The 72089-nt window shown below is 44.9% G+C and overlaps 1 protein-coding gene, 1 non-coding gene and 2 pseudogenes across 2 annotated transcripts; 3 read left to right on the top strand and 1 right to left on the bottom strand.

The window, feature by feature from the left end:
• Positions 1 to 19974: 19974 nt before the first annotated feature.
• On the top strand, positions 19975 to 21405 carry LOC125529315 (fasciclin-like arabinogalactan protein 7 pseudogene; annotated as a pseudogene).
• A 1811-nt stretch (positions 21406 to 23216) lies between these two features.
• Positions 23217 to 23318, bottom strand: LOC125542017 (U6 spliceosomal RNA). The gene has a single exon (XR_007297802.2). It is a non-coding gene; the product is annotated as a U6 spliceosomal RNA (small nuclear RNA).
• A 1602-nt stretch (positions 23319 to 24920) lies between these two features.
• On the top strand, positions 24921 to 25967 carry LOC147985855 (fasciclin-like arabinogalactan protein 7). Its single transcript, XM_087539949.1, has 2 exons — positions 24921 to 25414; positions 25497 to 25967. The coding sequence occupies exons 1-2, from the start codon at positions 25151 to 25153 to the stop codon at positions 25965 to 25967; spliced, it is 735 nt and encodes a 244-aa protein (XP_087396075.1). The 5' UTR covers positions 24921 to 25150.
• Positions 25968 to 39775: 13808 nt separating this feature from the next.
• On the top strand, positions 39776 to 55485 carry LOC147985854 (uncharacterized; annotated as a pseudogene).
• Positions 55486 to 72089: the final 16604 nt, after the last annotated feature.

Here is a 72089-nt window from a genome sequence, read left to right as displayed (position 1 = left end):
TGTCCGGGCCGGTGGAGCGGGCACTAGCACCTACTGCCCCCCTCACGAAGCAACAGTTGGCGGGGGAAGGGCACGGCGTGGGGACTGCGTAACCCTCACGCACCTGTGCGCGGGCCGAGAGGGGCCAGCTCCGGCGTTCGCACTATGTCGGCATGGGCGGCGACGGGGCAAATCCGGAGCTGCCCCCGTGTCCACCTTGGACTGCTCAAGTGCAATGCGGAGGGCCAGCTCCTCGTCGACGTTGAGGTCGGAGTCGGAGCGACTGCTAGAGCTCGACATCTCGCCGGAGTCGTTGGATTCAATCCAAATCGGAGAGGGGAGAAGAGGGGACGGAGCGAGAGAGGCAAGTGAAGTGAGCTAGGGTTCCAAATTGGGTTTTTTTTTGTGGGGACGGAGTGGGGTCGATGGTGAGCTGGGCTGATGTGGCGTAAGCGCCTGGGCTCCCCATATCCACCCTACATTTGGGCTAGATATGAGGGGCGTCGGACAGCCCGGGCATTTGAGGCCGGTTTGAGCCGCCCGCGTGAGTCGGGTTTTTTTTCAACCGATCAGTGACCAGTCCGTCCGCCCGAGCGTTTAGACCGGTTTGAGGCGCCCGGCAGTAGATGCTCTAAGGCCGCCTCTTACTTTGAGTCATAGATTGAGCTATAAATTTAACTAACAAAATATAAACTATATGTCACAAAAATATGAAAAACATCTTTCAAATACAAATTCAAAAATATACCTTTTTAGATATACTTTATGTTTTATTTGTTATATAGATATTCAAAGTCTAGTCCAAAATACAAGGGTCTCAATAAATCCAGACGAAGGGAATAAGTGTTAGCAGGGTTGGAGTTAGGCCGGGGCCAAAAAATAGGTAAGAAAGACCAAAAAGCCTAGGCATGAAGACAAAAATGTTATTTCTAAGTTTGACCCGTCCTGGCTTGCCCGGTAATCAGTTCGTAGCTCTGACATTGCTTCTTAGCAAAGTCAGGGAATCTCCAATCGCCGTCCATCAAATCAGACACTTCAAATGTCTTGATGTGTTCACAACAATAGCAAAGTCGCTCTTCAAACCGAGTGCACCAAATTGCCCGTCTATTTTTTTTATAAAAAACAAATGTCCGCCATGCAGAGTCAGTTTGAATTGTTGATCAATGGCAATTCAACCATACATTTAAACCCTAATAAAAGCACCAAGTGTCCAACAACTTTTAAAATTGACGAATCCTAGATTTAACCAAATCCTCGAAAGTGGTCTCCATCTCAAACTTTCTCTCCTCAAGATTTAACTTCTTCATCGACGCATGTTGTTCATCTAGATGGGCTCTCCCTTGAGCTTCATCCAACAATGCGTCAATGTGAAAGGCTTCCCCTCCATCCTTTGGTACAATGAGGCAATGCGTGTGAGCTAGACAATGACGTGATCATCAAGTTATGACATTGATGAACAAAGATTGACCAACACGTGGAGCAATAAGAAGCAAAACTTATGATCTCCATGATTGATGTGCCTGTAGGCCTGATACGTCTCCGTCGTATCTATTTTTCCAAACACTTTTGCCCTTATTTTAGACTCTAACTTGCATGATTTGAATGGAACTAATCCGGACTGACGTTGTTTTCAGCACAATTGCCATGGTGTTATTTATGTGCAGAAACAAAAGTTTTCGGAATGACCTGAAACTCCACGAAGATTATGTAACACCCTCGATGCGACTATAGCTCCCACGTGTTGAGGCACGACTTAGAGACATAATCGCATTAAAGGCATATGTCGCAAGTTAGGCAATCTTCACAACATCCCATGTAATATAAATAATAAAGGGGAGAATAATATAGTTGGCTTACAATCGCCACGTCAATCAAGTACACAAATAACATTACATCATCCATACACTCATGGCCCGACTACGGCGCCAAAATAAAAGATGACCCAACATGCGACACGGTCCCGATCACCCCCAACTGGGCACCACTACTGATCATCAGAAAAGGAAACATAGTAACGTTGAGAGTCCTCGTCGAACTCCCACTTGAGCTCAAGCGCGTCTCCTGGAGCGGAATCATCAGGCCCTGCATCTGGTGTAATAGTAATCTGTGAGCCACAGGGACTCAGCAATCTCGCACCCTCGCGATCAAGACTATTTAAGCTTATAGGTAAGGCAAGGTAAATATATATATGGAGCTGCAGCAAGCGACTAGCAGGTATGGTGGCTATCCTGTTCGCAAAAGAGAGCGAGAAGAGGAGGCAAAGCGCGAGCGGGAAACTAAAGAACAACCTGCGCAAACATTACTCCAACACCGTGTCCACTTCCCGGACTCCGCTGAGAAGAGGCCATCACGGTAACACACTCAGTTGATTCATTTTAATTAAATTAAGGTTCAAGTTGTCTACAACCGGACATTAACAAATTCCCATCTGCCCATAACCGCGGGCACGGCTTTCGAAAGTTCAAATCCCTGCAGGGGAGTCCCAACTTAGCCCATGACAAGCTCTCACGGTCAACGAAGGAATAGACCTCCTCCCAAGACGTTCCGATCAGACTCAATATCTCGGTTCTTCAAGACACTTCGACAGGTTAAAACAAGACCAGCAACACCGCCCGAATGTGCCGACAAATCCCGATAGGAGCTGCACATATCTCTTTCTCAGGGCACACTCAGATAGGTCAAGCTACGAGTAAAACCAACCCTCGAGTTTCCCCGAGGTGGCCCCGCAGGCTGCCTGGTTCGGACCAACACTTAGAGGAGCACTGGCCCGGGGGGGGGGGCTTTAAATAAGATGACCCTCGGGCTCTGGAAACCCAAGGGAAAAAGAGGCTAGGTGGAAAATGGTAAAACCAAGGTTGGGCATTGCTGGAAAAGCTTTAATCAAGGCGAACTATCAAGGGGTTCCCATTATAACCCAACCGCGTAAGGAACGCAAAATCCGGGAATATAACACCGATATGACGGAAACTAGGGCGGTAAGAGTGGAACAAAACACTAGGCGAGAAGCCGAGCCTTCCACCCTTTACCAAGTGTATAGATGCATTAAGATAACAAGATAATATAATGGTATCCCAACAAGTAAATAAATGTTCCAACAAGGAACAGCCTTCAATCTTCACCTACAACTAGCAACGCTATAAGAGGGGCTGAGCAAAGCGGTAACATAGCCAATCAACGGTTTGCTAGGACATGGTGGGTTAGAGGTTTGACATGGCAATTTGGGAGGCTTGAAAGCAAGTGGTAGGCATCGTAGCATTGGCATAGCAAAAGAGCGAGCAAACTAGCATAGCAAAGATAGTAGTGATTTCGAGGGTATGATCATCTTACCTGCACAGTTGTCAGAGTTGACTGGATCCTCGAAAGCAAACTCAACGGGCTCCTCGTTAGCGAACTCGTCTCCCGACTCTACCCAAACAAGAAAAACAAGCAACAAGGACACAATCAACCACATGCAAGACTTAAACAATATGATGCAAAGATGATACGCTATGCGGGATGCGATGCGGGATGCATATGCAAGATTTGACAAGGAAAGCAAGAACCTGGCCCCAACTTAGAAATCCAAGTGTTCCACTGGAAAGATGAGATTAAATCGCTTGAAAACGATATAAAGAACACCGGAATCGGAGTTACGGTTTGGAAATGGCAAGCGATTCAACTATGACACCGGTTTGTGATTTACATCAAGTAGCCATCTAAATGCAATGAGATGAACATGCTACAGCACCCAAACATGACAAAAAAATACATGGCAGGGATGCATTCAAGATGCTTAACAAAAGTATAGCACTGAGCTACGACTAATTCATTCATTAACAGATTCAAACAAGCATGGCAAAAATGCATATGCAAAACAGATCTCAGACTTAGTGAAATTAACACTTGTCTGGAATTTCAGATCAGGTAGCACTCTTCGGAGCAACAAAACTACATGCTACAGGACCTGAACATGGCAAAGTAAAGCATGGCATGGAGCTACTCAAATAGCTTAACAAAAGTCTCTTAGTGACCTTGAGCCAAAAGGGATCAGAAAATACAATTGCAAGCATGTGAACATAGCAAAAACATAATCAGTTTTCAGACTTAGTGAAGCTGGAGCATGCTGAAAACAAATATCAAGGAGGCATGTTTACGAGCTCGATGCACTCACTACGGTGCAAGTCATGATAAGCTAAGCATACACCCATCAAGAATACAAAAAATGCAAGCTAGACATGGCAAGAACAATAGCATAGCATGCACGGATCAACTACAACATCATCGGCAAAATTGCAAACAAGTTGACAATTTGCCTAGATTCACAAAGTAGCAAAAGTAGAGCTCGATTGACTCAAACTAGGGTGCTCCATAATTGCAAACAAAGACATGGATGGATAGAGCACTACAAGATTAACAAAAAATCCTTACTGATCATCCTCAAAAGAGGCATGGATCACTAGGAAACAACATGAACATATGGCATCATGAGATAAACAGCTCAAGGACTTAGTGGAAATGCTAAGTCCCTGAAATCAGAATTACTAAGTGCACCACTTTGCAAGCTTGTGCCAGTCATCACACACATCACAAAATACATGGGTTGCACCTATGGAAAGATAACAAAACCCTTAACAAAACATATGTAGAGCACAGGGGCATAGCATGCACACAATAATCATGGCAAAAATGACAAAAAGCTAAATGGAGCAGCAGATCTGACAATTATCTCAAGTAGCCCTCTTCTAACAGCATTTCGGGCATCAAGATGAACTTAAATGAAAATGATGCAATGAAATGAAATGATGTACTCTTTGAGATGAACATTTTGATATGCTATATGCATGAATCGGAGCTACGGATGCAAAGTTACGAGGCCATCAACAAGAGCATATGGATCTGAAAAATTGGGGACTTAGACGAATTTTTCAACCTCCGGATCTAGGGTTTCGGTGGCACGTGACCCGAGGCGACTCCGGTGAGCACTGTAGCGATTCCGGCGAGGCGATGGCGGCCAGGGTTGACGAGGGAGGGCCGGAGGGCGGCGAGGACGCGGCGAGCGGCGCCGCGGGGGCGTCGGTGCGGCGCGGCGACCCGGGAGGAGAGGCGGCGTTCACCGGCATCGGGGAGGCACGTTGGCCGACGAGGGCGCGTGGTGGTGGCGGCAATGGCGCGTGGTGGCGGCGGGAGCAGCGCGGGCGGCGCTCGGGCGGCGGGGAGGCGGACGAAGCGGCGGCGGAGACGATGGGCCGGGCGGGCCCGCTGCGGGCTCACCGGGCCGCGGCGGCGGCTAGCGGCGGAGGTGCCACATGGTGGCACAGGAGTGGGCGCGCGGGCGGATCGGACAATGTCCGTCGGCGGGGGAGTTTGTCCGGCGCGCGCGAGGGGTGGATCTAGGGTTTTTCGGGAGGAAGGGAAAGGAGATATTCGGGGGCTCTTTAAATAGGCATAGTAGGAGTTAGGAGAGTCCAAATGAGGTGTGGTTTTCGGCCACGCGATCGTGATCGAACGATCTAGATGATGGAGAAGGCTTAGGTGGGTTTTGGGCCAAAATGGAGGGGTGTTGGGCTGCAACACACACGAGGCCTTTTCGGTCCCTCGGTTAACCGTTGGAGTATCAAACGAAGTCCAAATGATACGAAACTTGACAGGCGGTCTACCGGTAGTAAACCAAGGCCGCTTGGCAAGTCTCGGTCCAATCCGGAAATGTTTAATCCCCACACACGAAAGAAAGGTAGAATTGACCACCGGAGGAGAACGAAGCGCCGGAATGCAAAACGGACAACGGGGAAAATGCTCGAATGCATGAGAAGAACACGTATGCAAATGCAATGCACATGATGACATGATATGAGATGCATGACAACGACAACAACACACGGAGACAAAAACCCGAACCCGAGGAAATAAAATAACTTAACGCCGGAAACGACAAGAGTTGGAGTACAAATTGGGAAAGTTACATCCGGGGTGTTACAGATTATTTTTGGAAATAATAAAAAATACTGACAAAGAATCAAGGCCAGAGGGCCCACACCCTAGCCACGAGGGTGGGGGGCACGCCCCCTGCCTCGTGGGCCCCCTGGAGCTCCACCGACCTCAACTCCAACTCCATATATTCGTGTTCGGGGAGAAAAAATAAAGAAGAAGGATTCGTCACGTTTTACGATACAGAGCCTCCGCCAAGCCCTAAACTCTCTCGGGAGGGCTGATTTGGAGTCCGTTTGGGGCTCCGGAGAGGGGAATTCACCGCCATCGTCATCATCAACCATCCTCCATCACCAATTTCATGATGCTCACCGCCGTGCGTGAGTAATTCCATCGTAGGCTTGCTGGACGGTGATGGGTTGGATGAGATTTATCATGTAATCGAGTTAGTTTCGTTAGGGTTTGATCCCTAGTATCCACTATGTTCTGAGATTGATGTTGCTATGACTTTGCTATGCTTAATGCTTGTCACTAGGGCCCGAGTGCCATGATTTCAGATCTAAACCGATTATGTTTTCATGAATATATGTGAGTTCTTGATCCTTTCTTGCAAGTCTATAGTCACCTACTATGTGTTATGATCCGGCAACCCCAAAGTGACAATAATCAGGACCACTCCCGGTGATGACCGTAGTTTGAGGAGTTCATGTATTCACTATGTGTTAATGCTTTGGTCCGGTACTCTATTAAAAGGAGGCCTTAATATCCCTTAGTTTCCATTAGGACCCCGCTGCCACGGGAGGGTAGGACAAAAGATGTCATGCAAGTTCTTTTCCATAAGCACGTATGACTATATTCGGAATACATGCCTACATTACATTGATGAATTGGAGCTAGTTCTGTGTCACCCTATGTTATGACTGTTACATGATGAACCACATCCGACATAATTCTCTATCACCGATCCATTGCCTACGAGCTTTCCATATATTGTTCTTCGCTTATTTACTTTTCCATTGCTATTGTTATCATCACTACAAAATACCAAAAATATTACTTTTGCTACCGTTACCACTACTATCATATTACTTTGCTACTAAACACTTTGCTGCAGATATTAAGTTTCCAGGTGTGGTTGAATTGACAACCCAGCTGCTAATACTTGAGAATATTCTTTGGCTCCCCTTGTGTCGAATCAATAAATTTGGGTTGAATACTCTACCGTTGAAAACTATTGCGATCCCCTATACTTGTGGGTTATCAAGGCCACATTTTTTCAAATTGTGTAATCATACTACATTACTTTATGATGGTGTCTGAAATGGTGTACCATCGGTGGAGTAGCGACTTAGTTTTGCAATCATGTATCACATTGAAATTGCAAGGCGTGTAGTGCTTGTACTCATGAAACAAAGAACACACATGCTACAAAAATACCGTGTCCTTTTGCTTCATGCCTACAAACCCCACACTTGTGGCCAATCACGTGTTGCATAAAAATGCATCCTCCCTCATCAAGTACCCCTCCATCGTGCTTGCTTGATGTTAAACTAGGAGAAGGTAAAAAAATCCCAATGGCATGTGCCGAACACTCGCCGGGCATGGTTGTAACGCCCGAAGACCGATGCGCCAGGTGTCTTCCGTTTATTCGCCATCATTGTCATGTCATTTGCTTGCGTGTTGCATTTTGCCATGTCATCATGTGCATTTCATCCTCATGTTTCAAAACTTGCATCCGTCCGGGTTTCTCTGTTTTCTTCGTTGTCCATTTTGGCATCCGACACTCTCACACGCACCCGTCACACCTTCCAGATCTCATTTAGTGAGCAGTAGAAAAACATTCTCGGAATGGGCCGAGATTTGTCGAGTGGCCTTGGTACATCACAGGTAGGCCGCCTGTCAAATTTCGTTCCATTTGGAGGTCGTTTGATACCCCAACGGACCGCCAGAACCCCCCTCTCTCTTTGCAGCCCAGCACCCCTTCACAATAGCCCACTAGCCCATATAAACCCATTCATGCTCTCCACCGTTGGATAACAATCGTGTGGGCGAAAACTGCACTTCAATAGCCCTCTCCTAACTCCCAGAATCTATATAAACACCTCCCCCTTTGAAATTTGCGGGCAAACCCTAGATCCAACCTTCTCCCCTCCACGTCGGACGCGTCCGCCGCCGCCGGACACGCCCACCGCCACGCCCGGGCCAATCCCGGGGCGACACATCACCCCCGCTGCCGCCAGCCACCGCGGGCCCGAGGAAGCCCAGATCTAGCCCGTCCCGGGCCCGAATCGGGCCGCGCTTCTCCACCGCCGACCACCACCGCCGCGCCACCGCCTCCCGCCGGCCGCCACCTTCGCCGCCTCTCCGCCCGCTGCCGCCAGCCACGCCGGCCACCACCGCAGCACGCCGCCCGCGCCGCCAGCCCGCGTCGCCGCAAGAGTCGCCCGCCGCCCGCTCCGTTGTCGCTCGCCTCGCGCCTCCCCCGCCGCACCACCTCGCCAAGCCGCCTTGCGCCACCACCTCGCCGAGCTCCACTACCGCCCCGCAGCTCTCCCGCGCCGTCGCCTCCATCGCCGCCCGCGCCCGGACCTTGCCGTCGGTCGCCGGTCACTGCCTCTCCGTGCCGGATCCAGGCGGGTGGATGAGATCCACCCGTCCCCCGATCCAAACAGCGCAGCTCCTCCCCTTGATCTCTCCATCCCGGGTCCGCCTGATCCCGTTTTCGCGTTGGTATATTCCACTAAGTCCCTGGAAACAGCATCATGCATGCATCTTGTGTGGACCCTAACTTTGTGCATATTACTCCGATGGTGATGTTCTTGATATGGAAATGTTCATCTCTGAATGCTCTACATGGTGGTATAATTTGCATGCATGTTACTATCCATCTTGTTGCCTTAATCATCGTTGCAAAAGTGCTAAATGTTATAATCTGCTGGAAGTTATCATAGCTTGCTGGTTTGTCTTTTTCATAGCATTTAGTGTGTTTATCTTTTGAGCATCATGTCAACATGTTTTAGGATCATATTCATTCCATCTTTACAATGGTGCAATCCATATATTTTTATGTGCCCTGTGGTGACTAGCACAAGCATGCAAAGTAGGGTACTTGATGTTGCTGATTTCAGTGATTGTGTTTTCTGCTAAGTCTGAACCTGCTAAATTATGTTGCCATGTTAACTTGATGCTACTAGTTAATCCATGCATAATCTTGAGATGCTCAGTAAGAATGTTTTGTAGATCTTATTATGCTCTATCAATCCATGCCCTTGTTTGAAATTATCGCCTGCCGTAGCTTGTTGTTACCATGCTCTAAGATTGCTAAATAATGTTGTTGTCAGTCTATTAACAGTAAGTTCATTTCTTGCCATGTGAATAGCTAGTGATCTATGCATCATATGACCATGTTCTTGCCATGAGTGGCTGCACAAGTATTCCTTTTTGTTGTTGGTTACATTCACTTACCATGATATACTTTATGTTGAGTTAACCAAGCTTGCAAACATGTCTACTTGTCGCTGTTTCTGCCATGTTCACTAAATTCCACCACGTCTGTGAATCTGTTATCATTTGCATTCTTGCCATGATGTTTTGAGCATGTTCTAGTGGTTTCCAGCAGTAGCTCAGTGTTCATGTTTTGTCGTGCTTGAAATGTGCATGCCTGTCAGGCCCTTTGATGCCATGAAATGTTCCTGTAGCATATACTTTTGTTGTCTCAAAGTATACATCATGAATCTGTTTTCTGCCATACTTTGTTTTTTCACAAAGTCTGAGATTCTGTTATAACTTGAAATCTTGTCTTGATGATTTCCATTAATCTAGAGGTTATATGGAGATGCTTAGTAATAATGTTTTGCCATGTTTAACCTGTACTTTACTGCCATGCTTTTGTTTGCCATGATCTTGCACTGTAGCATGTTTGTTTCATGCCTCCAACACGTCAACATGTTAATCCTGCTCACATGTATGCCATGTTTTTCACTAAGTCATAATATGTGTTATAAAGTTGCCTTTTGCTTTGATCATGTTGGATTAATACTAATGCCTATGAACATGAATCTTGTTGTTATTTGAATCATGTAATCTGTACATTGAGTGAATATCAAGTTTGTGTCCACATGTTTCCTGTAGCATGTTCTTTCTTGATTGCAAAGTGCTTAGTTGCTGTTTTGGGCAGATTGTGTTTGAGACCTGTATTGAGTGTATGTGTTGAACCGTTGCTCCGTTTTGAGCATGCTCTAGATGAAACTTGCTTGGTTTTGCATGTAGTTTCATCTTGCCTTGTTGCATCCTTGGTTTGAGCATGTGTGCTTGATGTTTGAATGCATTTTGCATCAATGCCATGTTTAACTTGTTTTGCTCATATCTTCTAGGCCGTAACTCCGAATTAAATGAACCTTATATGTAACTTGACTAGAAAGATGCGTAGATCATCATGGTGCACTTTAACTTGCTGTTTAACAACTTCAACATAATGTGTTATTAAGATCTGGACTAATTTCAAAATTTGCATATGGGGAGTTTCCGGAATTGTTATATGTTGTTTCCGGCCTCATTTAAACTTGCTTTGATGTGTTGTTCTTGTATTCATCATCTCTTGCCATGAGTAGCATCATTTAGACTTGTCATGCATCATACTTGATTGAGCACCTTGTCATGTTTTGTGTTGTGTGTTTACCATGTTGTTTGCTTCTTTCCGGTTGTGCTCCTTCTTGATAGTTCCTGTTTCATTGCGATTGTGAGGATTCGTTCGACTACGTGGGATCGTCTTATTCATGGACTCGTTCTTCTTCCTAGCGGGATTTCAAGCAAGATGACCATCACCTTGGATCTCACTACTATCTTTGCTATGCTAGTTGTCACGATGTTATCGCTATGTCGCGCTACCTACCACTTGTTTATCAAGCCTCCCAAATTGCCATGATAGCCTCTGACCTTTTTTCACCATCCTAGCAAACCATTGTTTGGCTATGTTACCGCTTTGCTCAGCCCCTCTTATAGCGTTGCTAGTTGCAGGTGCAGTTGCAGGTTGTTCCATGATGAGACATGGATATCTTGGGATATCACAATATCTCTTATTTAATTAATGCATCTATATACTTGGTAAAGGGTGGAAGACTTGGCCTTTTGCTTGGTGTTTTGTTCCACTCTTGCCGCCTTAGTTTCCGTCATACCGGTGTTATGTTCCTTGATTTTGCGTCCCTAACATGGTGAGGGTTTATGGGCCCCTCTTGACGGTTCACTTTGAATAAAACTCTTCTAGCAAGGCCCAACATTGGTTTTACCATTTGCTCAACATAATAACTAAACATGATAATAAACTTGACGCATAGGGAGTTAGTGCTACCTGAGGTTTGTTATTCAACATAATACAGGGGGCCAGCACTGATGGTGTTGGTCCCAAATGGGCAGCCTGCTGGGCCACCCGGGGAAATTCGAGGGCTGGTTTTACTCGTAGCTTGATCCATCCAATTGTGGCCTGAGACGAGATACGCGCTGCTACTATCAGGGTGTCGGCACGTCGGGAGGTCTTGCCGGACTTGTTTTACCATTGTCGAAATGTCTTGTGCACCAGGATCCTGAGTTTGATCGGGTGTCCCGCGATGGAGGATTGTCTCCGCGGATCGTGAGCTTGTCATGGGCTAAGTTGGGACACCCCTACAGGGTTTAAACTTTTGAGAGCCGTGCCCGCGGTTATGTGGCAGATGGGAATTTTTAATATCCGGTTGTAGAGAACTTGAGACCAGATCCGAATTGAAATACACCAACCACGTGCGTAACCGTGACCGTCTCTTTTCGAGTGAGTTCGAGAAGAGAACACGGTGGGGTTATGTTTGACTCGTAAGTAGTTCATGATCACTTGTTGATCATTACTAGTTCGCGACCGTTGTTGGAATTTGCTAGTGGGCTTTTGGCCCAAAGCCCAACTAAAATTCTGAAATTCTCTTGGCCCATCCATGCACACATGTGAGTGGAGTGAGTGAGACTAAAGTTTAGTCCCACCCCGGAAGTTGAGAGAGAGTTGCACCTCTTTATAAGGTGAGCTCTTCTACCACTTGTATGAGCATCAGAAGAGGAGACCTACACGCGCGCTCCTCCTCCTCACTCGCCTCTCCACGCCACGCCTCGTCACGACGCGCCGCGGGTTGCGGGATTGAGCCGAGCCGAGGACAGAGCTATGCACGTTGTCTATATAATTAACGGACGCGTTAATTACTGAACCGTTTCCGATTCTTTTGGATTTTGACGACTCGGACATGGGGTGTACTCCCATGACCTACCCGGCCCGCACTATATAGTCAGACAGACGTCTACCCTAGCCGTGGCCGCTTCGTATGGTTTCTCACCACCGTTCCAGATCATTGCGCCGCCAAGCAAGTCTTCTCCATCCCTCCTTTCGGCGTGCACCGGGAGAAGGGACAGCAGGCCTCCGAAACCCCGCGTCTCGTGATCCTGTACGGGAGAGGGGCAATCAGGCTTTTGGGGAGCGCACTCGTGCGACTGCTGGCAACGACGACTTCGCAAACGATGACTTCTTCCCCGACCTCGGCAACCTCATCCTCGACGACATGGGCGACAACGTCAACGCCGGCGGTGCTGCTCCCGCTGCACCGTATGTGATTCTATCCTTCCTATTCGAGATCGTGGTAGAATTCATGTTTCTAGTATGTGCCCTAGATGTGATCTGTTCATCTGCTATGCTAGTTCGGATGATTAGTTCAATCTCTGCTACTGTAGTCATGATCTGTCTTCTGTTTATTCGGATTAAATCTCGTAGTAATTTTCTCATATTTCCAACAATCCAAAAACCTGATTATAGGCAATTTACTTCGAGTGGTTTTGCTGCGCATCTGAAGCTGCCTGCCTTTAAGGGGGCGCAATATAAGAGGTGGCGCACGAGAGCAGTCTACTGGTTTCAGACCATGGGCTGCTATGACGCCACCAAGGGCAAGCCCGAGGGCGATCGTAATCCAGCACAACTGGAAGCTTTTGAGAAGATCGATACTCTCTTTAAAGGCGCTCTTCTGAGTGTTCTGGATGATTCCATTGTGGATTCGTATATGTCTTCTGAAAACGGCAAGGACATGTGGGATGCGCTCGAGGCCAAGTTTGGTGCCTCGGATGCCGACAGCGAGTTGTACGTCATGGAGCAATTCTATGACTACAAGATGACTGATGAGCGCTCTGTTGTACAGCAGGCTCATGAGATACAGTCGCTCGCAAAAGAACTTGAGTACTTCAAGTGTGTGTTGCCAGACAAATTTGTTGCCGGAGGCATCATTGCCAAGCTTCCACCTTCGTGGAACAATTTTGCTACTTCACTGAAACACAAGAGATAGGAGTTTTCCATTGCGGATCTCATTGGTACTCTTGATGTTGAAGAGAATGCGAGAGCAAAGGACACACGTGCTTGAGTTGCTAAGAGAGCTTCCAGTGCCCATGTGGTACAGAAGAAGAACTTCCAGCCCAACAAGTTCAAAAACAACAAGAACAAAACTCAGGGCAAAGGCAAGTTTGATACAAAGAACAAGCCATCACATTCTACCAACTTCAAGAAGAATTCTCATAAGAAAGGGAAGGGACTTTGCCATGTCTGCGGTAATCCTAATCACTGGGCTCCTAAGTGTCCTAACCGCTTTGAGGAGCGCGAACATGAGAAGAGCGGCAAGTCCGCTAATGTTGTCATCGGTGATACTGATATGAAGGATTCTGGGTACAGTATTCTTCCTCCTGATTGGTTAGTTGACACCGGTGCCAATGTACATGTTTGTGGTGATGCCTCCATGTTTTCTTCTTACCAGGTCACAAGGACTTCTCCCGTGCTGATGGGGAACGGGTCGCATGCCATCGTTTGAGGTGTTGGTATGGTCAATCTGAAGTTTACTTCGGGGAAGACCGTGCGTCTGAAGAACGTTCATCATGTGTCGTCCATCAATAAAAATCTCGTTAGCGGTTCCCATTTATGTCGAGATGGTTTTAAGTTGGTTTTCTAATCCAATAAAGTTGTAATTTCTAAGTATGGACAATTTGTTGGAAAAGGCTATGAGAGCGGAGGCTTGTCCTGCCTGTCTTTATCAGATATTTGCACTAAAGTTATTAATAATGTTTGCCACAATAATGAGTCTGATATTTGGCATTCATGACTTTGTCACATTAACTTTGGTTGCATGATGTGGCTAGCCAATATGAATTTAATTTCGAAAATCTCTACTGTCAAAGGCTCCAAGTGCCAAGTATGTGTGCAAGCTAAGCAACCTCGCAAGTCCCATAAGACTGCAGAGGCAAGAGACTTGGTGCCACTAGAGCTCATACATTCTGATCTTTGTGAGATGAATGATGTGTTAACAAAAGGTGGAAAGAGATACTTCATGACATTGATTGATGACTCCACTAGATATTGTTACGTGTATCTTCTGAAAACAAAAGATGAGGCTTTAACTTTCTTCAAAAACTATAAAGCTGAAGTAGAGAACCAACTTGATCGAAAAATTAAACGGCTTAGGTCTGATCGTGGTGGAGAGTATTTTTCCAATGAATTTGATTTGTTTTGTGTGGAACATGGTTTAATCCATGAGAGGACGCCTCCCTACTCACCCCAGTCAAATGGGGTAGCCGAAAGAAAGAACCGAACTCTAACTAATATGGTTAACACCATGTTAGACACTTCGAGTCTCTCCAAGGAATGGTGGGGGAGGCGCTAATGATTGCGAGTTCCCACAAAGCATAAGACCATGACTCCATTTGAGGAATGGGAAAGGAAAAGATTGAAACTCTCTTACCTACGTACTTGGAGTTGTTTGGCGAAAATCAATATACCAACTCCCAAGAAGCGCAAGCTTGGACCAAAAACCGTGGATTGTGTTCTTCTGGGTTATGCTTTTCATAGCGTTGGCTATAGATTTTTGATAATAAAATCTAAGGTATCCGACATGCATGTTGGTACGATTATGGAGTCGAATGATGCAACTTTCTTTGAGGATATATTTCCTATGAAGGATATGTCAAGTTCATCAAACCAGGAGATACCTACTCCATCTAGTGAGGAATTCGCTGTAATTCCTGAACCCACCATTGCGATGGAACACGTTGAGAATCCTATTGAGGGTGACAATGGAACTCCTATGAGGAGTAAGAGACAGAGGGCTGCAAAGTCCTTTGGTGATGATTTCATTATGTACCTTGTGGATGACACACCCAGGACTATTTCAGAAGCCTATGCATCTCCTGATGATGACTACTGGAAGAAAGCTGTTCGTAGCGAGATGGATTCCATCTTAGCTAACGGAACCTGGGAGATCACTGACCGTCCTTATGGGTGCAAACCTGTAAGATGTAAGTGGGTGTTCAAGAAGAAGCTTAGACCTGATGGTATGATCGAAAAGTAAAAGGCACGGCTTGTGGCTAAGGGTTATACCCAGAAAGAAGGTGAAGACTTGTTTGATACTTACTCACCCGTGGCTAGACTGACCATAATTCGGGTGCTACTATCACTGGCTGCCTCATATGGTCTTCTCGTTCATCAAATGAACGTTAAGACGGCTTCCCTCAGTGGAGAGTTGAAGGAGGAAATTTACATGGATCAGCCAGATGGTTTTTTAGTACCTGGTCAGGAAGGAAAGGTGTGCAAGTTATTAAAGTCTTTATATGGCCTTAAACAAGCTCCTAAGGAGTGTCGTGAGAAGTTCGAAAGAACATTAACTGCTGTCGGCTTTGTAGTAAACGATGGTGACAAGTGTGTGTACTATCGCCATGGTGGGGGCGAAGGAGTTATTCTTTGTCTGTATGTCGACGACATATTGATCTTTGGAACCAAACTTGATTTAATCAAGGAGGTTAAGGATTTCTTATCTCGTTGTTTTGAGATGAAGGATCTAGGAGTAGCTGATGTTATCTTAAACATCAAGTTGTTGAGAGATGAGAATGGTGGGATCACACTGCTTCAGTCTCACTATATGGAAAAGGTCTTGAGTCGTTTTGGGTATAGCGACTGCACGCCTTCTCCAACTCCATATGATGCTAGTGTGTTGCTTCGAAAGAATCGACGAATTGCTAGAGATCAACTGAGGTATTCTCAGATTATTGGCTCGCTTATGTATTTGGCGAGTGCCACGAGGCCTGACATCTCGTTTGCTGTGAGCAAGCTGAGTCAGCTTGTGTCAAAACTGGGAGATGATCATTGGCATGCGCTTGAGAGAGTTATGCGCTATTTGAAAGGCACCGCGAGCTATGGGATTCATTACACCGGGTATCCAAGGGTACTGGAGGGTTATAGTGACTCAAACTGGATATCTGATGCCGATGAGATTAAGGCCACAAGTGGTTATGTTTTTACACTTGGTGGTGGTGCTGTTTCCTGGAAGTCTTACAAGCAGACCATCTTAACGATGTCAACTATGGAAGCAGAACTCACAGCATTAGACACTGCCACTGTTGAAGCAGAGTGGCTTCGTGAGCTCTTGATGGACTTACCTATGGTTGAAAAACCAATACCCCCTATCCTGATGAACTGTGATAATCAAACTATGATCGTCAAGATAAACAATTCTAAGGACAATGTGAAGCCCTCAAGGCATGTGAAGAGGAGACTAAAATCTGTCAGAAAATTGAGGAACTCCGGAGTTATTACGTTGGATTATATCCAAACATCGAAAAGTTTGGCAGATCCCTTCACAAAGGATCTATCACGTAATGTGATAGATAATGCATCGATGGAGATGGGTCTGAGACCCACCGCATGAGTTGTCCATAGTGGTAACCCACTCTATGTGATCGAAGATCCCGTGAAGTAGAAGTGGGAGACAAGTTGTTGGTCAGCTGGGAGGAGAGTATCCCTATATTAACTATCCCACTCCGTGAAGATGCAATACTCTCGTGATCTGCATGGCAGGTTGATACTTATATTAATGTGTTCCAAGTGGCTTATTCGGGTAAGCAGAGATGTTGTCCTGTAGAACATCTTCTGAGGAACACACCTATATGAATTTGACTGTTAACATCGCAGTCTGTGAGAATTGGGTGTTCTCTAATAAATTCATGAAAAGGCCCTGGAGTATGACGTATATGCTCCACCCGCAGGGAAGCCTTGCGGCAGCCCAGTATCGGTCAAGAATTTGTGTGAAACTAGTCTCGCAGAAAAATTGTAGTTCAAGGCATAGTCCACTATTCAAGTTGTGATCTAGTGTAGCATAAATCTCTAAGTGAAAGTTCAACTTCACAGTCTCCATTAAGCACCGGTATATAAACAATGTTTTGGAACCAAATGGTGAGATGTGCCAATGAGACTTTGTGGGGGATTGTTGGAATTTGCTAGTGGGCTTTTGGCCCAAAGCCCAACTAAAATTCTGAAATTCTCTTGGCCCATCCATGCACACATGTGAGTGGAGTGAGTGAGACTAAAGTTCAGTCCCACCGCGGAAGTTGAGAGAGAGTTGCACCTCTTTATAAGGTGAGCTCTTCTACCACTTGTATGAGCATGAGAAGAGGAGACCTACACGCGCTCCTCCTCCTCGCTCGCCTCGCCACGCCTCGTCACGACGCGCGACGGGTTGCGGGATTGAGCCGAGCCGAGGACAGAGCTATGCACGTTGTCTTCGTATGGTTTCTCACCACCGTTCCAGATCATTGCGCCGCCAAGCAAGTCTTCTCCATCCCTCCTTTCGGCGTGCACCGGGAGAAGGGACAGCAGGCCTCCGGAACCCCGCCTCTCGTGATCCTGTACGGGAAATGGGCGATCAAGTTTTTGGGGAGCGCACTCGCGCGACTGCTGGCAGCGACGACTTCGCGAACGACGACTTCTTCCTTGACCTCGGCAACCTCATCCTCGATGACATGGGCGACAACGTCAACGCCGGCGGTGCTGCTCCCGCTGCACCGTATGTGATTCTATCCTTCCTGTTCGAGATCGTGGTAGAATTCATGTTTCTAGTATGTGCCCTAGATGTGATCTGTTCATCTGCTATGCTAGTTCGCATGATTAGTTTAATGTCTGCTACTGTAGTCATGATCTATCTTCTGTTTACTTGGATTAAATCTCGTAGTAATTTGCTCATATTTCCAACAACCGTTATGCGTAGTAACTCTTCTTAATCTTGTACTCGTAAGTTAGCCACCATACAAATGCTTAGTACTTGCTGCAACCTCACCACTATCCATTCCATACCCATTAAGCTTTGCTACTCTTGATACTCATGGTAATGGGATTGCTGAGTCCTCGTGGTTCACAGATTACTACAACAACAGTAGCAGGTACAGGTAATGCGATGATCTGACATGAGAGCGATGCTTGATTGCTTTTGGAGTTCTTCTTCTTCAATCAAGGGATTAGGTTCCGGGTCGGGGAGCCTAAGATTAGCAGAGTGGATTTCGTCCTTCTTTTTCGTTTGATTTCATCCGTAGTCGGATCCTACTCTTATGTATGATGGTTGTTATGTATTGATGAATTGTTGTATTCATGATGTAGCTTGTGGCGAGTGTAAGCCTTTATTTTGTAATCTCATCAATAATACATGATATGTTGTAATGATATCCACCTTGCTATGCGCTCGAAATGTGGTTGTGCCCTAATCATGAATTCATCACGTGATTGGGATAGAATCGCGTCTTGGACGCTACAATGGTGTCCGGCATGGACGGTGTCGGCAGGGGGCGGATGATCCCTGGGACGCGGGCGAATCCACGGATGGAACGACGGCGAAGTACAATGCGCATGTGCGGAGAAGCGGCGGTCCGGCAAAACTGGGAGGCGGCCGGAATGGTGTAGCAGCAGCGACAGTCTTGATGGGTGTGGATATAGAGTAGAAATAAAGTGAGGGGCCCACCCCGCTGAAATTTGAGGGGGGAGAGAAGATTAGTTTGGAAAGAGCCTGTAAAACTCAGTAAACATTCAGCGTGTTTACAATTTTCGGAGGGATGGGGGTGGGGGGGTGGGGGGAGGGGTTGGGTGGATCAGGTGTGCCAGAGTTTGACGTGGGGATGTTTGGATTCCTCCAAACCTCCCGAGCTTTGTTTTCAGTTTGATGGATTTGAACATGTGGATTGGTCCGCGGGCATTTGATGAACGACGTTGGGTGACACAATATGTTTGGACCGCACTCTCCAGACGTTTAGTGGCGTTTTGGTGCATCGCGTTGAAGATGTCCTTATATCTCAATCCGCTCCAGAAAAAAATTAGGTCTCAATTAAACAGGTCCTTCAAGAGTCATTATGTGTTTACCGTTTCAACCCCTTCGCTTCCACTGAAACTCATTTGCTTCCGAGATTCAAATGACAAGTAAACACCAACTACTGCCGAGCTCAAAGAACAAACGAAGAATAAAGCTCCACTTGCTTCTTGCCCGTAAAAAACTCGCTGGTTCCTCCTCTGCCAGAGAGAATAATGGGGAGACAGAAACGAGGCAGGCGCACACGTTTCGTTAAGTCGTGCTTCCTTCCTCGCACGCGTGAAATGTGATTCGGGTATCAGCCGTGACATGGACATGTATGCTATTATCTGGCTTGGCTATGCTCGTCTGTACGTGCGCTGGTGAGACTCGGGGTGGTGGCATCCCAGTAGCGCCGAGACAGAATTCTCGCGGCGTGCACGTCTCCAGCTTTCGCCGGGGACAAGAGTTTGTGCACCCGCAGTGCAGCACAACTACGTGCATCAGAGATTCAGAGCGTGTTATACTATATATAACACTACATTATTATTTGATTTCATCATTCATCATACCTGTGTTTTGAGTTGGCCGACACAGCACTGGTTTGTTTAACGAATAAATATCAGTTGGCATGTCCTCTAGAGAACAGTTTCCACGTCTATTCTGCATTTTTGTAGAGGGTTCCGCTGTGCATTCCGTCGGTGCTCCCATTTTAATACTCATCGGTCTTGATCTATTCTCTAGATAATCCAAATTGTACTATTCTATTTTAGAAAAGCTCATTTTTCAAAAACAAATAAATTGGAGTATCTGTCGCGTGGAACGTCCGGCCGTGTAAATCGCAAGGCAACTGAAGGGCTAAGCACACGTGCTCAACTATCATCACAATATAGTACTATGCCAGAAGGTTTTGACATCGCTGTAAAATCACAGCCCGAGAAAACTTTACTGAACCCAAAGCGGATCCTGTTTGTTCCGACGTACCCGCAGCGTTCCTGCAGATCAGAAGAACAAAATTGCAGTCACCCCGCTACCTGCAGACAAAACATTCCCGAACCATATCACCGTGTTCAGATCTTCAGTTGACCACTCAACATCGACAGCATAGCTAACACCAGCTGAGCGCCAACCCCGGCCTGTACTTCCAGACTATAGTTTTATACCATCCATCAAAGTACCATGTGCTATAAATACGTCTTGCCTTCGTAGAGATTCACCACAGCCTCGATCGATCAGGTGCAGTTGCTCATCATCTGCACTTTTGTAGCAAGTCCTGTAACGCACACCATCAAGTTTTGCAGAAATGGAGCCCAAGACGGCTGTTCTTGTCAGCGCATTGCTTTGCCTGGCGCTCTCCCGCGGCGCCTTGTCCCAGAAGGCACGGGCGCCGATCGTCGAGACCCCGGCGCCGGCGCCGGCCCCGCGCTACGTCGAGCTCGCCGAACTGCTCTCCCTCGCCGGGCCGTATGGCAAGTTCCTGGAGTACCTCACCATGACCGACGTGATCAAGACGTTCCAGAGCCAGGCCAACGACACCAAGCAGGGCATCACCGTCTTCGCGCCCCAGGACTCGGCGTTCGCGGCCCTCAACGAGACCGTGCTGTCCAACCTCACCACCGACCAGCTCCGGTCGCTCATGCTGCACCACGCCATGCCCAGGTACTACCCGCTCTCGGCCTTCTCCAAGCTGGCGGCGGCGAGCCCGGTGTCCATGTACGCGTACAAGGTGAACGTCACATACGCCGCCGGCACGATCGGCGTCGTGTCGGGCTGGGCCACCGCCAAGCTCGCCAGCAGCGTGTACTCGACGTCGCCCGTCGCGGTGTACGCGCTCAACAGGGTGCTGCTGCCCAAGGAGATCTTCCCGGCCGCCCCGGAGATGGCGCCCGTGCCTGCGCCGGCGCCGGCGCCGGGACGTGGGGGCAAGGCGACGGCCGACGCCCCGGGCGCCAGCGAGCGTGCTGCCAGTGACAATGCGGACGCCAAGAGTTCGTCGTGCCGGGTCGTTGGCGCAGGGAGCCTTGCATTTGGCTACGTGGTTCTTCTGGTCTCCGGGCTTTTGATGGCGTAGTCCGATAATTCTTTGCATGCGATGGCACGCGCCATGAATTTTTATTTCCTTCCAGAAAGTGTTTGTAAATTCATTTATGGGTGTGTCTAGATCTCAGTCGACTTAGACTTCGCGAAGTCTAAGTCGATGATGTCATCCATCTTTTTTTTTTTCCATAGCAGCGCCCTCCACCTTTGTAAGCAGCGTATTATCCATGCACCTGTACTGGCCCGTTGCTTTCAATTCTTGTCTTGAGCTGGGCCCGTCTCTCTCTCTCTATCTTTTTCTTCTTTTATTTTTTCAATGGACTTGTCTCGCTGCATAGTTTCTTTAGGCTGTTTTGTCTATTTGTTGGGTTTCTTGTATTTTTCTTTGTGATTTTTCTTGTTTTGTTGACAAACCATCGGAGGACCACAAAATATTCGCTCACTTTTACATAGAAGCTGAAGAAAAAGGTAAACAATGAAGAAAAAACTAGAGGAAAAGGATGTACGCGTTGAATCATTATGTATCATTAAAAAATCATTTATCTAACAAACGAGTAAAAAAACAAACAATAGATAGTAAAAAAGAAAACCATGTACACTGTTTTTCTAAATTAAGTTGCGCCCTAACAATGGAAATGCAATAACGTGGGTTAGTCTATGTGTATGTGTGTGCGCGCGCGCGTAACCAAGTGGTGATACTTTAAAAAATAAGATGTAGACATATTGCACGCATGGTGTATGTGGTGTTTGTATGTACTAATTGCACAAAAAAAGTTAAGAAATATTTATGAATTTGAAAAAATGCTCATGAATTCAAAAGTTGATCGCAAATTTGAAGAGAGTTCACAATTTTTAAAATTTGACAAATATTACATGTTTTTAAAAAGATCACAATTCAAATAAAATTCATGTTTTTGTCTTAAAAAATTGAGAACAAAAAATGAAAATAAAAAGAAAGAAAATGCATGAATATTTAAAAATGTTGTGAAAAGGTAACTGAAGACAATCCCCTCTCACCATGAGTTGCAGTTGCGTTGGGAGTCATACAATTGTTGTTGGGTTACAACACTTCTAATTGCATGTCTAGGGATGGACATGCGATTGGCTGATAAACCACATATCGACCTAGTTGTTGTCTCACTGTGGGACACGCAGTTGCTGTCGCACTAGGGTCGTATAGTTGCATGTCTCATGTTGGACATGCAACTGGCCGACAACCCCCTACTAGCTCAGTTAGAGTCACATTGAGGGCCATGCAGTTGCAGCCGGGTTTCAACACTTGAATTTGCATCGCCTAGTGATGGACATCAACTGGTCGACAACCCCCCTACTAGCCCATTTGCAGTCACGTTGGGGGCATGCGGTTGCAATTGGGTTCCAACACTTGCAGTTGCATGTCTAGTGATGGACATGCAACTGGTTGATAACTCCCCTACTAGCCCAGTTGCAACCGCATTGGGGTCCATGCAGTTGCATGTCCATTGATTGGCATGCAACTAGACGATAACCCCCTACTAGCTCAGTTGAAGTCGTGTTGGGGGCCATGTAGTTGAGTCCGGTCCCAACACTTGTAGTTGCAATGACTAGTGATGGACATGCAACTGGACGATAACCCCCTACTAGCCCAGTTGCAGATGCGTTGAGGGGCATGCAATCACATTCATGTTTCAACGCTTGTAATCGCATGTCTTGTGATGGACATGCAACTGGCCAACAACCCCCCCCCCCCTACTAGCCCGGTTGCAGTCAGATTGGGGGCATGCAGTTGCAATCTGGTTCACACTTGCAGTTGCATGTGTAGTGATGGACAAGCAATTGGTCAACAACCCCTACTAGTCTAGTTGAAGTCGGGTTGAAGGCATGCAATTGTGATCCAGTTCTAACACTTGGAGTTATATGTCTAGTGATGGGCATGCAACTAGCCGACAACCTCCCAACTAGCCCAGTTGCAGTCGCGTTGGGGCCATGCACATGCAGTCTGGTTCCAATACTTGCAGTTGCATGTCTAGTGATGGACATGCAATTGGTCGACATCCCCCTACTAGCCTAGTTACAGCCGCCTTGGGGGGCATGCAGTTGCAGTCCAATTTCAACACTTGCAGTTGCATGTATAGTGATGAACATGCAACTAGCCGGCACCCCCCTACTAGTCCAAATATCCTTTTCTTTCTTTCCAAATTTGTGTGTGTCATCCTTACACAGGGGCCATATTAAACTTCTCTATATTGTTACAATTTCATGAGATGTCCCCGAGGAGACAACAATATCCTTTTCATTTTAACTAAAAAGATAATAAAAGAAAGAGGTGATAGTATATATAAAGACAAACAAGACCATAAAAACAAATACACACGGCGACACGTCAACTTAGTGTCTAGAATGCATGGCTACCGAATCAACCGAGATATCACTAATTCTCCATCTACCGAAAAGACGACAAAATAAAAAATAGTTTTACATAAAATGGAGAAAACTATCACAAAAAAGAAAATAAATGTGAAGAAAATAAAAGGAACATATAAATGGAATAAAAATAAGAATACGCGAAAACAGAATATAAAAGGGAACAAAATAAATGAATATAAAAAATAGGGAAGATGAATTGACAACAGTAACAAACAAAAACCGAATATTTTGAAAAATATCATGTCAAATGATATGAACGAAACAAATTTAAAAAAGTGTATGGAGGAAGGATATACCAAAATGGAAAATATATTTGCATATGTACATACATACGTGTGAAATAAACATATTATCCCATATTTAAATAAATTATGCACAAAAAATGTCCAATAAAAAAGTCTACATATGTTAAAACTATTACACATTTTAAGAGAATCCACATGTTCAACCCCCAGCCCCCTAACTCCTTGCAGTCAAACAACCCCGGTTTACTACAAAAGGTAGTCAACAACAAATAAAGGGAAAAATGGCAAAAATGGAAGGAACAAAAGGCAAAAAAAACTTTGGGCCCGTCCAGCACGCCCCAACCAACAACAGGCCCGACAGAAAAAAAAGAATCTAAAAGAACAAAAAAGAAAGAGCCCAGGCCAAAAAGAAACAGAAAAAAGCGAGCTGGTCGCACGCCTTAGCATGCCAAAATGAGAAAACTCACAATCCAATGCGATTCTTAAAGCAAGTAACGCAGACGGTTGACGACTTTGTGAAGTCTAAGCCGTTTGAGATTTAACAGTACTGAAACTTAAAAAATGCAAAATGCTTGTCAAAATGTCCATTCTAAAAGAAATTAGTTCTTCCATTTTTTATAAAATAAGAAATAAAAATAGAAATAAAAATAGAAATACAAGTGAAAACAGTTTTATACAAATAAAATGATAAATAAAACACTAAAATACAAAAGGAAAAAGGAAATATAAAAAGGAAAAAGGTACGTGTATACACACAGTGAGCTGCACCAGTGTGATTCGTACTGTACACACAAGCCCAACATCAAAAAAGAAAAATACAAAATGTTGGCATGGGAGACCTATGAGTGAGAAAATAAAAAAACAAAAAAGAGAATTTGGAAAGGACATCAAGCCGCAGCCCACGGCTAGATACGGAGCAAAGCCCCTGAAGGTACGCTCTGCCCAATGGACAAAGCCCAGTATTTTGGACGAGAGGAATACCTACCTCAGCCACAAATCACTGATCAATCAAATTGACTGAGACATAGCTAATTCTCAGTCGACTGAGAATTAGCACAATCGTTTATTTATTCGTCAAAATGGTGTACAACATAATGTAAATGATGCACATCATAATGTATGCACTGCTTGTATGTATTATTGTACTTCCTTCATCTGGAAATACTTGTCATAGAGATGGATGTATCTAGGAGTAGAATTATATCGTAAACATGAGAGATTGAGAGCCAACTTTACTTGGGCACGTGAATCAACGTGTCTGTTTTCAGTTACGTTCTGAAGAACAAGAGCTCTCCTCGATCTCTCTTGCCTCCGTCTTTTGACACCGTCCTGCGTCGATCCTCTTAACCGCCTCAAAATTAGGAAGCTCTCACCTCTGCACAAAGAACGGACATACGCGCAGCTCAGCTCAGGCCACGTGTGCACTGCGGCAGTTGCACGATGAAGTTGGTGGTTGCGCTCCTCGCCGCCGCACTGTCCCTGTCCGTTCCGCTCGCCGGCGCACACCGCCCGCTCGCCGACGAAGTGGGCCCCCGCGCCAACCTTACCGAGATCCTGACGCCAGAACGGCCCTTCCAGACCTTCCTCAGGTACCTCAATCAGACCAACCTCGTGGAGGTGTTCGAGAACCAGGCCTACCGGACGCACCACGGCATCACCATCTTCGCCCCCGCCGACAGGGCCTTCGCCGCCGTCCACCCGTCGGTAACTTAATTTTTCATCACGCAAGAAATAATCATACCATCGTCTCGATCTGATAGGAATAGGATGTTGGCGACCGTTGCAGGTGCTGTCGGGTCTGAAGAAGCACCAGCTCAAGAACCTGATGATGTACCACGCGCTGGCCAAGCACTACGCGCTCAAGGAGTTCGACGGCCTGAGCCGGGTCGGCCCGGTGACGACGCTCGCCGGCGGGCTGTACATGGTGAACGTGACTTGCGACGCGGGGGCCATCCGCGTGCTGTCGAGGTGGGCCAACGCCAAGATCCTCGGCACCGTGTACGGGGTCGCGCCCATGGCGGTGTACGAGATCGACAGGGTGCTGCTCCCGGAGGCGATCTTCAGCGCGCGCCCCCCCGTCGAGGAGACCCCGCCCGACGCAGCGCCCGCGGCGAGCGCGCCCGGCGCCAAGGGTGGCAACGCGACGACCCCTGGAGGCAAGGTGGAAGGGAAAAGTTCCGCGTGCAGGGCAGCGGGTCGGCCCGCGAACTACGTGGCCGCCGTGGCTTTGTGCGCCGCGTCGCTGGGGGCATTGTGAAGTGCGCTACTAGCCCATACATGCAGGTGCAGTGAATTGCTCTACTGATCGAGATTAGGATAGATTAGGGTGACGAATTAAACGATGATTTGTTGACGACGGCTGATTTTCTCTCGAAACAGTCTTACGCCCCGCCATATTAATATAGCAAACACCTAATACAGTCAACATGCTGGGGCGGAAGCAGCACAATCACGCTCAAAACGAAAAGAAAAAAAATACAAAAGAATCAAATGCCGACAACGGCAGATCCAAAAAAACAAAGAAGCCCCGCGACCGCTGCGCCCACCGGAGATTTTCCATCAAGCTCCTAGACTCTGAAGCGCCGGTACCAAACAACACCTCCAAGAAAGGGCGCGGCGATGACAGACGCTGCTGCCAAGGGCTTTCCCCAGCGCGGCGAGGAGGAAGGAAGGGTAGCACCCGACGCTCTGCAGGCAGGCTCGACGGCACCCTCAGACGCCACCGCGTTGGTGTCGGACTGGTCGACTGGTATTTCTCCCAATCCCAACCATCACCCAGGTTACACATTTCGTTTGGAATGGTGGGGCAACATCTATCAGCATGAAAAATTAATTATCAGCATTCTATCGTATGAAAGTAGGACCAATCAGAACATAATAAACCACATCTGAAGCTTGAAATTTTATACTTTCAAAGGAAAATTAACTCTTGGTAAAAGAGCAACACTCAATGGAGTAGGACCATTAAGCAAGCAAAACTATAGAGGCAAGCATGATGCAAAACTAAACCCCATGGTTACATAGAATGACATTTTGAATATGAATCAACTATATGTACACACTAAAATTATGCCAATTGATTCCCTTAATATTCACATATTTTAGAAATTAAGTAATTCCTTAATATTCAGAACATCAAATATTCAGAAACCATATAGGAATCCAATGAAAATGAAGAACTATGACTGTCACCAGAGACGCATTCTTAGGATGGTATGGAACACCGATATATCGACTCAAATTAGCATTACTACTATAAAGGATAGCCATAATTCAGGAAAAAAACTTCAGACATCCAAATATACTTCAAAAAAAGAAACATAACATCCGTTGCGAGTGACCAGAAGAGAAAGACCGTGATATTTTAGTCGAGGAAGACCAGTTAATAAAAATGCTTGACATCTTAAGATCAATATCAGTGCAATTTGAGTAGAGCATTAACACCTAATCAAGTAATGGCCATTTATTAGCAACACCCTCTGCACCTAGCAGCTACACAGTCATCAGGCTGCACTGGCTATGGCAGGATTGTCATATGGTCCAAGTATGAATACCTGATCACATAATGGGCTTTTATTAACATGGCGTAACCTAAGGAATGCACGAACTCAAGAAATAAATAAAAAACACAGAAAGCTTATTGATGCATTTCCCTTCCGGTAAAACATATCAAGAGGCAACATGAATGATTGAAAGGACCTGCAGAATTTAAATGGAAGCACACCTTGGAGGATAGTAAAGTAGTGCCAGTAAAAAAATTGTAGCTTTTCACGGACAAAGAATAAAATTCACATCTACTGGATATCAGATGGGAACAAAATGGAGGAAAATAGCATATATTTGATTAGGGGGGGAGATTCTTACTGAGCTGAAGCCTAAATAATTGCCAGCCACCACAAATCAATCAAATAAAAAATTCATATTACTGGCCTGTAAGAATATAATGGAGGAAATCAAATACCAAAATTGGATTGTTGACCTACATGCAAGAAAAAAACTGGAGGCAATCAAATAACAAAACTGAAGTTGATTTTGATAATGTCACTAAATAAGTAACTACTGACTGAAAAGAACAAGAAGTAGAAATTACCGGTAGCAGCACTTTGCACAAGAAACCATCTCAGTCTGCACTTCGCACAAAAAAGAGAACCCCAACTACATCAAACAATTATTCTGCAATGTTAAACCATGCCCAAGCACATGCTCGATGGCTAAATTTCCAAGTAACACATACATGGCAGCGAAATTCAAGAAAAATGAACTATGCTCAATATCATAGGTAAATGTTTCAATGAAAAGAAGATCCCCTGCAGGCATCTAATTATCATGGCATTGCCACTTTGTAAGAGATGGCAATCCAGTCAAGTGGCTTTCAGGCCACTTCCATTCTCAAAATATCAATGCAAGACTAAAATAGATAGCCATGTCAAGTATTCATGTGCTATATTGATATGAATATGTTCATGTACCAAGATAAATACTCAAATAGACAGATGATCTTGCACTGATACTGAAATATTTAAACCACACAAATGCCCAATAACAACCAGCCACATGAATCAGTTCAGCACTTGGCACACTTATGCAAAAGAAATTATAAGTTCTGTCCAAAGCAAGAGGGTTATGGCTGTAACCTCAGCAACATCAGTAGTTGAGGTTTTAGGGGCAACTGAGGGCCATACGGTAATCTAATATCTGATTAGGACACAGAAGCAGTAAGCTCATGGAAAAAATCATTACCCAAATGATGGATGCATCATATCTGAGAGAGAAAGATGGTACCTTGCCTGTTAATTACAGAGGGAGAGGGGAGCATCCTCTTGCAGACCAAACAGGCGGCCGGCAACGTCCGAGCCCAACTCGTTCGTCTCCTGCAGTTCCATCGCAATAGTCAGAGAGAGAGAGAGAACCTGGAGCAGCGGCGCAAGTAGAAGGCCACGCCCCTCCCGGCGATGGAGGAGGAGGAGCGACGGGAGAGCACCGAATCGAGCGCATGCAGCTGATGCAGGAGGAAGAGGGACGGGGGAGCGCCGCATCGAGCGTCTGCTTCTGCTCCGCTGCGACATCTCCATCTCCGTCTCCGGACGGATCGAGAGCGGCGCCGCGCTCGAGCAGCACGGTCCAAGGGCCGGTAGTGGGTGGCGCCATCGCCAAGTGCACGCGGATGAAGATGGCGACGCCGCGGGGACGCGGACAGCGGGGCTCGATGTAGGAGGCGGCGCAAGCTGTGGCGGGTCGGGCAGGTGATGGAGCTAGGGTTAGGGAAGGGGGCGCGGCGGCGCGCGACCCAAAGCAACGCGGCCGCCTCGGCAGCGCTCCCCGGAGGCGAAGGAGTCGACGGGCCGGCGGCCGGCGGAGCGAGGGGGCGGGGAAGAGAGGAAGAGCGCGAGCTATGGAAGGGGAAGGGGCGGGGGCGGCGGCGGCTCCTCCGTGAACAGGAAGAGGGAGGAAGACGATTGGGGAGAAAACCTATGGGCACTGGGCTTTTATACCCCATAGTGAAATTGTGAAAATGCCCTCGGCGGGGGACAGGAATTACGCGCGGTGGCACGAGATCTTTACAGCGGGGTGAAACTGTTCATTGCTACAGTCGCCCCTCTCCGATCCGACGGGCAAGGTCATTCCAGGGCTCGATCCGACGGTCCAAGATCCATCAAGCAACCAGATCCGACGGTCAGGAAGCCCAAATCGCTGAGGAAGCTGGAGGATGACTGGAATCCTTATTTCTCGATTGATCTAGTAGGGGTGTGATTCCCTCTACCTTTCGTGCATGCCCCGAAGACAAGAAGAGCATGCGAAGAATTACTATTCCCCTCTTACTGCGGGAATAAACACATCACACACACATGGCGCTTAGTGGGCTAGCTCTACTGTGTGGCTATTTACCACCATCTTCACACATTTCCCCGATAAATATTGGTAATGTCATTTTAAAAATTAGGAAAAACAGTTTACATATCAAGTATAATTAAAAATTCATTATTAATTTATTCGATTATTATTTCATAGCACAAAAGTAAAACTGCATACATAAAGTACTACATAAAATGATTTTTTAGCTATTAAAAAGTCATTGCAGTTCATAAAATTTGGTTCACCATGTAGAAAATGATGATCTGTATCACATAGAATGTTCAAAATCTGATGAAGCTGTTATTATAGGTCAAGATATGTCACCTTACACACACAAACATGATAGACTTACATGCATTGCATTTTTCTTGTCAAAAATAAATTATGCGACCTGAATTAATTAATTATTCCTATTGGTGGTGGTGAGATGGGGAGGAGGAATGTCGAATTAAAATTTTGAAAAGATTGGTGCGAGAAAAAATTAACATATACCAATAAAACTTGATTCCACAACAAGGTTAAATAACAAGAACGAAAAGGAAATCAACCAAAAAAACTAAAAAGATAGAAGTAAAAAGTATGAGCGAACTAAGGGCGTGTTCGGAGGCTCTCCAGCTCTAAGCTTCACAAATTTCTGGAGTGGAGCTGAGCTGAACGAGTTTGGGCCAAGAAGCTAGAAGCGAGAAGCCCGGCCAACCGCTAGTGTAAAAACGTGAAGCACCAAAAGTCCAGCTCCACGGATTGGAAAAGGAGAAGTTTGCTCAAATTACGTACAAATGCCACCGCCAAGTGATGGCACATCGAATCGGTACGCTCGTGGAACATATCGCTCGATGGAATCGATACTTTGTGCTCCTTCTCTCGCTGGAAAGCCAAGCTGGGCTGCCTCCAACCGGCCCATTAGGGTGCTAAGGCGGGCCACCCATGCTGCCAGCCCATAGTAGCGATGGGAGAAGCTAGCGATCGGAGCCGAAAGAAGTTGTCTCGCTGCGTGGAGTGAGAAGCTGAGATGGAAAGCTAGAATCGTGGAGTTCGTAGAGTTGGGAGGAGATCAGAACAGGCCCTAACCTGTGGTTGGAGGTTAGGAGGATAGTCATATCTTCAGTCCGCCAAGGTTCAAATGCTAGACTTGACATTGGTGTTCGTGTGTGTTGACTTCATAAAATCTCAAGATGCTATGTCGGCTCAGTCTCTCAAAGGTGTTCATAGGAATAGGGTGTGCGTGCGTGTGTTTATAAGATAAGAGTATGTGAGCGATTTTGATTGTACCGTGTTTAAAAAAGAATTCATTTCGGCTTATGGGGCCAGGCCTGGCCAGCTTCGAGTGACGCGTCCCGCACGATTTGTTTGATGCTAGAAAGGGGAGCCCTATTCAGCGCCCTTAGTGGAAATAATGCTGCTAAAATGGATGATTCCTATTTAGCGCTTCAGGCGCCGGTTGCAGTTCATTCTGCAAACCGGCGCACATATCCCTCAGTTTCGGACCAGCCCATTTACGTTTTTTTATTTTTTAAAACTCCAAAAAAGGAGGGTGCAAAAGTGTGGGTCGCGACTGGGTTTTTTTCAGCGATCTCATTGTCACACCAACCTGTCACTCGTGTATACCCACTTCATTTCTTGTTTTTGAACATATAGGAAATGCCCCCTATGTTTTCTACATTTTTTCTCTTGTCTTTCATTTTCCTGTTTCTTTTTTATTTTCTTAAATGCGTGAATATTTTTCCAAATTGAATGATATTTTCTGGAAAATTGACAATTTTTTAATTTGATGATTTTTTTTTCAAAATTTGGTAAACTTTTTGAAAAATTATGAATATTTTTCAAATTTGATGAACATATTTCAATTGGATGAACTCTTTTTACAAATTCAATGATTTTTTTCAAATTTCATGAAATTATTCCAAAATCGGTGAGCATTTTTAAAATTCAATGGTTTTTTTCAAAATCTTTTGTCCAATTTGATAAACTTTTTAAACAAACTGGTAAATGTTTTCCAGTTTTCATGAACATTTTTTCAAAATTAATGAACATTTTCTTTGAAATTTGTGAACTTATTTTTTCAAAATTTTGATGACATTTTTCCAATTTGTTGTAAACTACTCCCTCCATTCATAAATATAAGACCTTTTAGAGATTGCACTATGGACTACATACGGATGTATATAGACATATTTTAGAGTATAGATTCACCCACTTTACTCTGTATGTAGTCGTAGTGGAATCTCTAAAAGGTCTTATATTTAGGAACAGAGTGAGTATATTTATGAAAATTGATGAACTTTTTTAATAGAGCAACGTTTTTTTTGCATGTTCATGAACTTTTTCCGAAATCTATAAAGTTTCCATTTTTTAAAAGAAAATCATGTATGAGCGGCTAATGTAGTTTTAATGTATTTGCGTTGTATTCGGTCACTTGCAACGACATGCCCCAGTGGTCAGCCAAACACTTGTAGGAATTGTAGGCGTGCATATTTTTTTAGGGGTTTCGCCTTTTAAAACCATTATGCGTGTTGCACCTTCGTGTGTTGGCCCACCTGGCGCTGTAGTGAGCAACGGTTGTGTTCTACAGTGCTTACATCGCCCAATAGGAGCTCGGCGGATCCTATTTGGCGCTTCAGACGCCCGTTTCTATTGTTTTCACAAACGGGCAACTGAAGTGCACGTTTAGTGGACGCGCGTCTGGTGGAACTCGAACCAGCGACCTCTTGGTCGATTGCACCCTGCGATAATCACCCACCCGCCTCACCACATGTGCTCAGTTACATCTTCTTCACTCATTTCTTCTGCTTCATTTATCTTTTATCTTTTTTGTTTTGGTTTTTATTCCTCTTTTTTTTGTTTTGCTAAATTTGAAAAAAATTCTTTAAACATTTGATGAACTTTAAAATCGATGAACTATTTCAAATTTGATGAACTTTTATCAAGTTTGATGATTTTTTTCAAATTCAATGAACACTCTTACAAATCGACGATCAAATTCTATGAACTTTTTATAAAAATAGATGAACTTTTATCAAAATTGATGAAGTTTTTTCAAATTCGGTGAACATTTTTCAAAAATCGATGAACTTTTTTCAAATTCAACTAAACTTTTTTCAAATTCTAATGAACATTTTTTCCAAAATTGATAGACTTTTTTGAAAATTTTGAACTATTTTGGAAATAAATGGTACAGGTTTTAATTTTTTTGAGCTTATTCTTAAAATTGATGAACTTTTTTCAAATTTTGTGAACTTTTTTAATTCAATGATATTTAAAAAAACGATAAACCTTTTGAAAATCTGTGAACATTTTTTTGTTTTAGTTTTCTTCTTCTTTCTTTTAAGTCAACAGACCGCAAATGTTCAAACAACGCTTGAGTGAGCGAGTGACCGGGCAGGACGAGTCGAGCGCTCGCCACATCGGCACTTGCTTACAAGCTTTTTGTTTACTTTTTTTCTTTGTTTAAAAGCTTATTCTTTTTTTATATGGCCACAATGCGAAATACGTAAACCAAGATAGCAATTGGGTATATATGGGAACAATCTTGTGACATAAAGGATGATACGATACCAATATGATATGGACAAAACGGTGAAACAGGGATGGCTGAAATGTCAGAGGCCGGACATCCGGGCTCGGGGCCGGAAATCCAGGACCTGATGTCCAGAACCGCGCGCGAATTGCGCTCCAGGCGCCAGATGTCCAGCTTGGGTTCCGGATGTCCGGCTCGACAATTTCAGATCGGGATTTGGACTTCGAAACTCGATTTGAGAGCGAAAACTGATAATTTTATGGGCAAAATTTAACTATGAGCTGGCTGCTGTGAGCGCCAGCTTCTGGCGCCTAAAGCGCCAATTAGGAGCGCCCTAGGAACTCCCACTAAAATGCCCAAATAGTCCTTTGAGGAAACGCCCGCAGGGGGCAGCCCATGTATCACTCTTGTTGCAGAAAAGATTCAACGCCATTTGGTTTGAAGGAAAACTTGATTAAAAAAAACAATATGAGGTGGCTCTAAAAAAGGCTACAAGCCTTTGACATGAACTTTTATTATTTCGAAAATAAATTTATGGATAAAAAATCACGGTTTCTAAAACTTAACGGATTTTAAAAATCACGAGTTTTTATAAAATGCTCATTAATTTGTTTTAAATTCTTTAATGGGTTAAAAATATTCACTTAGAAAAGTATTCATGATTGTAAAAACTGTTCATAAATTGGAAAATGTTTATATATTAAAACGTACTACCTATGTAATTATATATAAAACATTTTTGCAGTTCAAAATATTCTGCAGACGTAGTATTCACTTAGAAATATATTGATCAATTTGAGAGAATGTTCATGAATTGAAAAATATTCAGTTTTTTGAAATATTTGTATATTTGTTAGAAAAAAGTAGGACGCCGATAACTGCCACACGTGTGGCATATACGACATGCGCCCACATACGTGTGTGGTGTGAGCAGGAGGCAGCCCACACGGGCTGTGTGTGGGCGAACATTAGAATTGCCCACACGTGTGGGCGCGGCTACTTCGTGCCACATGCCCAACAAGTACTACTCATCTTCACCCCGTGCGTGTGGCACGAAGCAAAAATGCCCACACATCCTGACGCAGCTACGTTAGGTACCTCACGGGATGACGATTTAGTTGCCATCCTGATTGGCAGATGTAGTTATCCGGGATGGCAAGTGTAGTTGTAAACAACTCTATCTGTTTTGGTTAACTATAGTTGACATGTCTAATTTATGGTAGTTGCCACGTGTAACCAAACCGTAGTTGCCGTGTGTGATTAACTACTTGCCACATATGGTCAAAATAGTAGTTGTCATGTGTGTTGACCTAGTTGCCACGTGTGGTCCAACCATAATTGACATGTATTGTTAACCACAGCTGTCATGTGTGTTTATCTGGTTGCCACGTACGGACAACTGCAGTTGCCGTGTAGCAAAGAATCACAGTTGCCATGTGTGTGTACTGAGTTGCCACGTACGCGTAACTGCAGTTGCCATGTAGCAAAGAATCACAGTTGCCATGTGTATATACCGAGTTGCCACGTTCGCGTAACTGCAGTTGCCATCCACAAGGTAGTAGTGTTGTGTGGGCGAAAAGCAGTTCACCCACACGCGCATGACCTAGTTGGTGGCTGTGTGGGCGGAAAGCAGTTCGCCCACACAATGTAGCTGGCAAACAGCGTGGTGCGGGTGTGTGGGCAAACTCTCCAACGCCCACACACCAGCCCCGTCCTACGTGGCACATCAAATTCATCTTTTCGTGTCAAGAATCGTGCAAAATACAGTGAACGACGATCTAGACGTGTGGACGAGTTAAATACCTGTGGGCGTTAGTATTTTCAAAAAAGTAAAGAAAAGTAGAAGAAAACCAGAATAAAAAAAACCGTGCAAACACAAGTAGAGAAAAACATAACGAAAACGCTTCGCTGCCAGGGAAGAAGAATCGGAAACACCATACTAGTAACCCTTTTTTTGAAATGGTAGACCCTTGTAGCTGAGGCAACGGCAGGGCGGGTGAGCTCGCGCGATCTAAGAAGTAAGAAGTTAATCAAGCTAAGGAGGTGTGTTCTCCCCTCAAGCAGCAGCAGTGACAGTTTTTATTTTCAGAAAAAACTTTCAATCTATTCATCTTTAATCATGGTAGTATAACGAACATTAGAAATAATAAAAATTACATCCAGATTCGTAGACCATCCAGCGACGACTACAAGCACTGAAGCGAGTCGAAAGCGCGCCGCTGTCGTCGCCCCTCCCTCATCGGAGCCGGACAAACCTTGTTATAGTAGACAGTCAGGAAGTCATCGTGCTAAGGCCACGTAGAACCAACGCACCAGAACAGCAACCGCCATAGATGAAGAGTGTAGATCAATAGGATCAACCTAACACACGAACGAAGACGAACGACGAACAGATCCGAGCAAATCCACCAAAGAAAGATCCATCGGAGACACATCTCCACAAACCCACCGATGATGCAAGACGCATCACCGGAACGGGGGCTACGCGGGGAGACCTTTATTCCATCTTCAGGGAGCCGTCATCGTCTCGCCTTCCTGATCAGGACACAAACCCTAACAAAGCTCAAAAAAGATTTAAAAATGGAGTCCTCCCACCGGTAAGGGCTGAGATCCACTCCGCCTGCAGCAGCGGCAGTTGATTGGACTGGAGGAGCTATGATGCTTTTAAAGTTTGTTACTTCCTCCGTCTCAGTAGTGTCAAAAACGTTCTTATATTATAGGATGGGGGGAGTAGTCATGATGAAAAATTAACTAGCAACCGAAGATACTCTGGTTTTCCCCCTCCTCTATGTTAATTGCTGGACCTGCTTGAGCTTACATGGTCAAACTGATCAGTATTTTCCCACGTACGTGGTCATTATGCCCTGGAAAAAAACTACTATGGGAAATGGTGAGCACAACAAGAGCATTCTGACACAGATGCCCGCAAAACCAGCTGGCTGCTCTAAGTGAGTACTCACATCGTCGATACCACGATTAGGCTTTGCGTCAAATGACCAAACTAATCAAAATATATAAGCTGAAACTTTAACTAATCAACCGGGTAATCCAACTTCTCCTTTTCCCTGTTCACGAAACAAAGGCCGGTTCTTCTTTATCCGGCAATGACAATGCATCATTGTTTAACCTGCCGATCAACATCTTGCGCACGGTCCTCGAAGTGAAGCAAATCACAAAGACTCTTGTGTGTCACGCGATACTCATGACAACAAATGTCGTTTTGAAGTAACTGTTTTTTCTTCGAATCTATGAAGTAAATATTGTTGGGTTAAGTCCCTCAATATGAAGGTATGTTGGAGCCCAACATCAGCCCAAAAACCCAACACGCATGAGCCATTGATTTTCGCTGCATCCAATGGCCGAGAGCGCTTCCAAGGAAAGCGGGACAAGGGGAAAACCTAGCCGCTCCACCCTTGCTGGTGTGTGGTTGTCATTTCCGTGGGAGTGAGAGAACACACAAAATAACACAAACAGAGAGAAAAGAGGAAGAAGAAGAAGTGAAGGTTATGTCTAGATTTGATGCATCTAACAAAACAGTCAAGCTGGTGATTGAAGGCTCAAATGTGCTTGGATTGGCACCACTCGTTCCATAGTTTGAGTACTTCGATCTGGTTAGCTGATTGTGAGGATTGGGTCAGTGGAGCATCAGATTTGATAATGATTTTATCATCTTGGACTGCTGCAGTTTCAGAACAGAGTAATTGTAACACTCACGATACGGCTATATCTCCCACGTGTCAAGACACGACTTAGAGGCATAACCGCATGGTGATTTTGTCGCAAGAGGGGTAATCTTCACATAATCTCATGTACGGAATAAAAAAGGGATAAAGAGTTGGCTTACAATCCTCACTTCACACAAATAACAAGTTAAACATACATCATCCAAAGTACAATCAAGGTCCGACCACGGGACCAAAATAAAGGAAGACAACCCCAAATGCTAGATCCCCAAACGTTGCAACCGGGCTCTGCTACTGATCACCAGGAAACGAAACATAGTAACGACCAAGGTCCTCGTCGAACTCCCACTTGAGTTAGGTAGCATCACCTGCACTGGTATCATCGGCACCTGCAACTGTTTGGAAGTATCCGTGAGTCACGAGGACTCAACAATCTCACACCCGCGAGATCAAGACTATTTAAGCTTATGGGTAGGATAGGGTAATAAGGTGGAGCTGTAGCAAGCGCTAAGCAAGTATGGTGGCTAACATACGCAAATAAGAGTAAGGTGAGAAGCTACGCAATGGTCGTGAAGTTAGAAGTGATCAAGAAGTGATCCTGAAACTACTTACGTTCAAACATAACCCAAGGCCGTGTTCACTTCCCGGACTCCATCGAAAGAAGACCATCACGGCTACACACGCGGTTGATTCATTTTAATTAAGTCAAGTGTCAAGTTCTCTACAACCGGATATTAACAAATTCACATCTGCCACATAACCGCGGGCATGACTCTCGAAAGTTTATACCTTGCAGGGGTGTCCCAACTTAGCCCATCACAAGCTTCCTTCTCTCTTCCACTATGGCCTATCAAGGCCCATTAACTCTCCGGAGGGTTCTGGTAACCCCCCGATACTCCGGTAAATGCCCGAACTAATTCGAAAACTTTCCGATGTCCAAACATAACCTTCCAATATATCAATCTTCATGTCTCGACCATTTTGAGACTCCTCGTCATGTCCGTGATCACATCTGGGACTCCGAACTACCTTCGGTACATCAAAACACATAAACTCATAATATCAATTGTCATCGAACGTTAAGCGTGCGGACCCTACGGGTTCGAGAACTATGTAGACATGACCGAGACTCATCTCCGGTAAATAACCAACAGCGGAACCTGGATGCTCATATTGGTTCCTACATATTCTACGAAGATCTTTATCGGTCAAACCGCATAACTACATACGTTGTTCCTTTTGTCATAGGTATGTTACTTGCCCGAGATTCAATCGTCGGTATCATCATACCTAGGTCAATATCGTTACCGACAAGTCTCTTTACTCGTTCCGTAATGCATCATCCCGCAACTAACTCATTAGTCACATTGCTTGCAAGGCTTATAGTGATGTGCATTACCGAGAGGGCCCAGAGACACCTCTCCGACAATCGGAGTGACAAATCCTAATCTCAATCTATGCCAACTCAACAAACACCATCTGAGACACCTGTAGAGCATATTTATAATCACCCGGTTACGTTGTGACATTTGATAGCACACTAAGTGTTCATCCGGTATTCGGGAGTTGCATAATCTCATAGTCATTGGAACATGTGTAAGTTATGAAGAAAGCAATAGCAATAAACTAAACGATCATAGTGCTAAGCTAATGGTTGAAAGTGCAAGTGGCACCTATACTCTATTTTGGTGTGATGGCAATGTGGTTAGTTGAACTAATATCAGTCACTAAAGTTTATCTCAGGATATTGGTTCCAAGTGCTCCATGATGGAGATGTGCGACCCCCCATTTCAAAAAGGTCAAAGGCGTGGTCTTCCGGTGCTTCGAAGGTTTTTAGTTTGTGGTTTGCTTCGAGTCGTAGGAAAGACCGCACTATTAAGAGGGGTTTGTGTGGTTGAAAGTTGTGTGGGAATGCCATTGCCTAAACTTACACTTAGCCTACCCACTCCTACCACCTAAAATCCTAGTGTGTGTGCTGGTGGTACTCAGAAAGGTTGTGACAGAAAGTTATTGGGTACCCCGTGCGCACGGGGTCTTTTGACCCCCATGCGCACGGGGTAGTGCGTAACTCTCTGGGTACCCAGTGCGCACGGGGTACTGCGTAACTCTCTGGGTACCCAGTGCGCACGGGGTCTTTTGATACCCGTGCGCACGGGGTCTGGTGAAACTCTCTGAGTACCCCGTGCGCACGGGGCTGACTTAGCCCGTGCGCACGGGGTCCAACGGGCAGATTCTCCCACCCGGCCAAGAACACTATATAAAGCCTCTTCTTCCACCTCCAACCCCTAACCCTAATGTCTTGTTGAGCTCCACCATTGCTACGCCCCATTTTGCTCAATATTCTCAATCCCTCCACCCAAACTTGTTGAAACTTTGGGGATTGGGAGAGCAAGACCCGATCTACAACTTGACCAAACCAAATCGTGTCCCCCGCAACATTCTTCCCCATTGACTTGTTACTCTTGGAGCTTGGGATCCTAGGCGGCTAGAGGTCCCTCCGGAAGCTTCCTTGCTTGCGGTGTGCTCCGGAGAAATTTGTAAAGGTGTGGTGGTCGCCTTCAAGACCAACCCCGAGTGATTCAAGGCTCATCCGTTGGGGGTGACTCGAAAGAGATTACGGTGAGCCTTCGGCGGCGTTCCGCAAGCTTTGGCTCCGGCACCGCTCCAAACGAAGAGTAGCTCTTCCCCAAGGAAGAGTGAACTTCGGGTTAAAATCCGCGTCCTCGTCTCACTTGTGGTTAATTCTTTCCCGCACCTTACTTTGTTGTTGTATGCTTGTTGGCTTGCTACTTAGTTTGTTGCCTAGCATATTTATCTTGGAGCTTGTTTGTCATATAGGTTGCACTCACCTAGTTGCATATCTAGTGAACTCTTTTATCCTCTAAGCCTTAAAAACGATAAGAAATATTAAAATTTGTAGTCTCCTATTCACCCCCCTCTAGTCGACCGTATCAATCCTTTCAATTGGTATCAGAGCCTCGTGCTCTAATATAAGGTTTTACAACCTTAGAAGATATGGTCGATCTAGGGAATGAGGGAGGTGGCGCACCCGTTGCGGGGGATGGTCAAAACCTACCCCCCGCCGTGAACGAGGCACTTGGTGCCCCGGTCGTTGCTCCCGCCACTCCTCCTAACCCGGGCGCCCCCTTGACCGCGACCGATATTCTTTTAGTGTTTGCGGACCTCAAAGCCTCTATGTTGAAAGAGGTTCGGTCCTCGGTCAAGGAGGAAATTGATGCTCGCTTGAAGCCATCAACATCTGCATCAAACTCGTTTGATCCAAATGACGTTCATGATGCGGATGACTCGAGGGAACCTCTTGCTTCTCCGGCTCGTACTCAAGTTCCCAAGTACAATGCCGTGGAACCTTTTTACTCTCCTCAACCTTTGCAACATCCTTGCATTAATCTCGTTGGGCCTCCGCCCCCTTTTAAAGCTAATGCATTTGCTAAGTGGAAGCTAGATATGGAGTCACACATGTGCAATGCTTCAACTCAACTGTGGTGGATTGTGGTCAATGGGTTCAACCCCAAGGACCCAATGAATCTCACTCTAAGGGAAGCGGTTGATAACCAACTCAATGCAACCACACACAACATGTTACGCACCGCTATGACCAAAGACTATAGTGACTCCATTGATCTTCTCAAAACCACAAAGGAAATTTGGGGTTGCCTTGAGGAGGCTCTCAAAGGAGATGAAGCCATTCGAAGATCTCGGTTGGCTTTGCTCAAGCAAGAAGTCAATCTCTTTGTGAGGAATGAGGGTGAGTCCACAGAAGAGGTTTACCGAAGGTTGAAGTCCCTTGTGCTCAACTTGAGAACCTTTGGGTGCACTTGGGCAAATGATGATTTCATCAAGGACAAGTTCATAGATGCTATGGTTCTCACAGAACATACCATGGTCATGATGGTTCATCAACGTCCAGACTATCACAAGTTGACCGCGGCTCAAGTTGTTTCCACCTTCTCTACTCATGTTCTTTTGGAAACCAAGTCCAAGAAAACCTTTGCAATAGCTCAAGCAACCAAGAACTCCAATTTTGCTTTGAAGGCCAAGAAAGTGATAAGCCAACCCTCAAGGGAGGAAGACGTGAGTGAAGAGATATGTGAGGAGGACACTGACACCTCGTGCCCGGCAAATGATTTTGCAGAAGACTTGGCACTCTTAGTCAAGAAGTACTCCGGGACCATGGCAAACAAAGGAAAAAATCTTCAAGGAAGATCCTTTGGACGAAGGAAATGCTACAATTGTGATAGTCCAAGACACTCTGTACATGATTGTCCGTATGAGAGACATGAAGACAAGTCCGAGAAGCTTGTGCTCAAGAAGAAGAAGTTCACCAAGTTTGCAAAGAGGAAGGGTGACAAGGCTCTTGTTCATGAAGAATGCATGTCTGGAGATGAAGATGACGGTGATGATGATCAAGTGGGCACGGCCGCCTTTGCCATGCATGCCGCTACCTCCTCCTCCACCACCGGCCTATTCGACTCTCCAAACGAGGACAAGACTTTCACTCATCGGTGTCTCATGGCCAAAGAGGTAAAAACCAAGTCCAAATCCAAGAAACCCGACAACTACACTCCCAATGTCTCATGTGAGATAGTGGAGGATGAGTGTGATGAGGGCATGGATAATGATGAGGAATCCTTAATGGCTTTCATGAAAACTCTTCATGGTGAAGCTCGTGCTCGTTTTGGCGATCTCCTTAAGTCACTTGCCGAACGCGATGACTTTATTGAGAACGTTGAAAACCTCCTTATAGAGGAAAAAGAGAGAGTTGATCTCCTCAAGCACGAACTTAATGAAGAGAGTGTCATGAGAGCTTCACTTGAGGAAGCCTTATCAGCTCATCAAATTGACTTTGTTAAAACCAATAATTCTTTGCAACTTGCTCTTGAGAACAAAGATGCTCTTAACGTTAGAGTTGAAAAGCTTCTAGTTGATCACACAAGACTTGTTGAGGAGCATGAGTTCCTTGTGACTAGTTCCAAGGTTGTCAAAGGTGACCTCATTGCCCTCACTGAGTCTTATGCTCAACTAAAAGCTAAAACCATTCAGGCTCTCACTTCCATACCTCATATAGATTTAAATGATGATGCTTGTACGACTAACTTTGTTCATGATTGCACCTCCCTTCAAGAGGAGAATAAGAAGTTGAAGGCCCAAATTGAGAAAGGGCTTGTATCATGCATCCAAGGGGAGAAAAACCAAAACGACCTCTTGAGCAACCAAAAGGAGTGTGTTGCCAAGGAGGGAGTTGGGTTTGATCCCGCATCTAAGAATGGTAAGAAAAAGAAGAAGAACAACAAGAAGAAGATCGGTCCGACTCCTTCCCCTCCCCAAAAGGTAGTGTTTGTGCAAGAAGGGCACAAGGAGAAGGAGAAGGAAAAGGAGGGTTTTGGGAGTGGCAAGGTCATCAGGGACAAGGCCATTCCCAAGAATTTTGCCATCAAGAACAATCCATCTTATGTTCTCATGAGAGGAGATGATGGCTATACTTTTGCAAAATTTGTTGGGACTAACTATGATGATTATGCTTGGACTATTTGGGTTCCCAAGACCCTTGTTGCTAACTCACCAAGACCCATTGCAAAATGGGTACCTATAACCAAAGCTTGATTCTTGTAGGACTATGTCTCCGGTGGGACTCAATGGATGATCGATAGTGGATGCACCAATCATATGACCGGAGAAAGGGAGATGCTTGTGGAGTTCGTTGATTCACTCAAGGCCTCTTCGAACATCTCTTTTGGTGAAAATAGCAAGGGCAAGGTATTGGGTTTGGGCAAGGTGGTAATCTCTAATGGTTCGTCTCTTTCAAATGTCATGCTTGTCCAATCCCTTCACTACAATTTACTTTCAACTATTCAATTGGCTCGCGCCGGATATGATTCACATTTTGGTGAATTCCATGTGACCGTCTTTAAGAGAAGCAATCTCAAAGTGGTCTTTGTTGGGAATGTTGAAGACAACCTTTATGTGGTTGGTTTCTCAAAAGAGAAAACTCATCTTGCAACATGCCTAATGGCCAAGGCCGATGTGGGGTGGCTATGGCACCGTAGGCTAGCCCACGCGGGCATGAGAAATTTACAAGCTCTCTTAAAGGGGGAGCACATCCTTGGACTAACCAATGTGTCTTTTGCCAAAGATCGTCCTTGTAGTGCTTGTATTGCCGGAAAGCTTCATGAAAAAGCTCATAGAGTGAAGACTTTCATCACCACCTTGAGGCCCCTTGAGCTTATCCATTTGGATCTATTTGGGCCTCGAACATATGATAGTCTGGGAGGGAGGAGGTATTGGCTTGTCATTGTTGATGACTACACACGATATACTTGGATGTACTTTCTCAAGACTAAAGATGAAACTCAAGAAACCTTCATCAACTTTGCCAAAGAAGCTCAACGTTAACATAACTATGAGATCAAGGCAATTTGAAGTGACAATGGCACCGAGTTCAAGAACTATACAATGGATGAATTCTTGAGTGAAGAGGGGATAAAGCACCAATATGCCACACCATATACTCCCCAACAAAATGGTGTTGCGGAGAGGAAGAATCGGACTCTTATTGAGATGGCTAGGACCATGCTTGATGAGTACAAATCTCCATACAAGCTTTGGGCCGAAGCCATCAACACCACATGCCCTGCTTCAAACCGTCTTTATCTTTGCAAGCTCAAGAACAAGACCCCGTATGAGCTCCTAATCGGAGAAAGCCTAACGTCAAATACTTTCGAGTATTCGGTTGTAAGTGTTTCATTTTAAACAAGAAATCCCGATTAGCTAAATTTGAGCCTAGAACTTATGAGGGCATATTTGTTGGATATGCATCAAACTCTCATGCTTACCAAGTTCTCAATAAATCCACCGGGTGCATTGAGGAAACGGTAAATGTGGAGTCTGATGAAGATAATGGCTCCCGTGTGGAGCAAATTGTTCCTAGTGTTGTAGGTGATGAGGCTCCTTCACAAGCTATAATGACAATGGGGATAGGCCACATTCTTCCACAAGAAACAAGCCATGTCCAAGTAGAAGAAGACGGAGTAAGAGCCCCTCTTGTGGAGTCTCCACAAGGGAAGTCATCACCGACACCACTTGTTCATGATGCTTCGGGAGATCATGAACCTATCCAAGAACAAGATCAAGTCCCTCATATTCCTGAGCAAGATCAAGAGCAAGCTCTTCCAAATGACGAAGAACTAATCACTGAGGCTCAAGATCAAGCTCAAAGTCATGATCAAGATCAAGATCTACCCCAACCACAATTTTCTCCGTCTTCATCACTTCCTAATGAGCAAGAACTTGTGGTTGCAATCTCCAAGGCTAAAACAATCTCAAGGACAAGCTTCTTCATCAAGTCCAAAACCAAGTGAAGAAGTGAAGGAAATATGCCCTAGAGGCAATAATAAAGTTATTATTTATTTCCTTATATCATGATAAATGTTTATTATTCATGCTAGAATTGTATTAACCGGAAACATAATACATGTGTGAATACATAGACAAACAGTATGTCACTAGTATGCCTCTACTTGACTAGCTCGTTGATCAAAGATGGTTATGTTTCCTAACCATAGACATGAGTTGTCATTTGATTAACGGGATCACATCATTAGGAGAATGATGTGATTGACTTGACCCATTCCGTTAGCTTAGCACTTGATCGTTTAGTTTGTTGCTATTGCTTTCTTCATGACTTATACATATGAATATGAGATTATGCAATTCCCGTTTACCGGAGGAACACTTTGTGTGCTACCAAACATCACAACGTAACTGGGTGATTATAAAGGTGCTCTAAGGTGTCTCCGAAGGTACTTGTTGGGTTGGCGTATTTCGAGATTAGGATTTGTCACTCTGATTGTCGGAGAGGTATCTCTGGGCCCTCTCGGTAATGCACATCACCTAAGCCTTGCAAGAATTGCAACTAATGAGTTAGTTGCGAAATTATGTATTACGGAATGAGTAAAGAGACTTGCCGGTAACGAGATTGAACTAGGTATTGAGATGCCGACGATGGAATCTCGGGCAAGTAACATACCGATGACAAAGGAAACAACGTATGTTGTTATGCGGTTTGACCGATAAAGATCTTCATAGAATATGTAGGAGCCAATATGAGCATCCATGTTCCGCTATTGGTTATTGACCGAAGATGTGTCTCGGTCATGTCTACATAGTTCTCGAACCCATAGGGTCCGCACGCTTAACGCTATGATGACAGTTATATTATGAGTTTATATGTTTTGATGTACCGAAGGAGTTCAGAGTCCCAGATGAGATCTGGGACATGACGAGGAGTCTCGAAATGGTCGAGACGTAAAGATTGATATATTGGATGACTATATTCGGACATTGGAAAGGTTCCGAGTGATTCGGGTATTTTCGGGAGTACCGGGGAGTTACGGGAATTCGTATTGGGCCTTAATGGGCCATACGGGAAAGGAGAGAAAGGCCTCAAAGGGTGGCCGCACTCCTCCCCATGGGCTAGTCCGAATTGGACTACGGAGGGGGCGCCCCTTCCTTCCTTCTCCTTTTCCCTTCCCTTTCCTTCCCTCCTACTCCTACTACTTGGAAGGGCTCCTAGTTCTACTAGGAAAGGGGGAATCCTACTCCCGGTGGGAGTAGGACTCCCCTAGGGCGCGCCATAGAGAGGGCCGGCCCTCCCCCTCCTCCACTCCTTTATATACGGGGGCAGGGGACACCCCAAAGACACAACAATTGATCTCTTGATCTCTTAGCCGTGTGCGATGCCCCCCTCCACCATAATACACCTCGATCATATCGTAGCGGTGCTTAGGCGAAGCCCTGCGTCGGTAGAACATCATCATCGTCACCACACCGTCGTGCTGACAAAACTCTCCCTCAACACTCGTCTGGATCGGAGTTCGAGGGACGTCATCGAGTTGAACGTGTGCTGAACTCGGAGGTGCCGTGCGTTCGGTACTTGGATCGGTCGGATCGTGAAGACGTATGACTACATCAACCGCGTTGTGCTAACGCTTCCGCTTTCGGTCTACGAGGGTACGTAGACAACACTCTCCTCTCTCGTTGCTATGCATCACCATGATCTTGCGTGTGCGTAGGAAAATTTTGAAATTACTACGTTCCCCAACAGTGGCATCCGAGCCAGGTTTTATGCGTTGATGTTATATGCACGAGTAGAACACAAGTGAGTTGTGGGCGATATAAGTCATACTGCTTACCAGCATGTCATACTTTGGTTTGGCGGTATTGTTGGATGAAGCGGCCCAGACCGACATTACGCGTACGCTTACGCGAGACTGGTTCTACCAACGTGCTTTGCACACAGGTGGCTGGCGGGTGTCAGTTTCTCCAACTTTAGTTGAACCGAGTGTGGCTACGCCCGGTCCTTGCGAAGGTTAAAATAGCACCAACTTGACAAACTATCGTTGTGGTTTTGATGCTTAGGTAAAGACGGTTCTTTCTAAGCCCGTAGCAGCCACGTAAAACTTGCAACAACAAAGTAGAGGACGTCTAACTTGTTTTTGCAGGGCATGTTGTGATGTGATATGGTCAAGACATGATGCTAAATTTTATTGTATGAGATGATCATGTTTTATAACCGAGTTATCGGCAACTGGCAGGAGCCATATGGTTGTCGCTTTATTGTATGCAATGCAATCGTGCTGTAATGCTTTACTTTATCACTAAGCGGTAGCGATAGTCGTCGAAGCATAAGATTGGCGAGATGACAACGATGCTACAATGGTGATCAAGGTGTCGCGCCGGTGACAATGGTGATCATGACGGTGCTTCGGAGATGGAGATCACAAGCACAAGATGATGATGGCCATATCATATCACTTATATTGATTGCATGTGATGTTTATCTTTTATGCATCTTATCTTGCTTTGATTGACGGTAGCATTATAAGATGATCTCTCACTAAATTTCAAGATAAAAGTGTTCTCCGTGAGTATGCACCGTTGCCAAAGTTCGTCGTGCCCAGACACCACGTGATGATCGGGTGTGATAAGCTCTACGTCCATCTACAACGGGTGCAAGCCAGTTTTGCACACGCCGAATACTCAGGTTAAACTTGACGAGCCTAGCATATGCAGATATGGCCTCGGAACACTGAGACTGAAAGGTCGAGCGTGAATCATATAGTAGATATGATCAACATAGTGATGTTCACCATTGAAAACTACTCCATTTCACGTGATGATCGGTTATGGTTTAGTTGATTTGGATCACGTGATCACTTAGAAGATTAGAGGGATGACTTTCTAAGTGGGAGTTCTTAAGTAATATGATTAATTGAACTTAAATTTATCACGAACTTAGTCCTGGTAGTATTAGCATATCTATGTTGTAGATCAATAGCTCGTGTTTAGCTCCCCTATTTTATTTTGATATGTTCCTAGAGAAAACCAAGTTGAAAGATGTTAGTAGCAATGATGCGGATTGGATCCGTGATCTGAGGTTTATCCTCATTGCTGCACAAAAGAATTATGTTCTTAATGCACCGCTAGGTGACAGACCTATTGCAGGAGCAGATGCAGACGTCATGAACGTTTGGCTAGCTCAATATGATGACTACTTGATAGTTTAGTGCACCATGCTTAACAGCTTAGAATCAGGACTTCAAAGACGTTTTGAATGTCATGGATCATATGGATGTTCGAGGAGTTGAAGTTAATATTTCAAGCAAATACCCGAGTTGAGAGATATGAAGTCTCCAACAAGTTCTATAGCTAAAAGATGGAGGAGAATAGCTCAAGCAGTGAGCATGTGTTCAGATTGTCTGGGTACTACAATCGCTTGAATCAGTGGGAGTTAATCTTCCAGATAAAATAGTGATTGACAGAATTCTCTAGTCACCATCACCAAGTTAGTAGAACTTCGTGATGAACTATAGTATGCAAGGGATGATGAAAATGATTCCCGAGCTTTTCATGATGATGAAATCGATGATGGTAGAAATCAAGAAAGAGCATCAAGTGTTGATGATTAACAAGACCACTAGTTTCAAGAAAAAGGGCAAAGGGAAAGAAAGGGAACTTCAAGAAGAATGGCAAGCAAGTTGCTGCTCAAGTGAAGAAGCCCAAATCTGGTCCTAAGCCTGAGACTAAGTGCTTCTACTGCAAAGGGACTGGTCACTAGAAGCAGAACTACCCCAAGTATTTGGTGGATAAGAAGGATGGAAAAGTGAACAAAGGTATATTTGATATACAGATTATTGATGTGTATTTTACTAGTGTTCTTAGCAACCCCTCGGTATTTGATACTGGTTCAGTTGCTAAGAGTAGTAACTTGAAACGGGAGTTGCAAAATGAACAGAGACTAGTTAAGGGTGAAGTGACGATGTGTGTTGGAAGTGGTTCCAAGATTGATATGATCATCATCGCACACTCCCTATACTTTCCGGATTAGTGTTGAACCTAAATAAGTGTTATTTGGTGTTTGCATTGAGCATGAATATGATTTGATCATGTTTATTGCAATACGGTTATTCATTTAAGTAAGAGAATAAATTGTTGTTTTGTTTACATGAATAAAACCTTCTATGGTCATACAACCAATGAAAATGGTTTGTTGGATCTTGATTGTGGTGATACACATTCTCATAATATTGAAGCCAAAAGATGCAAAGTTAATAATGATAGTGCAACTTATTTGTGGCACTGCCGTTTAGATCATATTGGTGTAAAGCGCATGAAGAAAATCCATGCTGATGGGCTTTTGGAATCACTTGATTATGAATCAGTTGATTCTTATGAACCATGCCTCATGGGCAAGATGACTAAGACTCCCTTCTCCGGAACAATGGAGCAAGCAACTGACTTATTGGAAATAATACATACCGATGTATGCAGTCCGATGAATGTTGAGGCTCGCGGTGGGTATCGTTATTTTCTGACCTTCACAGATGATTTGAGCAGATATGGGTATATCTACTTGATGAAACATAAGTCTGAAACATTTGAAAAGTTCAAAGAACTTCAGAGTGAAGTGGAAAATCATCGTGACAAGAAAAATAAAGTTTCTACGATCTGATCACAAAGACAAATATTTGAGTTATGAGTTTGGTCTTCAATTAAAACAATGTGGAATAGTTTCACAAACTCATGCCACCTGGAACACCACAACGTAATGGTGTGTCCGAACGTCATAACCGTACTTTATTTGATATAGTGCAATCTATGATGTCTCTTACCGATTTACCACTATCGTTTTAGGGTTATGCATTAGAGACAGCTACATTCACGTTAAATAGGGCACCATCAAAATCTGTTGACACGACGCCTTATGAACTGTGGTTTGGCAAGAAACCAAAGTTGTCGTTTCTTAAAGTTTGGGGCGGCAATGCTTATGTGAAAAGGTTTCAAACTGATAAGCTTGAACCCAAATCGGAGAAGTGCATCTTCACAGGATACCCAAACGAAATTGTTGGGTACACCTTCTATCACAGATCCAAAGGCAAATTTGTTGCTGAGAATAGATCCTTTCTAGAGAAGGAGTTTCTCTCGAAAGAAGTGAGTGGGAGGAAAGTAGAACTTGATGAGGTAACTATACCTGCTTCCTTATTGGAAAGTAGTTCATCACAGAAATCTGTTCCTGTGACTACTACACCAATTAGTGAGGAAGCTAATGATGATGATCATGTAACTTCAGATCAAGTTACTACCGAACCTCGTAGGTAAAACAGAGTGATATCCGCACCAGAGTGGTACGGTAAACCTGTTCTAGAGGTCATGTTACTTGACCATGACGAGCCTACAAACTATGAGGAAGCGATGATGAGCCCAGATTCCGTGAAATGGCTTGAGGCCATGAAATCTGAGATGAGATCCATATATGAGAACAAAGTATGGACTTTGATTGACTTGCTCGTTGATCGGCAAGCAATTGAGATTAAATGGATCTTCAAGAGGAAGACAGACGCTGATAGTAGTGTTACTATCTACAAAGCTAGAATTGTCGCAAAAGGTTTTCGACAAGTTCAAGGTGTTGACTACGATGAGAGTTTCTCACTCGTATCTATGCTTAAGTCTATCCGAATCATGTTAGCAATTGCCACATTTTATGAAATCTGGCAAATGGATAAACAAAACTACATTCCTTAATGGATTTATTAAAGAAGAGTTGTATATGATGCAACAAGAAAGTTTTGTCAATCTTAAAGGTACTAACAAAATATGCAAGCTCCAGCGATCCATCTATGGACTGGTGCAAGCATCTCGGAGTTGGAATATATGCTTTGATAAGTTGATCAAAGCATATAGTTTTATACAGACTTGCGGTGAAGCCTGTATTTACAAGAAAGTGAGTGGGAGCACTACAACATTTCTGATAAGTATATGTATGCCATATTGTTGATCGGAGATGATGTAGAATTATTCTGCAAAGCATAAAGGAATGTTTGAAATGAATTTTTTCAAAGAAAGACCTCGGTGAAGCTGCTTACATATTGAGCATCAAGATCTACAGAGATAGATCAAGACGCTTGATAAGTTTTTCAATGAATACATACCTTGACATAGAAATTTGCAAAATACTTACGTATCTAATGTGGCAGACCCGTTGACTAAACTTCTCTCACAAGCAAAACATGATCACACCTTAGTACTCTTTGGGTGTTAATCACATAGTGATGTGAACTAGATTATTGACTCTAGTAAACCCTTTGGGTGTTGGTCACATGTCGATGTGAACTATGGGTGTTAATCACATGGTGATGTGAACTATTGGTATTAAATCACATGGCGATGTGAACTAGATTATTGACTCTAGTGCAAATGGGAGACTGAAGGAAATATGCCCTAGAGGCAATAATAAAGTTATTATTTATTTCCTTATATCATGATAAATGTTTATTATTCATGCTAGAATTGTATTAACCGGAAACATAATACATGTGTGAATACATAGACAAACAGTATGTCACTAGTATGCCTCTACTTGACTAGCTCGTTGATCAAAGATAGTTATGTTTCCTAACCATAGACATGAGTTGTCATTTGATTAACGGGATCACATCATTAGGAGAATGATGTGATTGACTTGACCCATTCCGTTAGCTTAGCACTTGATCGTTTAGTTCGTTGCTATTGCTTTCTTCATGACTTATACATATGAATATGAGATTATGCAACTCCAGTTTACCGGAGGAACACTTTGTGTGCTACCAAACATCACAACGTAACTGGGTGATTATAAAGATGCTCTACAGGTGTCTCCGAAGGTACTTGTTGGGTTGGCGTATTTCAAGATTAGGATTTGTCACTCCGATTGTCGGAGAGGTATCTCTGGGCCCTCTCGGTAATGCACATCACCTAAGCCTTGCAAGCATTGCAACTAATGAGTTAGTTGCGAGATGATGTATTACGGAACGAGTAAAGAGACTTGCCGGTAAGGAGATTGAACTAGGTATTGAGATGCCGACGATCGAATCTCGGGCAAGTAACATACCGATGACAAAGGGAACAACGTATGTTGTTATGCGGTTTGACCGATAAAGATCTTCGTAGAATATGTAGGATCCAATATGAGCATCCAGGTTCCGCTATTGGTTATTGACCGGAGACGTGTCTCGGTCATGTCTACATAGTTCTCGAACCCGTAGGGTCCGCACGCTTAACGCTACGATGATAGTTATATTATGAGTTTATATGTTTTGATGTACCGAAGGAGTTCGGAGTCCCGGATGAGATCGGGGACATGATGAGGAGTCTCAAAATGGTCGAGACGTAAAGATCGATATATTGGACGACTATATTCGGACATCAGAAAGGTTCCGAGTGATTCGGGTATTTTCGGGAGTACCGGGGAGTTACGTGAATTCGTATTGGGCCTTAATGGGCCATACGGGAAAGGAGAGAAAGGCCTCAAAGGGTGGCCACACCCCTCCCCATGGGCTGGTCCGAATTGGACTAGGGAGGGGGGGGGGGCGCCCCCTTCCTTCCTTCTCCTTTTCCCTTCCCTTTCCTTCCCTCCTACTCCTACTACTTGGAAGGGCTCCTAGTTCTACTAGGAAAGGGGGAATCCTACTCCCGGTGGGAGTAGGACTCCCCTAGGGCGCGCCATAGAGAGGGCCGGCCCTCCCCCTCCTCCACTCCTTTATATACGGGGGCAGGGGCACCCCAAAGACACAACAATTGATCTCTTGATCTCTTAGCCGTGTGCGGTGCCCCCCTCCACCATAATCCACCTCGATCATATCGTAGCGGTGCTTAGGCGAAGCCCTGTGTCGGTAGAACATCATCATCGTCACCATGCCGTCATGCTGACAAAACTCTCCCTCAACACTCGGCTGGATCGGAGTTCGAGGGACGTCATCGAGTTGAACGTGTGCTGAACTCGGAGGTGCCGTGCATTCGGTACTTGGATCGGTTGGATCGTGAAGACGTATGACTACATCAACCGCGTTGTGCTAACGCTTCCGCTTTCGGTCTACGAGGGTACGTAGACAACACTCTCCTCTCTCGTTGCTATGCATCACCATGATCTTGCATGTGCGTAGGAAAATTTTGAAATTACTACGTTCCCCAACAAGAAGAGCTTGACCTCAAAGAGCAAAAAGTGGCCGCCAAGCTAAAACATCTTCAACATCTCACCGAGAACATCTATGGAAGCATCAAAAAGGGGGTAAGTACTCATAGACGTTTGGCAAACTTTTGTGAACATCACTCGTTTGTCTCTTGTGTTGAGCCCCTTAAGGTGGAAGATGCACTTGATGATCTAGATTGGATAGATGCCATGCATGAAGAACTCAGCAACTTCACCCGCAACAAAGTGTGGATCCTTGTGGAAAGACCCAAGGAATATCATAATGTCATTGGGACAAAGTGGATTTTCAAGAACAAACAAGATGAGCATGGTCAAGTAATAAGGAACAAGGCAAGGTTAGTGGCACAATGTTTCACCCAAGTTGAAGGTTTGGACTTTGGTGAAACTTTTTCCCCCGTTGCCTGTCTCGAATCCATTCGCATCTTGCTTGCTTATGCCTCCCATCATGATTTTAAATTATATCAAATGGATGTGAAGAGTGCATTTATTAATGGTCCTCTTAAGGAGTTGGTGTATGTCAAGCAACCTCCCGGTTTCGAAGACCCCGATCACCCCTCTCACGTTTATGAACTCCATAAGGCACTCTACGGACTCAAACAAACACCTCGTGCTTGGTATGATCACCTTACGACATTCCTAAGCGAGAAGGGGTTCCAGATTGGGGTAATAGATTCCACTCTCTTCACGAAGAGGGTAAAAGGAGAGTTGTTTGTCTGCCAAATATATGTTGATGATATTATCTCTGGGTCCACTAACCATGCTATTAACGTTGAGTTTGAGAATCTTATGACTAAGGAATTTACTATGAGCATGATGGGAGAGTTGAAGTTCTTCCTCGGTTTTCAAGTGAAGCAATTGAGAGGAGGAACCTTCATCAACCAATCACGTTATATTCAAGACATGCTCAAGAGGTTCAAAATGCAAGATGTCAAGCCAATGAAGACACCCATGCCCACAAATGGTCAACTTCATCTTGATCCCAATGGTAAAGAAGTGGATCAGAAGGTATATCACTCTATGATCGCTTCCTTGCTTTACCTTTGTGCATCTAGGCCAGATATTATGTTGAGTGTGTGTGTATGTGTGCAAGATTTCAATCCGCTCCTAAGGAGAGCCACTATTCGGCAGTGAAAAGAATCCTTCGATATTTGGTTCATACCCCAAACTTGGGCCTTTGGTATCCCAAAGGATCATCATTTGAGTTAATGGGATACTCGGATTCAGATTGGGCCGGAGACAAGGTTGACCGCAAGTCCACTTCCGGTTCATGTCAACTCCTAGGGGGATCATTGGTAAGTTGGTCTTCAAAGGAGCAAAATTGTATATCTCTCTCTACGGCCGAAGCCGAGTACATTGCCGCCGGAAATTGTTGTGCTCAGTTATTATGGATGAGGCAAACTTTGACGGATTATGGTGTCAAATGTGACAAAGTGCCTCTTTGGTGTGACAATGAAAGTGCAATCAAGATCGCCGAGAATCCGGTTCAACATAGCAAGATAAAGCATATTGAGATTCGCCATCATTTCATTAGAGATCATGTGGCGAAGGGAAACATTGAGTTACTCCATGTCAACACCGAGAATCAACTAGCCGACATCTTCACCAAGCCGCTTGAAGAAGCAAGATTCCGCGAGTTAAGGCATGAGCTAAATATCGTGGATATAAGTAACTTGGGATGAAATTCTTGCTCATACACACATACTCATGTATTATCTTGCTTAGATGTAGGCACATGTCTAGGGGGAGCTAGCTTAACTCATGAGCTATCTCATCCTAGAAGTGCATAAATCAAACACAATCTTTCACATTAACCACTTTTGGTGGTACTTGTGCTTCAAAGATGAGTATTGGTCTTGGGCCCAAGGTTCATATCTTTGCGGTGCCCTACCAAATAAACTCAAACATGGTGGCTTAGGCCACCCCCTCTCTTGAGGGTTGTGTCCGTGTTTGCTTCGTGTGTGTTGTGTGTTGTTTTTCTTGTCTTTTATCTTTTTTTTCTTGGTGGGTGTTTCTCGCTTCTCTTCTGGTACAAGTGCTCCACATATACCCTTCTCGTAGTGATAGGTCATATCTTGCGATGTATTCAGAAATATAGACCAAGTGTCGTGTGAAGAAGGGGTAAGAGTCTACACTCAGCCCTATATTCAAAAAGGCACTCTGGTCAAAATTCCTGAATACCCCGTGCCCACGGGCTCTGTACCGTGCGCACGGGACCCCCGTGCGCACGGGGCTCACTTAGCCCGTGCGCACGGGGCTCATTAGCCCGTGCGCACGGGGTCCGCGATTTCTGGCCCTAAAGAGGTGGGGCGTGAGGGGGGGGGGTTCATTCCCACCCATTCGCCCCCTCCACTCCCCAGAACCTCCAGCGCCGCCGCCATCACCTCCGCTCGCCGGAGCACCTCCGGGCTTCGTCGGGCTTCCTGCTCTGCAGATCTGCATCAAATGGGATCCTCCTCTGGTTGGTTCTGTCCACATGCTCTCTCCCCTTGGGTTTCTATCAAGTCTTCCAGCTTTAGGGTTTCCTTTCTCACTAGACTCGTTTGGCTACATCTAGTATCTAGGTAGAATTCAAGTGCATAGATCCTTTGGTCCCCCTGCTGCACCCACTCCCGGATCTTGATATGGAAGTGGCTACCGCTGGGAGACCCTCGTGTCCACGGGGTGTTTGACCCCCGTGCCCACAGGGTCTAAACCCCCGTGCGCACGGGCCATCCAGGAACTTTTTACTTTAATTTTGTCTATCTCCTTGCCATACATCATGCACTTGTACTCATTTGTGTTTCGTGCTTCGTGTTGTTGGGTGTTTGCGTGTGTTTCAGATTCCGCTAACAAGAGGGCTGAGCTTCGTCGCAAGTGCCCAAAAGGAGGTTCCAAGGATTTCTCAATTGCTCGTCGTCAGCCATCTGAAGGCATGGGTCAGGGGTCTGTGTCAGGTCAGGGCCGTGTTTGCCGTGCTGCCTCAAAGTGGCCCGTTGTTGAAGCCTCCGATAACTCTGAGGAAGAATATGACTTGCAAGATGATGCTTACTATGACAACCCCAATGTTGATGAAGAGATAGAAGAAGATGATCATGTTGATGAGGATGAAGAGGAGGAAGAAGAGTCTAGTCCCGAGCAGGCCATTTCGGGCGGGTGTGACCTCCGGAATATGCCTCTTGCCAAGTGGACCAAGCCAGAGCTCTAGGCTGGGAGATAGAGCCATCCTTATGCAGCTGCCACTGGTATGGGAGTGGATCCCCGCTTCAAGAACGAGTTTCAGCAAAGGGTCTATCATGAGCTTATCATGACCAAGTCGAAGTAGTTTTCTCCTCACAAGCAAGTCAACACTGAGAGTTTGTGTGACAATGATCATTTTTATCCCGGTGTGTACTCCGCTCTTGGAAGATTGGGTCTCATTCCGTTTGTCACATTCAACCATCGCTATACTGAAGATCTTGTAATGCAGTTCTTTGCCACTTTGTATTCCTCCAATGACTCTGCTTGCACCCTCACGTGGATGTCTGGAACACATCGGTGCTCTGCTCCTATGGCTAAGTTCTCTGAGATCATTTCCTACCTTTCATGGATGCAGAGGTTGTATCTGATGAGCTTGGCATAGTTAGAGAGAGTGGGCAGCGCACTAAGGATGAGATTTCCTTTGCATACAAGCAAGAGAAGTCGTTTGTCACTGGGTCAATCAAAGATCTCTTGCCCCTCTATGACACCATGCGCCATATCCTGAGGTATACCCTCACTCCAAAGGCCGGCGATTCCCATAATATTCGGAGCTCCATGCTAGATGTATTTGTGTATATTCATCATCAGAAGAAAGTGGATGTTCTGGATTTCATGTACTACGAGCTCCGTCAGTGTGTGCAATAGAACAAGTCCTTGATCTATGCTCCATTCATTCAGGCTTTGATTGAGACCGTCTGTCCAACTAAGTATATTGCCTCATTCAAGACCTTTGTTCCCAAGCGCAAATCCAACTGGACCCCAGCTGCTCCTGCTCCTTATGTGCCTATTAAGAAGGGGCGCAACCCTAGGCCTGAGGATCGTTCTACTTTCACTCCAGGCATATCCTCTACTACACGGATCCCTCGATCTTTCCCGACGGCCGGGTGGCGCTTTGATGATGATGATGCCTCGAGTGCTCCTCCTCTTGTCTAGCGAGTCTGAGTGTCGCCATCTGTCTCCTTTTTGTTGTCTTGATGACAAAGGGGAGAAGTGGTGTGTTCGTGTGTGTGTGTTGTGTGTGTGTTGAGATCTCAAGCCTCGTGTGTCTCGCTGTTGGTTGGGTTTAGTTGGCTTGAGATACTCTTATGTGCTTTTCGTTCGTGTGGTTGTGTGAGCTTCTCAGTTATGGTTGTGAGACTCTAGCTTTATTAGTCAACCTATTGCAATTATTTCATCTTGCTTACTATGTGTCTCACAATAATTTCACACTACACTATGTCATGAGATCTAGGCACCGTTATAGGTATATTATGTTTGATCTCATGTCTTGACAATAATGATCGTGGTGGAGCCTCCTATGTGTGTAGTTGATGCTTTCTCAAGCATCCCTTTTATCCGGGCACACATATAGGGGGAGCTACCATGATCATTATTTGTCCCATGGGTTTCTAATCATTTTATCCTCTATGCCATGATCTAACCACGTTGTCATCAATGCACCAAAAAGGGGGAGACTGAAAGTGCAAGTGGCACTTATACTATATTTTGGTGTGATGACAATGTGGTTAGTTGAACTAATATCGGTTACTAAAGTTTATCTCAGGATATTGGTTCCAAGTACTCCATGATGGAGATGTGCGACCCCCCATTTCAAAAAGGTCAAAGGTGTGGTCTTCCGGCGCTTCGAAGGTTTTTAGTTTGTGGTTTGCTTCGAGTCATAGGAAAGACCGCACTATTAAGAGGGGTTTGTGTGGTTCAAAGTTGTGTCAGAATGCCATTGCCTAAACTTATACTTAGCCTACCCACTCCTACCACCTAAAATCCTAGTGTGTGTGCTGGTGGTACTCAGAAAGGATGTGACAGAAAGTTACTGGGTACCCCGTGTGCACGGGGTACTACGTAACTCTCTAGGTACCCCGTGCGCACGGGGTCTTTTGACCCCCGTGCACACGGGGTCTGGTGAAACTCTCTGAGTACCCCATGCGCACGGGGTCTAACGGGAAGATTCTCCCACCCGGCCAAGAACACTATATAAAGCCTCTTCTTCCACCTCCGACCCCTAACCCTAATGTCTTGTTGAGCTCCACCATTGCTACACCCCATATTGCTCAATACTCTCAATCCCTCCACCCAAACTTGTTGAAACTTTGGGGATTGGGGGACCAAGACCCGATCTACAACTTAACCAAACCAAATCGCGTTCCCCGCAACATTCTTCCCCATTGACTTGTTACTCTTGGATCTTGGGCTCCTAGGCGGCTAGAGGTCCCTCCGGAAGCTTCCTTCCTTGCGGTGTGCTCCGGAGAAATTTTTAAAGGTGTGGTGGTCGCCTTCAAGACCAACCCTGAGTGATTCGAGGCTCATCCATTGCGGGTGACTCAAAGGAGATTACGGTGAGCCTTCGATGGCATTCCACAAGCTTTGGCTCCGGCACCGCTCCAAACGGAGAGTAGCTCTTCCCCAAGGAAGAATGAACTTCGGGATAAAATCCGCATCCTCATCTCACTTGTGGTTAATCCTTTCCCGCACCTTACTTTGTTGTTGTATGCTTGTTGGCTTGCTGCTTAGTTTGTTGCTTGACATATTTATCTTGGAGCTTGCTTGTCATATAGGTTGCATTCACCTAGTTGCATATCTAGTGAACTCTTTTATCCGCTAAGCCTTAAAAACGACAAGAAAGATTAAAATTTGTAGTATCCTATTCACCCCCCCTCTAGTCGACCGTATCGATCCTTTCACTGGGAAACTTAACCAACTTTGATTAACGAGCTAGTCAAGTAGAGGCATACTATTGACACTCTGTTTGTCTATGTATTCACACATGTACTAAGTTTCCAGTTAATACAATTTTAGCATGAATAATAAAAATTTATCATGATATAAGGAAACATAAATAAGAACTCTATTATTGCCTCTAGGGCATATTTCCTTCATGAAATTGTATAGACCAGTCGGTCCACAACCGTGGTTCTTTACTCCTCAAGTTGAGGAGGTTTTTCCACGTTAAATTGTGTGTCACATATGCATGTTGTTTCAACTACTTATTTATTGGTCGAAGCTGTCCTCAAAGTTTACTACAAGCGAAGGGGACTGTACAGAGTGCATATTTGTTGTGTCGATGAATTTGTGCAACACATCTTTGCTTTCCAGCTTCAACAATTGTTGGAGTTTAAGAAAGTGCTTCACCTCACATCTGACGGATGTGTACCTAAGTGCACAAATATTTGTGCACGTAGGAGCTAGAGGAAATCAACTTGAAGAAAAAAACATGTACTAACAACCATGTACCATGACTAGACGTATTATGCCCCTATGGACCATGCAAATAATTTTGAATATCTGTTACTGGATGAAGCCAATCTGACGCTACATATGTAGCAAATGCAAACACTGCTGACTCCTGAATTTCATCTTCACTCCACCGAATTCCACCACAAGTAGAATCTAGAAGATTTCAGGGTCAACCCTAAACATAATGCACAAACCTCAAAATGCAAGCACTTCTTCTTTGTTCTCGAATGTTTTATGTTTTAATTATCCAGTACATTTTTTCTGAATGAATGTCATTATTTATTTTTACTTTATGCTCTCCGCTGCATAGTATGCAGAAATCTCAAAACACAGACGTTTCTGCGTTGTTCTAAAGTATTCCATATTTTATTATTCAATCTTTCTTTATTTTTAGATGAATTACTATTTTGTTTTTTTACTTTATGATTTACAATAAACAATATGTATAATCCTCACATCATAGACACTTCTTGTTTGTTCTAGACTCTTCCATACTTTAACATCCCCTCCTTAAAAAATCTTCTAAAATAATTGTCAGTCAGTTTAATTTATATTGTTTTTGTTGAAGGCTATGACAACACGTTCATAAAAACACAATTATCTTTAAAGATGCCACACTTGCTACTCAAAACTGTAATACAAGATACCTAAAGACAAATATGTTGGATATATTCATGTGAGTTTCATGTAGTATTATACCATTTATTCTTTGGTTTTTTGGTAGATATAATTTATTTTGAATGGGATTTATTACCGGAATTAAATCTACATGTACGTCATGCATATATGACTTCAAACTTACATGTTTTACATGCTATAATGTGGTATATCAATATTTATTAATACTTTGGTTATTAAAACTCCTATGCAATGCACGTGTACCATACTAGTGCACATATGTATACCATCACTACATGCATATACTTTTACAACGATAACCAAATACAAAACGAATGAGTTTAAAGATTAATGATTTCATTGTGTCTTGTTATTTTGTTATAATACGATAGATGAGACGTCAAATCAAAAACTTGTTATCTAGTGTGCAAGGGGAAGACGGGTACAACTATCCTCCTAGCCACACCACATATATGCTAGTTCTAAATGGAAATAAATTTATTTTCAAAGGATATCACAACAATATTTTCTATATGATGTGATTATTCTTTGGTTGCCACCAACTTCTGCTACTTGTTTCTTAGGTATTTCAATGATCCCCCATTTCTTTCTTTACTTTGCATTTTAGTTTGATCATAAGTCAACTTTTTAAAGTTTGACTAGGTTTTGAGAAAAAAATATCAACATTCACAATACCAAATAAATATAGTCAGTTCTTATTAAGGAATATCTTTTCTTATTGTATTTATTTGGTATTGTAGATGTTGACTATTTTTAATATATATTTGTTCAAACTTTATAAAGTCTCACTTAAGCCAAACCTAATATGTGAAATAAAAAAACACAGGGAATACATTCTCTTTACTCGTCCAAATAATAATATTAACTTCTAAAAGGGAAACATTATATATCTTTGCTCCCTTAAGTGATGATGAAATGTAATTTTAGTCCATTGACTTTCATACCAAAAATCCTTGCTTCATTAGATGTGAAAACAATTTATGTTTGGTATTTGGCCCATTGAAAGTGTTTTAATAATGACATTGCAACCCTTTTCCACACATGACAACTGAATCATCATTCTTTTACACGAATCAAATAAGTAGGCGGCTGTGGGTTGTAGATGAATTGAAGTAGGTCTATTGAAAGCTCAAAAGAAAAGAATGGTCAAATTAGATCAAAATGTAAAAAATGTACTATATAGATATGGAACTTTGTTTTTAGGAAAAACACATTTCAACCTTTCCAATCAAACATTTCACAATAGAAATCATAAATATTAAAAAAGGAAATTGAAAGAAAATCAGAAGTATCAATAATTAAGAAAACTATTAAATCATATTTGAATTATTTCATATTTTTGAAACAAACCCTTAGCGACTTACCGAATTCAACAAGTATTCATAAAGTTATTGTTGTACAATTAAAACATGACTCAATAGATTATTAGCATTACTGAAATATTCATGTTTTTAAAAAAATCCTTTTTATTTTTTGCCATTTATCTCAATTTTATGATATATTTTGTAGACTAGTCTGCCACATGTGTGAAACTTCCACCTCACATCATCATCAAATCTACATTGGATGAAACAATGGCCATGTTATATTGACCAAAATAGCCATGTCTTTCACATTGCAATTCTCACATAATTGTGTGTTCGTAACAAAAATTGCAGCCTAGCCACCGAATCGAGCATCGTACTAGAATTGGATTTTGTATGGTAGTTTCGATTTGTAAAGGGTGAGACATCTATGTGGTACAAGTATGCATGTTGTAAGTTTTGAAATGCTTTGCAATTAGTTGACATTAGAAAAGGAAATTAATTGCATGCTAGATGGTTAATTTTACTTCTTCGAAACAAAACATGGCTAACAGCCGCTACCTCGGGTCCCAATATCCTTTCCAAGCTGCTGCAGCCACCTCTACTACCTCCCCATCTTCCCTTCCCCTCGCAGCTACTTAGAGACTAGTGATCGGGATATTCCCTGGCCGTTTCCGGCGTTAAGTTATATTTATTTCTCGGGTTCGGGTCTTTGTCTTCGTGTGTTGTTCTCTTTGTCATGCATCTCATATCATGTCATCATGTGCATTGCATTCGCATACGTGTTCATCTCATGCATTCGAGCATTTTCCCCGTTGTCCATTTTGCATTCCGGCGCTTCGTTCTCCTCCGGTGGCCAATTCTAGCTTTCTTTCATGTGTGGGGATTAAACATTTCCGGATTGGACCGAGACTTGTCATGCGGCCTTGGTTTACTACCGGTAGACCGCCTGTCAAGTTTCGTATCAATTGGACTTCGTTTGATACTCCAACGGTTAACCGAGGGACCGAAAAGGCCTCGTGTGTGTTGCAGCCCAACACCCCTCCATTTTGGCCCAAAACCCACCAAACTCTGCTCCATGTCCTAGAGCGTTCGATCACGATCGCGTGGCCGAAAACCGCACCTCATTTGGACTCTCCTAGCTCCACTTATGCCTATAAATAGCCCCCCCGTTTTCGGATCATCCCCCCCTCTCGAAACCCTAAAAAATCCCTCTCCGCCGCCGCCGACGTGTCCGGACGAGCCGGACAACGTCCGGATCTCACTGCCGCCACGTGTCCGCCTCCCACTGGCCGCCGCCGCCGCCCCACATCGCCGCGCCGCCAGCCCGCGAAGCCCGGCGCGGGCCCTCCCCGGCCCGCATCGCCCCCACGCCGCCGTCCCGCCTCCTTGTCGCCGGTGGCCTCTCCGGCGAGAGACCGGCCACCGCGGTCCTCGAGCTGCTACAGTGCCCCGGCCGCGCCTCGGTTCGCGTGCCCGCGGGTCAAACCCTAGATCTGATCCGGGGTAGTTTATTTTCACCAAGTCCCGGTCATTTTTTTACTTCATATGCTCCTGTTCGAGGCCCCGTAACTTTGCATCCGTAGCTCCGATTTGGACACATAGTATATCGAAATGTTCGTATCGACGAGTACATCATCTCATTACATTGCATCATTTTCATTTTAGTTCATCTTGGTGCCCAAAATGGTGTTAGAAGGAGGCTTTGTGAGTTAATTGTCAAATCTGCTAGTTCATCTTAGACTTTTGTCATTTTTTCCATGATTAATGTGTGCATGCTATGCCTGTGAGTTCTTCATATGTTTTGTTAAGCATTTTGTCTTCTTTCCAGAGGAGCAACCGATGCATTTTTAGGATGTGTGTGGTGACTTGTGCAAGCTTGCAAAGTGAGGCACCCGGGAAATCCGTTTTCAGAGACTTAGTAGTTTTCACAAAGTCTGGGATTATTTAGTTCATGATGCCATATGTTCAGCTTGTTTCCTAGTGATCCATGCCTCTTTTGAGGATGATCAGTAAAGGAGTTTTGTTAATCATGTTATGTTCTATCCATCCATGTCTTTGTTTGCAATTATGGAGCAACCTAGCTTGAGTCAATCTAGCTCTACTTTTGCTTCGTGGTGAATCTGGGCAGATCGTCAACTCGTTTGCGATTTTGCCGATGTTATTGTAGTTGATCCGTGCATGCTATGCCATTGTTCTTGCCATGTCCAGCTAGCATTTTGTGCCTTCTTTATGGATGTATGCTTGTCTTGCCATGACTTGCACCGTGGTGAGTGCATCGAGCTCGTTTACATGCCTTCGTGAGTTATATTCCAGCATGTCTCAGTTTTCACTAAGTCTGAAAACTGATTATGTTTTTGCTATGTTCGTGTGCCCGTTAGTATATTTTGTGAACCCTTTTGGCCCCAGGTCACTTTGGGTCTTTTGTTAAGCTTGTTGATTAGCTCCATGCCATGTTCTTACTTGTCTTAATCAGGTCATGTATCATGTTGTTTTGCTACTCCGAAGAGGGCTTCATGATCTGAAATTTCAGACAAGTGTTGATATCAGCAAGTCTGGAATCTGTTTTGCATTTGCGTTTTTGCCATGCTTGTTTGAACCTCATAATGGATGAATTGGCCGTGGCTCAGTGCTAGCTTTTTGTTAAGCATCTTGTGTGCATCCCTTCCATGTATTTTGTTGTCATGTTTGGTGGCTGTAGCATGTTCATTGCATTGCATTTAGATGCCTACTTGCTGTAAATCGCAGACCGGTGTCATTTTTGAAACGCTTGCCATTTCCAAACCGTAACTCCGATTCCGGCGTTCTTTATATCGTTTTCAAGCGCTTTAATCTCATCTTTCCAGTGGCACCCTTGGAATTCCAAGTGGAGGCCAGGTTCATGCATTTCCTGTCATATCTTGCATTTTGCATCCCGCATCGCATCCCGCATAGCATATCATCATTTCATCATATTGCTTGGTCTTGCACGTGGTTGATTGTATCCTTGTTGCTTGTTTGTCTTGTTTGGGTAGAGCCGGGAGAGGAGTTTGGTACCGAGGAGCCCGTTGAGTTTGCTTGTGAGGATCCAGTCAACTCTGACAACTGTGCAGGCAAGATGATCATACCCTCGAAATCACTACTATCTTTGCTATGCTAGTTTGCTCGCTCTTTGCTATGCGAATGCTACGATGCCTACCTTTTTCTTGTCAGCCTCCCAATTGCCATGTCAAATCTCTAACCCACCATGTCCTAGCAAACCGTTGATTGGCTATGTTACCACTTTGCTCAGCCCCTCTTATAGCGTTGCTAGTTGCAGGTGAAGTTTGGAGGCCGTTCCTTGTTGGAACATCTTTTATTTACTTGTTGGGATATCATTATATTGCTATGTTATCTTAATGCATCTATATACTTGGTAAAGGGTGGAAGGCTCGGCCTCTCGCCTAGTGTTTTGTTCCACTCTTGCCGCCCTAGTTTCCGTCATATCGGTGTTATGTTCCCGGATTTTGCGTTCCTTATGCGGTTGGGTTATAATGGGAACCCCTTGATATTTCACCTTGATTAAAGCTTTTCCAGCAATGCCCAACATTGGTCTTACCATTTTCCACCTAGCCTTTTCTTTCCCTTGGGTTCTGCAGACTCAAGGGTCATCTTATTTTACCCCCCCGGGCCAGTGCTCCTCTGAGTGTTGGTCCAAACTAGAGCCCCTTGCAGCGCCACCTCGGGGAAACTCGAGGGCTGGTTTTAGTTGTACGGATTGCTTATCTGAGTGTGCCCTGAGAAAGAGATATCTGCAGCTCCTATCAGGATTTGTCGGCACATTCGGGCGGTGTTGCTGGTCTTGTTTTAACCTGTCGAAGTGTCTTGAGTTACCGAGATACCGAGTCTGATCGGAACGTCTTGGGAGGAGGTCTATTCCTTCGTTGACCGTGAGAGCTTGTCATGGGCTAAGTTGGGACTCCCCTGCAGGGATTGAACTTTTCGAAAGCCGTGCCCGCGGTTATGGGCAGATGGGAATTTGTTAACGTCCGGTTGTAGATAACTTGAACCTTAATTAATTAAAATGAATCAACTGAGTGTGTTACCGTGATGGCCTCTTCTCGGCGGAGTCCGGGAAGTGGACACGGTGTTGGAGTTATGCTTGCGCAGGTTGTTCTTCTAGATTCTCGCTCGCGCCTTGCCTCCTCTTCTCGCTCTCTTTTGTGAATAAGATAGCCACCATATATGCTAGTCGCTTGCTGCAGCTCCACATATATATATTCGCCTTACCCTTCCTATAAGCTTAAATAGTTTTGACCGCGAGGGTGCGAGATTGCTGAGTCCCTGTGGCTCACAGATCACTATAATTCCAGGTGCAGGTCTAGGTGATTCCGCTCCAGGTGACGAGTACGAGCTCAAGTGGGAGTTCGACAAGGACTCTCAGCATTACTACGTGTCTTTTCCTGATGATCAGTAGTAGTGCCTAGTTGGGGTTCGATTCAGGGCCTTGTCGCATGTTGGGTTTTCTTCTATTTTGGCGCCGTAGTCGGGCCATGAGTGTTTGTATGATGGATGTTATTTATGTACTTTGATGTGACGTGGCGAGTGTAAGCCAACTATGTTTCTCCCCCTTTTATTATATATTACATGGGATGTTGTAATGATTGCCTGACTTGCGACATTGCTTTCAATGCGGTTATGTCTCTAAGTCGTGCCTCGACACGTGGGAGCTATAGCCGCATCGAGGGCGTTACAAGTTGGTAATCAGAGCCTTCCCCGACCTTAGGAGCCCCATTGCTTGATTGTTTTAGCAGCCGAGTTGTGTCTAGAAAAATGTTTTGAGTCATTTAGGAATTATATATCGGAGAGTTTAGGAATTCTTTTTACTTCCCAGTCTCCTCATCGCTCTGGTAAGGCATCCTGACGTAGAGTTTTGACTCTTATCTTCTCAAATTTCACTAAATTTTTTTTAGAATCACGCGAGTATCTTGGAATCGTTCCGATGGCTTATGAGAACATTGACTTGGTGCCTCCTGTCAGGGGTTTAGTGGAAGTGTCCCGGGGAGTTGAGCTCTGAGGTGTTGTCATCATAATTTTATCGTTGCAATTCTGGAATACTTGAGATATGTTCGCCGACATCGAAAATCTCTTTTATTCAGTTCGTTGGTGAGATAACCTCGACGCCACCCAGTACTGGGGCGGGAGTTCGGGAGTATCGCCATAACTTGTATAACGGATGCTTTTCGAAGGTTGAGGTAGATGGTTTCTGAAGGTTTCTTGGTTATGTGTTGAAGGATGGATACAGCTAGATGTAGGATTTGCTAGTTTGGGTGAGATATTATGCTTCCCCTGTATCCCCAACACCTGATTGCATAACCGGAAAGGTTCGGGAGTTTCATAGGTGGGAATTCTATTAGCTCTAGTTCTTCTTCCACGGATATTGGTTTGAGATTGGGATTTCTTACCGATTATTCGTTCTTGATCCGTACCTTGTTGATTTATTTCACTACCTTAATTCTACGTGGCTTTGCAATTTATGGATATGTGACCATTTCAAGAGGAATGCATTCGTTCATTTGGTTCGGATGTGAAGACTATATGTTGCAATTTTCATTCCGTTGGATTCAGCTTCAATATTTATCTGTCAATGTGCTAATGGTGGTCAACCTCTTCAGGATGGCTCCTCCAACGCGCACGACTCCGAATCCTGATCCGCCACCGCCTCCACCTCCTCTAGAGGCATGGAAAGCTGTGATGGCCGCAACCAATGCTAACACTCAGCTGATCATGCAGATTCTTCAAGAGCGCAATCAAGGCAGTCAAGGGAATCAAGGCAGCAATCAAAGTCACTTTGCTACACTCAACCAGTTCCTTGCTAACGGACCAAAGACTTTCAGCAATTGTGTTGAGGCAACCGATGCTGACGATTGGCTTGTGGATCTGTGTAAGCATTTCGAGTGCAGTAACGTCAGGCCTGAGGACTTTGTCAAGTTCGCTTCCTTCCAACTCAAAGATCAAGCTGCAGAATGGTTCCAACAGTACAAGGATTCCAGAGGTGGACGTGTTATCACTTGGGATGATTTCCGTCGAGATTTCCAAGTTCATCATATTCCGCAGAGCGTGGTTGAAAGCAAGCGTGAGGAATTCCGCAATCTGAAGCAAGGCTCTTTGTCTGTCTATGACTACAACAAGTTGTTCCAGAAGCTTGCCCGCTTTGCCAAGCAGGACGTGCCTGATGAGAAGAGCATGATATATCAGTTCAGGGGTGGTCTCAGAGAAGATATTCAGCTCGCTCTTGTCCTCTTTGAACCCTTGAGGTACGATGAGTTCTACAACATGGCACTGAAGCAAGAGGCTGCTCAGTTGAGGTGTGATGCTTCCAGGAAGCGAGTCAGAGATGTTACTCCTTCTTCCTCTACTCAAGTGGCCAAGCAGCAGAAGTTTTGGCTTCCTCCTCCTCCGTTCCGTCAGCCGTATCAGCAGAAGAGCAAAGGTGGCAGTGGTTCTTCCCACCCACCGAACCCTGGCTTTCAGAACAAGACTTCGTCTCAAGCTCCAAGATCGAGTGCTCCGTATCACCGTCCGCTTTCAGAGGTCATGTGCAACAAGTGCCAACAGAAGGGTCACTATGCCAACAAGTGTTTCAACCAGAGGCGTCTTCCTCCTCCTCCTCCTGTCAGATCGGCAAGTACAGCTATGGTCAAGCATAACCCCAAGCATGCCAAGGTCAATTTGATGAATGCAGCTCAGGCAGAGGACTCGTCAGATGTGATCATGGGTAACCTTCCTGTTAATGATATTCCTGCAAAAGTTCTTTTTGACACTGGTGCATCGCATTGTTTCATGCCGAGACCTTTTGCATCTAAGCATGATTTTGTTACTCAAGTGTTGCCGAAGCCGTTGGCTATCGTCTCTCCGGCCCGTCAAATGACATCTCGAGTATGCGTTCCGGATGTTACTATCACTTTGGGTGACTATAATTTCTTGTCCTCTCCAAATGTTCTTGGTGACTCGGATATTGATCTTATTCTCGGGATGGATTGGCTTTCTAAGCACAAGGCTCAGCTTGATTGTGCAACCAGGCAGATTCAATTGACTCATTCGTCTGAGGATGTAATTGTCTTTGCCGCTCGGGATAATACCATTCGTCTGTTTTCTCTCAATGAGAAGGGTGAATTGAATGCCATCTCTCAAATTCCAGTCATTTGCGAATATCAAGACGTCTTTCCAGAAGAGCTCCCAGGAATGCCTCTGCACCGGCCAGTTGAATTCGTTATTGAACTTGAGCCTAGCACGGAACCTGTGTGCAAACGTCCTTACAAGCTCAGACCTGAAGAGTTGAAGGAGCTGAAGAAGCAACTCGATGAGAAAGAAAGAATGGGTCTCATCCGGCCTAGTTCCTCTCCGTGGGGTTGTGGTGTTCTTTTTGTGAAGAAGAAGGATGGAACGGACCGACTTTGTGTTGATTACCGTCCAGTGAACAAGAAGACCATCAAGAACAAATACCCACTTCCCAACATCAATGAGCTATTCGAACAACTCAAAGGTGCCCAAGTATTCTCCAAGCTTGATCTCCGTATGGGTTATCACCAGATTCGCATTTGTGAAGAAGATATTCCCAAGACAGCATTCAGAACAAGCTTTGGTTCATATGAATACACTGTCATGTCTTTTGGCCTCGCCAACGCTCCTCCGACGTTCTCTCGCATGATGAATTTCATTTTCAACGCCTACACCAATGACTTTGTTTTGGTCTATCTCGACGACATTCTGGTTTTCTCGAAGAACAAGGAAGATCATGCCAAGCATTTGCGTTTGGTTCTTGATAAACTCAGAGAACATCAGTTCTATGCCAAGTTCTCCAAGTGTGAATTTTGGCTCGATGAGGTTCTTTATCTTGGTCATATCATCTCTGCCAAGGGCATTTCCGTGAATCCCGAGAAGGTGTCTGCAATTGTGAATTGGGAACCTCCTCAGAACGTGAAGCAACTCCGCAGTTTTCTCGGTCTCGCAAGCTATTGCCGAAGATTCGTTGAAAACTTTTCTAAGATTGCGAAACCTCTCTCAAATCTTCTTCAAAAGCACGTCAAGTACGTTTGGTCTCCGGAGTGTGATATTGCTTTCAACACTTTGAAAGAGAAGTTGATCACTGCTCCAGTTCTGACTCCGCCTGATGAATCCAAGCCGTACGAGGTCTTTTGTGATGCCTCTCTCCAAGGTCTTGGCGCAGTATTGATGCAAGAGAAGAAAGTGGTTGCTTATACATCTCGCCAGTTGAAGCCTAATGAGAAAAACTACCCCACTCATGATCTCGAGTTGGCGGCAGTTGTGCATGCTCTTTTGACTTGGAGACATCTTCTATTGGGAAGAAAAGTGGACATTTTCACTGATCACAAGAGTCTCAAGTACATCTTCACTCAGCCTAATCTCAACCTAAGGCAAACTCGATGGGTCGAAATGATTCAAGAGTATAGTCCGAGTATTGAGTATACTCCAGGCAAGGCCAATGTGATTGCTGACGCTTTGAGTAGAAAGGCCTACTGCAACAGTCTGATTCTCAAGCCTTATCAACCCGAGCTTTGTGAAGCTTTCCGCAAACTTAATCTGCAAGTTGTTCCTCAAGGTTTCCTCGCCAACCTTCAAGTCTCTCCTACCTTAGAAGACCAGATTCGCCAAGCCCAGCTTCTTGATGCTATGGTGAAAAAGGTGAAGATTGGGATTGCCAAGAGTCAGTCCAAGTACAAGTGCTACCGCATTGATGACAAGGACACTCTCTTCTTCGAGGATCGTATTGTTGTGCCCAAAGGTGAACTTCGTAAAGTGATCATGAACGAGGCTCACAATTCTCTCCTCTCCATCCACCCTGGGAGTACGAAGATGTATCAGGACCTCAAGCAAGCTTATTGGTGGACTCGAATGAAGCGCGAGATCGCTCAATTCGTGAATGAATGTGATGTCTGCAGAAGAGTGAAGGCAGAACACCAAAGGCCAGCAGGTCTCCTCCAACCTCTTGCCATTCCAGAATGGAAGTTTGACCACATTGAAATGGACTTCGTGACTGGGTTTCCAAAGTCCAAGCGTGGCAATGATGCTATATTTGTTGTCATCGACAAGCTCACCAAAGTGGCTCACTTTCTTCCTATCAAGGAGTCGATCACTGCAGCTCAATTGGCGGAACTCTATACCTCTCGCATTGTCTCTCTGCACGGTATTCCTCAAGTGATATCTTCAGACCGTGGCAGCATCTTTACCTCCAAGTTTTGGGATTCTTTTCAGAAGGCCATGGGCACCAACATCCGCTTCAGCACTGCTTTCCATCCTCAAACAAGCGGTCAAGTCGAGCGTGTCAACCAGATTCTTGAAGATATGCTCAGGGCTTGTGTGATCTCCTTCGGCATGAAATGGGAGGATTGTCTTCCTTATGCTGAATTCTCCTACAACAATAGTTTTCAAGCAAGTTCGGGCAAGGCCCCTTTTGAAATTCTGTATGGCAGGAAGTGCCGTACCCCTCTCAACTGGTCTGAAACCGGTGAACGTCAGCTTTTGGGTAATGACTTAATCACAGAAGCAGAAGAAATGTGCAAAGTCATTCGTGATAACCTCAAAGCAGCCCAATCCCGACAGAAGAGCTACTATGATAGTAAGCACCGTGATTTGGCTTTTGAGATCGAAGATCATGTTTACCTCCGTGTCTCTCCTATGAAAGGTACTCGTCGCTTCGGTATCAAAGGGAAGCTTGCCCCTAGATACGTGGGACCTTTCAAGATTGTCAGCAAGAGAGGCGACCTCGCCTATCAGCTCGAGCTTCCTTCAAACTTTGCAAATGTTCATGATGTGTTCCACGTCTCTCAGCTTCGAAAGTGCTTCAAGACTCCTGACCGCACCGTCAACTTCGAGGACATTGAGCTCCAAGAAGATCTCTCCTATCGTGAGCACCCAGTTGCTATTCTTGAAGAGACTGAACGCAAGACTCGCAACAAGTCAATCAAATTTCTCAAAGTCAAGTGGTCACACCATTCCGACCGTGAAGCTACCTGGGAACACGAGGATCACCTCCGTTCTGAGTACCCGGAGTTCTTTCAGTCCTAGATCTCGGGACAAGATCTTTTCGTAGTGGTGGAGTGTTGTAACACCCCGGATGTAACTTTCCCTATTTGTACTCCAACTCCTGCCGTTTCCGGCGTTAAGTTATATTTATTTCTCGGGTTCGGGTCTTTGTCTCCGTGTGTTGTTCTCTTTGTCATGCATCTCATATCATGTCATCATGTGCATTGCATTCGCATACGTGTTCATCTCATGCATTCGAGCATTTTCCCCGTTGTCCGTTTTGCATTCCGGCGCTTCGTTCTCCTCCGGTGGCCAATTCTAGCTTTCTTTCATGTGTGGGGATTAAACATTTCCGGATTGGACCGAGACTTGTCATGCGGCCTTGGTTTACTACCGGTAGACCGCCTGTCAAGTTTCGTATCAATTGGACTTCGTTTGATACTCCAACGGTTAACCGAGGGACCAAAAAGGCCTCGTGTGTGTTGCAGCCCAACACCCCTCTCTTTTGGCCCAAAACCCACCAAACTCTGCTCCATGTCCTAGAGCGTTCGATCACGATCGCGTGGCCGAAAACCGCACCTCATTTGGACTCTCCTAGCTCCACTTATGCCTATAAATAGCCCCCCCCGTTTTCGGATCATCCCCCCCTCTCGAAACCCTAAAAAATCCCTCTCCGCCGCCGCCGGACGTGTCCGGACGAGCCGGACAACGTCCGGATCTCACCGCCGCCACGTGTCCGCCTCCCACTGGCCACCGCCGCCGCCCCACATCGCCGCGCCGCCAGCCCGCGAAGCCCGGCGCGGGCCCTTCCCGGCCCGCATCGCCCCCACGCCGCCGTCCCGCCTCCTCGTCGCCGGTGGCCTCTCCGGCGAGAGACCGGCCGCCGCGGTCCTCGAGCTGCTACAGTGCCCTGGCCACGCCTCGGTTCGTGTGCCCGCGGGTCAAACCCTAGATCTGATCCGGGGTAGTTTATTTTCACCAAGTCCCGGTCATTTTTTTACTTCATATGCTCCTGTTCGAGGCCCCGTAACTTTGCATCCGTAGCTCCGATTTGGATACATAGTATATCGAAATGTTCGTATCGACGAGTACATCATCTCATTACATTGCATCATTTTCATTTTAGTTCATCTTGGTGCCCAAAATGGTGTTAGAAGGAGGCTTTGTGAGTTAATTGTCAAATCTGCTAGTTCATCTTAGACTTTTGTCATTTTTGCCATGATTAATGTGTGCATGCTATGCCTGTGAGTTCTTCATATGTTTTGTTAAGCATTTTGTCTTCTTTCCAGAGGAGCAACCGATGCATTTTTAGGATGTGTGTGGTGACTTGTGCAAGCTTGCAAAGTGAGGCACCCGGGAAATCCGTTTTCAGAGACTTAGTAGTTTTCACAAA

Source organism: Triticum urartu, chromosome 2A, assembly GCF_056163025.1.
Source record: "Triticum urartu cultivar PI428250 chromosome 2A, HENAU_Tu73, whole genome shotgun sequence".
Taxonomy (NCBI): Eukaryota; Viridiplantae; Streptophyta; class Magnoliopsida; order Poales; family Poaceae; genus Triticum; species Triticum urartu.
This window is presented reverse-complemented; position numbering and strand designations above follow the sequence as displayed.

Coding starts and splice junctions, on each gene's coding strand:
- LOC147985855 (XM_087539949.1), top strand. CDS start 25,151: ATGAAGTTGGTGGTTGCGCTCCTCGCCGCCGCACTGTCCCTGTCCGTT. Junction 25,415..25,496: donor TCGCCGCCGTCCACCCGTCG/GTAACTTAATTT, acceptor CGACCGTTGCAG/GTGCTGTCGGGTCTGAAGAA.